General features: G+C 43.4%; 2 protein-coding genes, 1 long non-coding RNA gene and 1 other non-coding gene across 4 annotated transcripts; 3 read left to right on the forward strand and 1 right to left on the reverse strand.

The window, feature by feature from the left end:
* Positions 1–12,986: 12,986 nt before the first annotated feature.
* On the forward strand, positions 12,987–46,296 carry LOC106595092 (uncharacterized). Its single transcript, XM_045699180.2, has 4 exons — positions 12,987–13,225; positions 34,677–34,870; positions 40,921–41,293; positions 42,874–46,296. Exons 3-4 carry the CDS (start codon positions 40,924–40,926, stop codon positions 44,820–44,822), a joined length of 2,319 nt encoding a protein of 772 aa, XP_045555136.1. The 5' UTR covers positions 12,987–13,225; positions 34,677–34,870; positions 40,921–40,923; the 3' UTR covers positions 44,823–46,296.
* LOC123728336 (U7 small nuclear RNA) lies at positions 38,010–38,064 on the reverse strand. Its single transcript, XR_006760222.1, has one exon. It is a non-coding gene; the product is annotated as a U7 small nuclear RNA (small nuclear RNA).
* A 1,803-nt stretch (positions 46,297–48,099) lies between the features above and the next one.
* Positions 48,100–52,246, forward strand: jgn1a (jagunal homolog 1-A). Its single transcript, NM_001173863.1, is given in 3 exon segments — positions 48,100–48,196; positions 49,779–49,888; positions 50,070–52,246. Coding segments are annotated over 2 exon segments (552 nt in total). The 5' UTR covers positions 48,100–48,196; positions 49,779–49,799; the 3' UTR covers positions 50,533–52,246.
* Positions 52,247–65,730: 13,484 nt separating this feature from the next.
* On the forward strand, positions 65,731–67,161 carry LOC123728070 (uncharacterized). The gene is made up of 3 exons (XR_014381042.1): positions 65,731–65,829; positions 66,293–66,426; positions 66,747–67,161. It is a non-coding gene; the product is annotated as an uncharacterized LOC123728070 (long non-coding RNA).
* Positions 67,162–72,089: the final 4,928 nt, after the last annotated feature.

A 72,089-nucleotide genomic window follows, 5' to 3' on the forward strand; every position in this document is an offset into this window, starting at 1 on the left:
AAATAAATAAACCATTTGAAGAGGAGAAGTCTCAGCGTTTCTGTGAACGCCACAGTTTTCACTCATAGATTATCCAGTAATCAGACGGTGAAGGATTCCCTTGACGTTCACAGCCATGAATTGTGCTCTGAAATAAATAGCAGAACCATTGGAAGACACAGGAAGAAGTGAAGAATCACTCTTGGATTGTCTTGTTGACTTGCAAGCATTTTTAAGATAGTGAACATGCATCAAGATTATTAAGATGACATTTTTTTGAAGTTACTATGCCCATGTTCAATGTCTTATTGATGTAAAGTGACTACAACTTCTATACATGATCAATCCATGCTAAAAGAAAAACGACATGATACACAGTGCTTCAGAAATGTTAACACACGTGATAATGAAAAGGATAAGGTCAGCGATCAATGTCTTTGTAGAGTTGTAACCTTATACACTATACATTTCCTTTCCAAATGTGCACCATGTGTGGACAAAGATGACTTGCAGAACATGTACTTGCAATGACAGGTTCTGACCACAAAATGGCATACTTCTTGCCCAGTTACTGTGCAAAGGAATGTAAACAATATTGTGGACAATCTATTAATGTAAACATAAAAAAATAAACATTTTGGGACTTTGTTGCTTTCTAAGTTGTTATTCCCTGATAACATTGAAACATGATGTATAATTTTATTCTACTGTAAGTTTTCCTGAAAAATATGTTTTGTGTGAGCGGCCAGAGAATTTGTCCTGTCAATGTTCCTTGGTTAAAAATGTTTTCACCCTTTCAGGAGTACTGAAAATATGCCACCCTCAAAGGCACTGCAGCTGTTTTAAGAAATTACTCAACCTCAGCTGAGTCAGAAGAAACCGGAAGCATCCGGTTTTTAGTGAACAAGGAAAGAAAAGGTGAAGTCTAAAAACCAGATATTTCCGGTTCTGCCGCCCCGCTTTATTCCTTAGTCACCAAGTCAGCCTATATAGTGATCTACAGTGCATTTGGAAAGTATTCAGACCCCTTGACTTTTTCCACATTTTGTTACGTTACAGCCTTATTCTAAAATTTATTAAACTGAAATATTGCATTTACATAAGTATTCAGACCCTTTACTCAGCACATTCTTGAAGCACCTTTGGCAGAGATTACAGCCCAGAGTCTTCTTGGGTATGATGCTACAAACTTGGCACACCTGTATTTGAGGAGTTTCTCCCATTCTTCTCTGCAGATCCTCTCAAGCTCTGTCAGATTGGATGGGGAGCGCGCTGCAGAGCTATTTTCAGGTCTCTCCAGAGATGTTTGATCGGGTTTAAGTCCGGGCTCTGGCTGGGCCACTCAAGGACATTCTGAGACTTGTCCCGAAACCACTCCTGCGTTGTCTTGGCTGTGTGCTTAAGGGTTGTTGTCCTGTCTGGAGCAGGTTTCATCAAGAAACTACTTTGCGCCGTTCATCTTCCCACGATCCTGACGAGTCTCCCAGTGCCTGTCGCTGAAAAACATCCCCACAGCCTGATGCTGCCACCACCATGCGTCACCGTAGGGATGGTGCCAGGTTTCCTCCAGATGTGACGCTTGGCATACAGGCGTCACATCTGAGTTCAATCTTGGTTTCTTCAGACCAGAGAATCTTGTTTCTCATGATCTAAGAGTCCATTAGGGGCCTTTTGGCAAACTCCAAGCGGGCTGTCATGTCCCTTTTACTGAGGAGTGGCTTCTACCTGGCCACTCTACCATAAAGGCCTGGAGGTGGAGTGCTGCAGAGATGGTTGTCCTTCTGAAAAGTTCTCCCATCTCCACAGAGGAACTTTGGAGCTCTGTCAGAGTGACCATCGGGTTCTTGGTCACCTCCCTGACCAAGGCCCTTCTCCCTTGATTGCTCAGTTTGGCTGGGCAGCCAGATCTAGAAAGAGTCTTTGTGGTTCCAAACTTCTTTCATTTAAGAATGATGGAGGCCACTGTGTTCATGGGGACCTTCAATGCTGCAGAAATGTTTTTGTACCCTTCCCCAGTTCTGTGCCTCAACACAATCCTGTCTCAGAGCTCTACGGACAATTCCTTAGACATCATGGCTTGGTTTTTGCTCTGACATGCACTGTCAACTGTGGGACCTTATATAGACAGGTGTGTGCCTTTCCAAGTCATGACCAATCAATTGAATTTACCACAGGTGGACTCCAATCAAGTTGTAGAAACATCAAGGATGATCAATGGAAACAGGATGCACCTGAGCTCAATTTTGGGGTTCATAGCAAAGGTTCTGAATACTTATGTAAATAAGTATTTCTGTTTTAAATTTTTTATAAATTAGCAAACATTTCTAAAAAACAGTTTTGCTTTGTCATTATGGGGTATTTTGTGTAGATTAATGGGGATTGTTTTTATTTGATCCATTTTAGAATAAGGCTGAAACATAACAACATTTGGAAAAAGTCAAGGCGTCTGAATACTTTCCGAATGCACTGTAATTCCCCTATATCTTTCTTAATACCACTGCTTAAACTTATCTAAGCCTAAATTCCATGTTATCCACTGTTGCACATGGATATTAATCTATCATCATTTAGGAGAAATGTAGGAGTACTGTTTGGGGGTTCTGGTGTCCAAGAAATTCATTCAGGAACAACAACAGTGTCTGGTGTCTGCTCCATGCAGACGAGGAGTCAACAGAGCCAAGTTCTTTGTGTCCCCAGACTCAATAATAATACAATGTGACTAACAGGACAGAATGTATCAACATCTTATATCTTAGTATATGTGGCCCCATTGGGATTTGAACCCACGACCCTGGCTCAGCTCAGCAGGATTTGGCATCACAATCTCTTTATCTCCATCTCTTCATGCAAAGACTCAATCGTGGACACTCTTACTGACCGTTGTGGCTGCTTTGTGTGATGTACCTTCTTGACCTTTGTGCTGTTGTCTCTGCCCAGTAATTTTTGTACCATGTTTTGTGACGCTATCATGTTGTGTTGCTACCATGCTGTTGTTATGTTGGTTTGCTACCATGCTGTGTTGTCATGTGTTGCTGCCTTGCTATGTTGTTGTCTTAGGTCTCTCTTTATGTCGTGTTGTGTTGTCTCTCTTGTCATGATGTGTGTTTTGTCCTATATTTATATTGTGTTTATTAATTGTTTTAAATCCCAGGCCCCCGTCCCCGCAGGAGGCCTTTTGCCTTTTGGTAGGCCGTCAATGTAAATAAGAATTAGTTCTTAACTGACTTGCCTAGTTAAATAAAGGTTAAATAATAAATATATATGTATTTTTTAAATCACAGGAGAGGAAGTTTTGCTCACAGAGGTGGTTTGCTCGCATTGCCCCTGCTGTAGGTGTCGTGACCAGTGACTTACCCTCCACAGGAAACATCAGTTTGGGATAATGACCTGTTTCCTCACATGGAGGCACGCTGGTGTATTTATGTTGCTCTCTTATTTACCCCTGATCTCACCCACCAGAGGGAAGTCAATGGTGATGAATGGGACTGCAGGCGTTTGTGATGTTTATACATTCTGTGTGTATGTCATCACGTGGATGAATAGTATAAACTGGATGTGTACATTAGCCTACTGACGTTTAGGGTCCTGGGTTACTAGGGTTACTGTATAATGTTCAATGGTATGGTCATTGTTGAAATTGCAAAAGACTTAGCTAGTCAAATGACATGTTTCTATAGCTTGCATTTTCTACATCACATTTTAGATGACCCAGGTTATATGTTTTAGTATTAGTCCTGGTCCAGACATACTCTGCTGGGGTCCATGCTCATACGTTCCCATGTTCCTCTGATTCGTACTGCCTCCTTCCCTCCATAGAGAGAGGTTAGTTGTTTTATGTGTGAACGGGTCATGTCTTTGGAATGACGGGGTGCTGGTTTGACGGTTGGCTTGGCTGGGACAGAGGCTGGAGCTGTACAGAGCTAGAGGGATGAAGGGAAGAGACGGGGCTGGTAAAAGGGTGGAAAAGACAGGGGCCTGTTGAAACGGAGGATGAGGGATAGCACCTCTGTGGAAACTGCTCGCCAAGCTCTCTTTCTACTTCAGCTACTTGGCACATGCTCGGACTGATGCTCCAGCTGAGTGAGAATGTTATGTCTTATTTTTTGGGAGCTATGCGTAGTCCCTGGACAGCAGAGCGCAGTGCAGCATGTGGCGAGGAACTGATCCTTACCTGCTGTGAGCGTGCACTACATGACCCAGGTCAAAAGCGTGAGCGTGTAGCGCCGTGACGGGGTTGACCATGGGGGTTACCCGTGACGGGGGTTACCATGCAATAACAATAACAAGCTGATGCCTTACAGCTACTTTCATGACCAACGCCAACCTCATGGTAAATGGCTGTTGTTGTTGGGGAAATGCCACCCTCATGGTAAATGGCTGTTGTTGTTGGGGAAATGCCACCCTCATGGTAAATGGCTGTTGTTGTTGGGGAATGCCACCCTCATGGTAAATGGCTGTTGTTGTTGGGAAATGCCACACTCATGGTAAATGGCTGTTCTTGTTGGGGAAATGCCACCCTCATGGTAAATGGCTGTTGTTGTTGGGGAAATGCCACCCTCATGGTAAATGGCTGTTGTTGTTGGGGAAATGCCACCCTCGTGGAAATGGCTGTTGTTGTTGGGGAAATGCCACCCTCATGGTAAATGGCTGTGTTGTTGGGGAATGCCACCCTCGTGGTAAATGGCTGTTGTTGTTGGGGAAATGCCACCCTCGGGAGGGGGTGGGGCCCCCCTGGTAAATGGCTGTTGTTGTTGGGGAAATGCCACCCTCATGGTAAATGGCTGTTGTTGTTGGGGAAATGCCACCCTCATGGTAAATGGCGGTGTGGGTGCCCCCTCTGGTGGCTGCGGGGTAAATGCCAACCTCGGAGGGTGGTGGGAGCCACCCCATGGTGGCTGTTGTTGTTGGGGAAATGCCACCCTCATGGTAAATGGCTGTTGTTGTTGGGGCCCCCGGAAAGCTGCGGGGGCCACCCTCATGGTAAATGGCTGTTGTTGTTGGGGAAATGCCACCCTCATGGTAAATGGCTGTTCTTGTTGGGGTAAATGCCCCCGGGGGGGGGGGAAGCCCCCTCGGATGGCGGGTGGGGAGCCACCCCATGGTGGCTGTTGTTGTTGGGGCCCCCCGGAAATGGCGCGGGGAGCCCTCATGGTAAATGGCGTGTTGTGGGGTGCCCCCTCTGGGGCGGGGGGGAAATGCCACCCTCATGGTAAATGGCTGTTGTTGTTGGGGAAATGTCATGGTAAATGGCTGTTGTTGTTGGGGAAATGCCACCCTCATGGTAAATGGCTGTTGTTGTTGGGGAAATAGTAACTTGTACGCAAGTGAAGACATGATTAGGAGGAAGAACAGCTGCTGACTCAGTTATGAAGTGTTGTTTCTACAATATATTTGGGAATACCTGTTCTTTGTACATGGTTGAAAATACATGTTTTGTGTACTGCAGACAACCTTCCTTTCTTTTATTCTAGGCTCAACTGACTGTCTAGTTCTGGTCACCACTGTGGGGTATCTTACATTAGATGAGGTACTCTTTAAAAATTAGGACATGTGTAACTAATAATATCTCTCATAGCCTGCCTCTATCTCTGCTTGTCGTCTGAGGAGAGGAGCGACCAGCAGCTGAACTCTTCTCACATGTGATGTATCTCCCAACGGCTGGGTCGTCTGGATCGTAGAGGACAGATGGGAACACCCAGAGTCTCTCTGCCCCAAAGCCCGGTGTGAGGAGCCCAGCGCAGGGACTAGTGTTTGGTACTGTTTCATCCAACGTCCCACACCGGAGGTTCATCCCTGCCGCCAGCCTGCCGTACTGGAGAAAAACACAGAGCAGTAGACCGACTCAACACAAACCCACAAATGCCAGAGAGATTGATGGCAGGACAGCAAATTCAACCCGTGCCCAACCGGCAAAGCTGGCATGCATAGTGTCAGCAAACAAGTGGTCAAACTGGTATTTCACACCACAGTCCAACCCTCGATGGTAGTGTTACCATAGTTACCAGAGAAAGGATGAACCCTTTCTTCACGATGTCAACATTACAACCCCTCTCGTTAAGGAGAGTGGAGATTGAGGGCTTGAATACATTATTTACATATTACAGTGAAGGAACAGGTCCTGCAATAGCCAACTAGCTTTATGGCAGAAAGTGACGTTTCCTTCTGCATTATTTGCTTTAATGACATCATACCAATTCAAGTGTAAAGACCCATCCTGTGATGATTGAGAGATCTGTTTGAAATAAATTACCCTTAAATATGTTCCATTTTTCGTAATGCTATTACAGACATAATATTAAACAGACACTCACTGTCATAGGGAGGGACGTTAACTACACATGACCCATTGGGAGATTTCAGTCTGCTGCCACGTGTACACACACACACACACACACACACACACCACACACATGACCCATTGGGAGATTTTCGTCTGCTGCCACGTACACACACACACAACACACATGATCCTTTGGGAGATTTCAGTCTGCTGCCACGTACACACACAACACAACACACACACAACACAATACACATGACCCATTGGGAGATTTCAGTCTGCTGCCACGTACACTCACACACATACACACACACACACACACACACACACACACACACACACACACACACACACACACACACACACACACACACACACATCATCTATTGAGAGATTTCAGTCTGCTGCCACACACACACACACACACACTCAGAACTCTATATAGTGTTGTTCAAACCGCCCCATTAACAATTAGGATTGAGAACATTTTGACTAAACAGACGACACGTTATGCAGGCTGCAGGTGGTTTGGTGGGGTGACATTTAAGAGGTAATGCTATTTTCCATGTTTGTGTGCCAAAACAAAATAGGGAATGAGGAAATGCCTCTCTAGCGAGTGCTTGATATATGAATGCGTGAATAATGAAGCTTAGTCCTGTGGTAGCAGGAAACCCACAGAGAGTTTATACATTTCTCAACTCCACCGCTCGTTGAGTAATTGACTTATTTTACTAATTATAGTTGTGGGCTTTAGAAGGATAGTCCTCTCAGAGGTATGGTACAGGCTCAGTCCCGGTGGCTGAGTTTCCCACATCTAACTTGTGTGTGTCAGTGTTACGTGATGAATGTCTGTCGACATCAGCCTGTTATCCAGCTCAGGTCAGTTAGGTTAATATTCTCCAACATATGTATGTCTGGGATACAGTTTTAATGTATTCATCATGGGACTAACAGGGCATACTAACCCTGCTGGAGAGCTACTGGGCATGCAGGGTTGTGTTACAGCTCTAACATACGTCATTCAGGTTCTGATGTTGTGTTAAGGCAGGGATGGAACAAAAGCCTGCACTCCCTTTTCCTGAAACCACCTCAGCAGGGTTGGCGCTCCCTCGTGTTTTGCTCTGTATTGGTGACTTCACCTGTCCTTGCACCCGAGCCAAAATAGACAGAGACGTAATAACGAGGCAGAAAAACAGGTCATTGGTCTGCGTCGGAACAGTTTCAACTTTCCAGAGGTCATGACGTATCTGTGCTGGAAGACCAGTTGCATATCTGGGGACCGTCCATTCGGGTTATAGTGACAAATAGGGCTGTTCCAACACCATCTGAAGGCTGATGTTCACATGTTGAATCTGTCTCAATCATGCACCAACTGTTTATCCATTACAGTTCGTCCTTCTCAGAAGTGGTTCTTGAATCCTTAATTAGGTATCAAATGGCAATGAATTCCGACACGTTTTGACGACCTTATCAAAAGCTGTTCTGAAGGCCCATAAAAAACAGAGGAATATTTTCCAACCTAGCCTTCATTTGGCAGGGGGGATGGAGTGGATGCTGTGTTGAGATCTCTGGAAAAGGGGACCGTCTGCATTTTTCAGAGGAGCATGTGACTGCAGCTTTATGAAATGTTCTCACAGGCAAACGTGTCCATTCCTCGGCCAAACTGGACAGCTGTAATTCTACTAAATGGGAGTGAGTTAGGCGGTCAACCCGAACACAACTCAGTGGCGATATAACACCGTAGTAACAGAAACGATTTTCAGAGTCACACCCAGCTGCACTCTTGCGCCTCTCTCGTTCTCGCTTCTTAAACATCAGCTGACTTCCTCTGACCATGGGAACCACAGAAGACAACCATCGATCATCTCTGTAGTCTGCGGCCGTCGGCCAGAATCTGAGGTCACCTGACCTAGCAGAATTCGAATAATTGACCAATTGAATCTCATTCTTGTCTCTCCGCTTTTTCTGTTTGAGTTCGCTAACGCTGCTGCAGATCAGTGTCATGGTTTACAGCCAATGGGGACTTTTCAGTTAATGAAGTGAATGTTCTGTAACCAAGGTTGCAAAGCTAGTGGTAATTTACCAAAGTTACCGGAATCTTCCGTAATTTTGGTAATCTATGGCAATTTATGGTAACTTTGGTCACTTATGTTTGATAGCTTTTAAAAAATGTATTCACATATAGTGTTCATTTTTTTTAATCTCTGTCCATATTGTCCACGAGTTTCTAGTGGATAGACCACATGGTTCAAGAGAAAATAGCCTAATTAATGAATAAAACATCTAATCAACAATGGCATTATTTTCAGTTAACTCTACAGCTCTTCCAACTATTGACTTTTTTCACAGCTGCCACCAGTTTGGCATCAAAAAATGTACAACAAAGACATATTGACATAGTAAAATATTTTTGGGGGAAAATGTTTATAAAATATATTTCATGCTGAAACCCTCATATTAAACACCAATGGTATTCACTAAATTGATGGTTTATATTTCAGATCATGTTTTACAGCTTTATCATTGTATTTTTTATTTTAAAATCATCTTACATTTGACATTTTTTAGTCATTTAGCAGATGCTGTTATCCAGAGTGACTTACAGTAGTGAATACATTCATTTCATTTCATGCATAATTTTTGTTGTTGTTTGTTTTGTACTGGCCCCCCGTGGGAATTGAACCCACAACCCTGGCGTTGCACACACCATGCTGGCGTTGCAAACACCATGCTCTACCAATTGAGCCACAGGGAAGACCATCTTATTTGATTATTTTATATATTTTACATGTGATAAGGCCACATGGAGGGCCAGAAAAAATGACAGACACCTGTGATAATTGGAATTACCCAAAAGACCCACTAGATGTCTTGTGCTAAATTACATAAAATCCTTGAAAGTTACCAAAATTCTATTCGTATTCTGATAAACTTCTAAAGTAATATACAGTACCCTCCCTTTGCCACCCCTCTGTAACTGTGTATCTCGGTCAGGGCTGGGGTAGTCTGTGAAAATGTAATGATGTAAATTTAACTTAACATTTTTATCTAGAACTCTCCCAATGAGACACATGGTGTATGCAGTGTTTGTGAGTGACGCAATGAACACATCTCTGCTCTGCATTAGTGTTCTGTGAAAATGGAGTGTTCTTGAACGTCCTCTCTGTTGAACCTCTATTACTTCATAGCTGCTCTGTGACTCCTTAGAATAGCAGCAGAAACCTCGATGAACCCTACAACGTACAACCCTACAATATACTTCTTTGATATCTCAGCACTGACCGCCACACTGATGAATACATGTAGCTATTTATAATATGTGCAATATTCAAGAATGATAACATGAAATGTAAATGTAATTGTTCAAGTTTGGTTTCGAGAAAGATTATGCATTGTATTAGACTAGCTACAGAACATGACTTATTAATGAATGGTCCCATGTTAGGACAAATGGCCAGGTCATCTCTCATCTCTCTGTCTGTGGTTGAGTGTTTAGTGCTGTGGCTGTGAATTTCTGTGTGTAATCTGGGTCGACCGGAGGGACTGCTGTGCTCGGCAGCTGCAGGGTTCAACCAGGCTTCTGGCATTGGAATTATCTGCCCCAGACCAGGGCCCAGCTGCCGGTCACGTTTGAGCTGTCGATCCAACACATTCATTCTGAAACATTGCCCGTGTCTCTAACAGACAGCCTGTCAGCACCAGAGAACATGAGCTGTGTGGGTAACACAAGGCCAACGCAGCAGCAGTCTCTGTCTCTGTCTGTCTGTCTGTCTCTCGCTCTCTCTGTCTTACTGCTGCCCTCACTGGCACGTCCGTGAATCTGTAAGAACTAGTCACTGAGGATTTAAAGACAGTCAAACTAATTGATAGACCACAGATCAACATACCGTGGTGTATCAGATATTGTCGTTATCATGTACAAATGTTCACATCGTGTTTTGATAGTTGGACTCAGTGGCTCCTGTAGTATGGGAGTGAGCTCAGTTGACGTATTAGTCATCCCCACTAACTGCCAATGGGACAGATTAAAGGAAGTTGATCAAACAACAGGAAGCAGAGATATAATGGCGTATGCATACCACATTTCTGGGGCCGCTGTTTGACATAATAACATTTTGGCCTTGAGATGTAAGCACATGCAGGTTCTCTACATGGATAGGAAGTCTGGGCAGGTATGATGTCAAAGTTTCCATTCAACTGGTGGCTGGCTGTTCAATGTTTTTCCTTGATATGTAATGGAAGATAATACAGTGATAATAGATCAATAGAAACAGGGTGAGTGGTTCCTGCCAGACACCATAATGTGAGACAGGTGGGGCAGTAGAGCTAATGGACAAAAAGTGTCCAGAAAAAGGTTGATATTTGTGTGTGTGTGAGAGAGAGAGAGAGAGAAGCAGCACTTGAGGACAGCCTATTTGTATTAGAAAGGACTTTAGTGAGGAGTGTGCCTATAGTGGATGCAAGACAGATGCAGATGACAATACAATGGGCGGTGATTATGATAATGTTTTCTAGATAAACAGGAATGGGCGGTGGTTATGATAATGTTTTCTAGATAAACAGGAATGGGCGGTGGTTATGATAATGTTTTCTAGATAAAAAGGAATGGGCGGTGGTTATGATAATGTTTTCTAGATAAACAGGAATGGGCGGTGGTTATGATAATGTGTTCTAGATAAACAGGAATGAGCGGTGGTTATGATAATGTTTTCTAGATCAACAGGAATGGGCGGTGGTTATGATAATGTTTTCTAGATAAACAGGATTTTTTTGTAGATCAACAGGAATGGGTGGGGGTTATGATAATGTTTCTAGATAAACAGGAATTTTTTGTAGATAAACAAGAATGGGCGGTGGTTATGATGTTTTCTAGATAAACAGGATTTTTTTGTAGATCAACAGGAATTGGTGGGGGTTATGATACTGTTTTCTAGATCAACAAGAATGGGCAGTGGTTATGATAATGTTTTCTAGATAAACGGGAAGGGCGGTGGTTATGATAATATTTTCTAGATCAACAAGAATGGGCGGTGGTTATGATAATGTTTTCTAGATCAACAGGAATGGGCGGTGGTTATGATCATGTTTTCTAGATCAACAGGAATGGGCGGTGGTTATGATAATGTTTTCTAGATCAACAGGAATAGGCGGTGGTTATGACAATGTTTTCTAGATCAACAGGAATGGGCGGTGGTTATGATAATGTTTTCTAGATCAACAGGAATGATGCGGGAAGGACATGGCAAACTACAACATTACAACACGGTTTCAATATGGCATCAAATCTGAACCAGCTGTTCACTCGCTGTGTTCTGTTGATGTGAAGCTCTGCAGCAGAAGCACCACTGAGTTGTACTGTGCTAGAGATCAGCAGCCGGCCCAGTGGACAGATACTGGGAGATATAGCTCTTCTACTTCACCTAAACACCACCGCTCCACTGAACCAAGCTTCTATCCGTAGGAAATCATCACGCCAAAGAGTGGTTTTAACAGATGAAATCAAATGAGAATCAAGGAGAAGCTCCTTACAGGAGTAGTGTTAGAGGTTGGATTTATTTCCTTTGAGTGACCTGCCATGTCTCTATGTCCACCTTTCTTCTCTCTATCCATCTCTCTTCTCTCTATCCACCTCTCTATCCAGCATTCTTCTCTCTGTCCATCTCTCTTCTATCTATCCATCTCTCTTCTCTCTATCACCTCTCTTCTCTCTTTCCACCTCTCTTCTCTCTGTCCATCTCTCTTCTCTCTATCCATCTCTCTTCTCTGTCCATCTCTCTTATCTATATCCATCTCTTTTCTCTCAATCCCCCTCTCTTCTCTCTATCCACCTCTCTTGGACTCTCTTTCTCCACCTCTCTTCTCTCTCCCTCTCTCTGACTCTGTCTCCCTACTACTCAGGAGAATACCTCTCCCTCTCTTCTCTCTCTCTCCCCCTCTCTTCTATTCTCTTTCTCTCTCCCTCTTTCACACTCTCTCGGGGGCTACCTCATCTCTCTCTCTGCCCACCTTCTCTGAGGGGTACTCCTCCCCAGTAGCTCCACCCACCTGAACATAAAAGCATAGTCTCCTCCCCAGTTGCTCCACTCACCTGAACAAATGCCTAGTCTCCTTTCCAGTAGCTCCACCCACCTGAGCATAAAAGCCTAGTCTCCTCCCCAGTAGCTCCACCCACCTGAACATAAAAGCCTAGTCTCCTCCCCAGTAGCTCCACCCACCTGAACACAAAAGCCTAGTCTCTCCCTCAGTAGCTCCACCCACCTGCACATAAAAGCCTAGTCTCCTCCCCAGTAGCTCCACCCACCTGCACATAAAAGCCTAGTCTCCTCCCCAGTAGCTCCACCCACCTGCACATAAAAGCCTAGTCTCCTCCCCAGTAGCTCCACCCACCTGAACATAAAAGCCTTGTCTCCTCCCCAGTAGCTCCACCCACCTGAACATAAAAGCCTAGTCTCCTCCCCGGTAGCTCCACCCACCTGAACATAAAAGCCTAGTCTCCTCCCCAGTAGCTCCACCCACCTGAACATAAAAGCCTAGTCTCCTCCCCAGTAGCTCCACCCACCTGAACATAAAAGCATAGTCTCCTCCCCAGTAGCTCCACCCACCTGAACATAAAAGCCTTGTCTCCTCCCCAGTAGCTCCACCCACCTGCACATAAAAGCCTAGTCTCCTCCCCAGTAGCTCCACCCACCTGAACATAAAAGCCTAGTCTCCTCCCCAGTAGCTCCACCCACCTGCACATAAAAGCCTTGTCTCCTCCCCAGTAGCTCCACCCACCTGAACATAAAAGCCTAGTCTCCTCCCCAGTAGCTCCACCCACCTGCACATAAAAGCCTAGTCTCCTCCCCAGTAGCTCCACCCACCTGAACATAAAAGCCTAGTCCATGCTGTTTACTTCTGTTCAGGGGTCTGTATCACACTTCTATAACTCCAGTGATAGTTCCCCTCAACAGACACACACTGAGCAAGGTAAGGACATCCTATAGGTTTCCTGGAGGAAGGTGTGGTCTGTCAGGATTAATATGGCTGATATTATGATGATGATTTGGAGGGGTTTTGTGAACTGGGTGTTTATCAGGACTGTATTCTCACTCTATAGACCTGGTACCACCTGACTATTTGGTGCTTTCAATGTCTGCATTTTTCTTCTCCGGTGAGTTTGTGTGTTCTGGCAAGGGTGTTGAGGGAACGGGGCGAGATTCTTTGCACGTGTCTGGGTTGTTCTGAAGGCTATGTGGTTAAAATGATGAGAACGTTCAGCTCAAATTGTTGAGTGTTCATTGGGACTTTTGTAACCTTTCTTCACTGAGAGATTCCCTGAAAAAGATCATGCTGGAATAATCCTAAATCTCGTGATGATGAGGCACTTCTTTTTCCAAAGAGAAAAGGACATGTGAAACAGACAGTCTGTTCAGTAGAAATCCAGGGCTTGTCAGAGGTGTTAACTCTGAGAGACTGACCCAGTAGCTTTACTTCCAGTCTAGTTAGTTAATACCACATCATGTATTGGGATGGTGATGTCAGCACCAGTCTAGTTAGTTAATACCACATCATTTATTAGGATGGTGATGTCATCTCCAGTCTAGTTAGTTAATACAACATCATGTATTAGGATGGTGATGTCATCTCCAGTCTAGTTAGTTAATACCACATCATGCATTAGGATGGTGATGTCATCTCCAGTCTAGTTAGTTAATACCACATCATGTATTAGGATGGTGATGTCATCGCCAGTCTAGTTAGTTAATACCACATCATGTATTAGGATGGTGATGTCATCTCCAGTCTAGTTAGTTAATACCACATCATGTATTAGGATGGTGATGTCATCTCCAGTCTTGTTAGTTAATACCACATCATGTATTAGGATGGTGATGTCATCTCCAGTCTAGTTAGTTAATACAACATCATGTATTAGGACGGTGATGTCATCTCCAGTCTAGTTAGTTAATACCACATCATGCATTAGGATGGTGATGTCATCTCCAGTCTAGTTAGTTAATACTACAACATGTATTAGGATGGTGATGTCATCTCCAGTCTAGTTAGTTAATACCACATCATGTATTAGGATGGTGATGTCATCTCCAGTCTAGTTAGTTAATACCACATCATGTATTAGGATGGTGATGTCATCTCCAGTCTAGTTAGTTAATACCACATCATGCATTAGGATGGTGATGTCATCTCCAGTCTAGTTGGTTAATACCACATCATGTATTAGGATGGTGATGTCATCTCCAGTCTAGTTAGTTAATACCACATCATGTATTAGGATGGTGATGTCATCTCCAGTCTTGTTAGTTAATGCAACATCATGTATTAGGACGGTGATGTCATCTCCAGTCTAGTTAGTTAATGCAACATCATGTATTAGGACGGTGATGTCATCTCCAGTCTAGTTAGTTAATGCAACATCATGTATTAGGACGGTGATGTCATCTCCAGTCTAGTTAGTTAATACAACATCATGTATTAGGACGGTGATGTCATCTCCAGTCTAGTTAGTTAATACCACATCATGCATTAGGATGGTGATGTCATCTCCAGTCTAGTTAGTTAATACCACATCATGTATTAGGATGGTGATGTCATCTCCAGTCTAGTTATTTAATACCACGTCATGTATTAGGATGGTGATGTCATCTCCAGTCTAGTTAGTTAATGCCACGTCATGTATTAGGATGGTGATGTCATCTCCAGTCTAGTTAGTTAATACCACATAATGTATTAGGAGGGTGATGTCATCTCCAGTCTAGTTAGTTAATACCACATCATGTATTAGGATGGTGATGTCATCTCCAGTCTAGTTAGTTAATGCCACATCATGTATTAGGATGGTGATGTCATCTCCAGTCTAGTTAGTTAATACCACATCATGTATTAGGATGGTGATGTCATCTCCTGAATATGATCATATGCAAAATCCTTCGCTTAGCATTCAAATATTATTCATATTATTCATATTCATATCATTCGAGAGAGAGAGAGAGAGAGGCTGTTGAACACAGATTAACCCATTGAAACATACCTCCAGGAGTTAGGATATGTGCAACCTGATGGCCTGTCCTTGTAAAGTCAGTAGGCCCTGTGTCCACTAGACATGACTATGTGGCTCTGGGCTTCATAATGGGTTCCCTAAAGCCCCATGCAGCATCCTAGCTTTACCTTCACTTCCTGGCCCATAGATCTGAGCCTGGACCCTGAGGGCGACTCTATTCTGTCCCCCCCCCCTCTTTTCCTCTCTCTCTTTCCCCCCTCTTTTGCTCTCTCTTTCCCCTCTCTTCCTCCCTCTCTTCCTATACAGGGATTAGATACAGCAGCAGGTAGTTTGTGTTGTCTCTGAGGTTCATTGTGGGAGCATTCCTGGGTGTCTGCTGTGCAGCCTGAGAGAGAGGGCCAGAAAAAGGAGGGTCACTCTCCCACTAAAGGTGTGGAACCACAGTACCCGGTGTGATCTGTCTTAGACTGCTCAGCCATTCCAGGGAGGGGTGGATGAAATCGTTTGGAATTCAACTTCTAAGCCGCGACATATTGTATGTGTTGTGTGAGCTAAGGGTGGTGCCCTTGCCTTGTTCAGGGTGAAGAGAGGATTCGGGGTGTAGTCAGTTGGCAGAGATTTGACTCGACAACAAAAAATGGAGATTGAGTCTCTGACATGGTTATAACTGTGTTCTTTGCTAGTTTAAAATAAATCACACCTAGTGATCTCATTTATTTATTTTATTTCTGAAGTTTATTTGGACAGGGACAGCGTGCAACAAAAACATGAGTTGCACCAGATTTAGCAAACAGCTCATTTACATCCTTAGTCCCCGGGCAGGTGAACATATACTGTAACCATGACAACATTATATACAAAAGGACAACATACGTACATCAGACATTTAAAAACAACAGGAAGGACATATAGACACGTTTCAGAACAGAGGCTAGGACATTACACATACAATTCATTGCATATATTGCTGTTGGACTTTATACATTTCAGTTGTAAAACACATAAACACATATAAAATCTAAATATTGCACATCAACCCTCGCCTCCGACTGACAAGTGACTGTGTATTATAAAGGGTCGCTGTGATTATTGGGGGAGGAACATTTACATTTTCAACAAACAAATCACATAATGAAATTAGATTTAAACCTGTATAGCTTAGGCAGTTAGTGTCAACCTATTGGACAACAACACATTGTGTGACTGCTCTAGCACATAAATTAGTAAATTAGTAGGTCTCTCTCTCTCAATTCAATTCAATTTGCTTTATTGGCATGACATAACAATGTACATCTTGCCAAAGCTTACTTTGGATATTTAAAATATTAAAATAATAGTAATCGATATTGACAACAGTAACAACAATAACCAAAGGTCAAAATAACTATTGAACAATAACAATATAGAGGACATGTTGGTTGGTCTGTCAGACACTGTCCCTCATCTATGGCAGGCAGCAATGTAGTGCGCTGCCAACCCACAGCTCTCTGCGTCCTCCCCCAACAGGATGGGAAGCCTATTCGCATCAGTGAGGTCTTTGAGACCTTGAATAAGGGTTTCAAATTTGGGGAAATGACACTCTCTAATTGTTTTATGTTTCTGACATTTTGTCAGGAAATACAGCTCTGTCTCAGGTTCTGCTGTGGTGCAGTGATTGAACAGCCTTTCCTCTACAGGGAGCCAGGTTTTTTTTCTCTCTCTCTCTCTCTCTCTCTCTCTCTCTCTCTCTCTCTCTCTCTCTCTCTCTTTCTCTCTGCTAATGCCGTTGTATAAGAAGGGTTTATAAGGTTTAGGGGAATGTGCCCTGGGATCACACAGCTGCAGTGTCTGTGATTTGAGTACACTACCAAATACGGGACAGTAGCAGTCTATCCCTAGCAGATCAGCCCTACTGCCGGGAGCAGAGAAGCCCTGTTCCGTTCCACTGCAGCTGCTGTATCTGGTTCTTTAGTAGCTCATCAGGATGTAACACCCACTGAATATATGTATTCATAGTGCATTTAATTACAGTGCCTTCGGAAAGTATTCACACCCCTTTTTCCACATTTTGTTGTGTTACAGCCTGAAGATTGAGATTTTGTGTCACTGACCTACACACAATACCCCATAATGTAAAATTGGAATTATGTTATTTAAAAAAAAAATACAAATTAAAAGTTGAAGTGCCTTGAGTCAATAAGGATTCAACCCCTTTGTTATGGCAAGCCTAAATAAGTTCAAGAGTAAAAATGGGCTTAAGTCACATAATAAATTGTATGGACTCACTCTGTGTGCAATAATATCTGTAAGGTCCCTCAGTCGAGCAGTGAATTTCAAACACAGATTCAACCACAAAGACCAGAAAGGTTTTCCAATGCCTCACAAATAAAGGCACCTATTGGTAGATGGGTAAAAAAAAGGCAAACATTGAATATTCCTTTGAGCATGGTGAAGTTATTAATAACACTTTGGATGGTGCGTCAATACACCCAGTCACTACAAAGATGCACCATGAGGCCAATGGTGAATTAAAACAGTTAGAGTTTAATGGCTGTGATAGGAGAAAACTGAGGATGGATCAACAACATTATAATTACTCCACAATATCAACCTAAATGACAGAGTGAAAAGAAGGAAGCCTGTACAAAATAAAAAATATTTCAAAACATTCATACTGTTTGCAATAAGGCACTAAAGTAAAACTGCTAAAAAATGTGGCAAAGAAATTAACTTTATGTCCTGAATACAAAGCATTATGTTTGGAGCAAATCCAACACAATACCTCATGGTGTTGGCTGCATCATGTTATGGGTATGCTTGTCATCGGCAAGGACTAGGGAGTTTTTTAGGATAAAAATAAACAGAGTAGAGCTAAGCACAAAACCTGGTCCAGTCTGCTTTTTAACAGACACAGTGTCATGACTTCCGCCGAAGTCGGTCCCTCTCCTTGCTCTAGCCATTGCCGATCCACTTTTCATTTTCCTTTTGTTTTGTCTTTGTTTTACACACCTGGTTTCAATTCTCCAATTACATGTTCATTATTTAACCCTCTGTTTTCCCCATGGTTTTTGTACGTGTTTCTTCGTTGTTAAGTGGTCAGTATTTCTGTGAGCTGGTGTGTTGCCCAGCGTGGAATATATTGTTGATTTATTTTTGAGTAAAGTTAAGTTTTTACTCAGTTCTGTGTCCTGCGCCTGACTTCGTCCACATGACAGAAACACGCACCAAAATGATGGAGTCAGCAGATGCACCCAGTCCTCCGTCACCAGTGGAGGAGGGCGTACAGCAGCACACGACGATGCTCCAAAATCTTGGCATAGCCATGGATCGCGTGCTGCAGACCATGGAGCGATGGGAGAGAGGGGGTTTTCCCACACCCCCATCAACTTCATCCCAACCCAACCCACACCACTGTCCACCCCTCCGTCACCTGGACCCAGTGGGATTCGGCTCTCACTCCAGAGGGCATATGATGGGACGGCAGCCGGGTGCCAGGGGTTCCTGCTCAAGTTGGAGCTCTACCTGGCGACCGTTCACCCGGCTCCCTCGGGACACGAGAGCGTGTCCGCCCTCATCTCCTGTTTGTTGGGGAAAGCGCTTGAGTGGGCCAACGCCGTCTGGGGAGGAGTAGACGCAGCATCGGTCCGCTATGAGGATTTCACCCGCCGCTTCCGGGCGGTCTTCGATCATCCACCTGAGGGGAGAGCGGCTGGGGAACGCTTGTTCCATCTCAGACGGGGGATGAGGAGCGCACAGGAGTTCGCACTGGACTTCAGGACCCTGGCTGCCAGCACGGGATGGAATGAGAGGGCCCTGATCAACCATTACCGGTGCAGTGCGATCGAGTCAATACACGGGGCGCGCTTCTTCACAAAATTGGATCTCAGGAGCGCGTACAATCTGGTGTGTATCCGGAAGGGGGATGAGTGGAAGACGGCATTTAGTACCACCTCTGGGCACTAGGAATACCTCGTCATGCCATACGGGCTGATGAATGCTCCATCAGTCTTCCAATCCTTTGTAGACGAGATTTTCCGGGACCTGCTCGGGCAGGGTGTAGTGGTGTATATCGATGACATTCTGATATACTCCGCTACACGCGCCGAGCATGTGTCCCTGGTGCGCAGGGTGCTTGGTCGACTGTTGGAGCATGAGCTGAATGTCAAGGTTGAGAAATGTCTGTTCTTCCAACAGTCCGTCTCCTTCCTAGGGTACCACATTTCAACTTCAGGGGTGGAGATGGAAAGTGACCTCATTTCAGCCGTGTGTAATTGGCCGACTCCCACCACGTTAAAGGAGGTGCAGCGGTTTCTAGGGTTTGCCAACTACTACCGGAGGTTTACCCGGGGTTTTGATCAGGTAGCCGCTCCCATTACCTCACTGTTGAAGGGGGGACCGGTGCGGCTGCGGCGGTCGGCTGAGGCGGACAGGGCTTTTGGTCACCTGAAGGCTCTGTTTACCTCGGCTCCTGTGCTGGCTCATCCGGATCCCTCTTTGGCGTTCATAGTGGAGGTGGACGTGTCCGAGGCTGGGATAGGTGCTGTGCTGTCTCAGCGCTCGGGTACGCCACCCAAACTCCGCCCGTGCGCTTTCTTTTCGAAGAAGCTCAGCTCGGAGGAGCGTAACTATGATGTGGGGGACCGGGAGTTACTGTCTGTCGTAAAGGCTCTGAAAGCGTGGAGGCATTGGCTTGAGGGGGCTAAACACCCTTTCCTCATCTGGACTGACCACTATGGGCAGCGAGGAGACAGAACCCTCGCCAGGCAAGGTGGGCCATGTTTTTCACCCGTTTTGTTTTCACCCTATCCTACAGACCAGGTTCCCAGAACGCGAAGGCAGACGCACTGTCCCGGCTGTATGACACAGAGGAGCGGTCCACGGATCCCACTCCCATACTTCCGGCTTCTTGCCTGGTGGCACCGGAGGTATGGGAGGTGGACGCGGACATCGAGCAGGCGTTACGTACAGATCCCACTCCCACCCAGTGTCCAGTTGGGCATCTGTACATTCCGTCTGATGTCCGCGATCGTTTGATCTGTTGGGCTCACACGTCACCCTCCTTTAGTCATCCTGGCATCGGTCGGACAGTGCACTGTCTTAGTGGGAAGTACTGGTGGCCCACTTTAGCTAAGGACGTGAGGGTTTATGTTTCCTCCTGCTCGGTGTGTGTACAGTGCAAGGTACCTAGACACCTGCCCAGAGGGAAATTACAACCCCTACCCGTTCCACATCGGTGGATTCCGTGACGGATCTTCCTTCGTCACAGGGTAACACCATGATCCTGGTCGTTGTGGATCGGTTTTCTAAGTCCTGCCGTCTCCTTCCTTTGCCCGGTCTCCCTACGGGTCTACAGACTCCAGAGGCCCTGTCCACCCACGTCTTTCGGCACTACGGGGTGCCTGAGGATATAGTTTCTGATCGGGGTCCCCAGTTCACGTCTAGGGTCTGGAGGGCGTTTATGGAACGCCTGGTGGTCTCGGTCAGCCTTTGCCTCAGGTTTTCACCCCAAGAGTAACGGGCAGGTGGAGAGAGTTAACCAGGATGTGGGTAGGTTTCTGCGGTCCTATTGCCAGGACCGGCCGGGGGAGTGGGCGGCTTTCATCCCCTGGGCGGAGATGGCCCAAAACTCCCTCTGCCACTCCTCCAGTAACCTCCCTCCGCCACTCCTCCACTAACCTATCTCCTTTTCAGTGTGTACTAGGTTATCAGCCGGTCCTGGCACCGTGGCATCAGAGCCAGATCGAGGCACCTGCGGTGGATGAATGGTTTCGGCGCTCGGAGGAGACATGGGACGCTGCCCATGTGCGCCTGCAACGGGCCATCAGGCGGCAGAAGGCGAGCGCCGACCGCCACCGCAGTGAGGGCCGGGTCTGGCTCTCGACCCGAAACCTACCCCTTCGCCTGCCCCGCCGGAAGCTGGGTCCGTGGTTTGTGGGGCCATTTAGTCCTGAGGAGACTGAACGAGGTTTGATATAGGTTACTGCTCCCCCCTGATTACCGTATTAACCCCTCGTTCCATCTGTCTCTCCTCAGGCCAGTGGTGGCTGGTCCGCTCCAGCAGTCTGAGGTGCGGGAGGTTCCTCTGCCCCCTCTGGACATCGAGGGGGCCCTGGCGTATACTGTGCAAGCCATCATGGACTCAAGGCGTTGGGCGAGGGGCCTTCAGTACCTCATCGAACGGGAGGGGTGCGGTCCGGAGGAGAGATGCTGGGTGCCGGTGGAGGACATCCTGGACCCGTCGTTACTGCAGGAATTTCACCGTCTCCACCCGGGTCGTCCTGCGCCTCGTCCTCCGGGTCGTCCCCGAGGCCGGTGTCGGCGCACTGCTGGAGCCGTGCTTCAAGGGGGGTACTGTCACGACTTACGCCAAAGTTGGTCCCTCTCCTTGCCCGGGCGGCGTTCGGCGGTCGACGTCACCGGCCTTCTAGCCATTGCCGATCCACTTTTCATTTTCCTTTTGTTTTGTCTTTGTTAAACACACCTGGTTTCAATTCTCCAATTACATGTTCATTATTTAACCCTCTGTTTTCCCCATGGTTTTTGTTCATGTTTGTTCGTTGTTAAGTGGTCTGTATTTCTGTGAGGTGGTGTGTTGCCCAGCGTGGAATATATTGTTGGTTTATTTTCGAGTAAAGTTAAGTTTTTACTCAGTTCTGTGTCCTGCGCCTGACTTCGTCTGACCCGCCACACACTGACACATGACACACAGGGAGACAAATTCACCTTTCAGCAGGACAATAACCTAAAACACAAGGCCAAATATACACGGGAGTTGCTTACCAAGATGACATTGAATGTTCCAGAGTGGCCTAGTTACAGTTTTTACTTAAATATGCTTGAAAATCTATGGCAAGACTTGAAAATGGCTGTCTAGCAATGATCAACAAACAACTTGTTTGAGCTTGAAGAATAATGTGCAAATATTGTATAATCCAGGTGTGCAAATCTCTTAGAGACTTACCCAGAAAGATTCACAGCTGTTATCACTGCCAAATGTGAATCTAACATGTATTGACTCAGGGGAGTGAATACTTGTGTAAATTACATATTTCTGTATTTAATTTTAAATACATTTGCAACAATTTCTAAAAACATAATTTCACTTATTTAATTATGGGGTATTGTGTGTAAATTGGTGAGACCAAATATATTTAATTTGTTTTGAATTCAGGCTTGTAACACAACAAAATGTGCAATAAGCCAAGGGGTATAAATACTTTCTGAAGGTACTGTTGATAAAATAACTTGACAGTTATATCTAAAATAAAATAGCTTAAAAGTTATGTAGATTCTGAATTGAAGTATTCATAGTGAATTTAATAATATTATTGACAAAATAACTTGAAAGTTATGTGGATATCTAAAATAAAATAGCTCGAAAGTTATGTGGATATCTAAAATAAAATAGCTTGAAAGTTATGCAGATATGTGGAGTCATATTCTTAATAAAATATCCTTGAAAGTTACGTGGATGATGTCTCAAACGAATGGCATGGAATTCAGAATTCCTACGTCAGTTTTGTATGGCATGGGATATAGAAAATATGTATTGCTGAACTGTATAATACATGAAGTTGTCTCTGACATCCATCATGTTCCTTATTCTCATCACTATCCTGTCTGGCCCGTGGCCGTACTGTACATCTCTCTTCTGAGAGATCCTAAATGAGCCTGGTTTTGGTTTAATGGTGATGAGAGTGAAGCCATCAGCATGTGGGTAAAAATAACTTAACTGTTATATATATTTTATGGTGGATTATGGTACTCTAATGGATAGAGAGGGGAAGGAGAAATATGTGTTATGGTAACACCTTATGTAACCACCGGTAATAACATTTTATTATTAACATGTCGTTACATAGTAACTGCTTTGTAACTGCAGGGTAAAGTGTTACCAGTGTTATTGTAAAGAGAGCATTGACGACAGAAGCCAAAGTCCCTTAGACTGGTCTCTTGGATGGGATATTTCTCACACTGCAGTAGTTGGAAAAGTACTCAATAGTCATACTTGAGTAAAAGTAAAGGTACCTTAATGAAACATAACTCAAGTCAAAGTGAATGTCACCCAGTAAAATATTACTTGAGTAAAAGTATCTGATTTTAAATGTACTTAAGTAGAGTGGTGGGAAAAGTACTGAATTGTCATACTAAAAAAGTAAATGCTATACATCAAATTCCTTATATTAAGCAAACCAGACTACACAGGTTGTTTTTTATATTTACGGACAGACGGGCACTCTCCAACACTCAGACATAATGAGTCTCCTGATCAGAGGCAGTAGGGATTACAACGCGTTATATTGATAGGTGTGTGAATTTGACCATATTGCTGTCCTGCCTGAGCATTCGAAATGTACTTTTGTGTGTCAGGGAAAATGTATGGGAGTAAAAAGTACATATTTTCTTATGTAGTGGAGTAAAAGTTGTCATAAATATAAATAGAAAAGTCAAGTACAGATACCCCAAAACATTTCTTTAGTACTTCAACATATTTTTACTTAAGTACTTTACACCACTGATACTGTGACATCATTTATCATCATTTATTTATATCAGTTATGTCCATGGATTTAAATATGTATAGAATAGAATACCTTTATTGTAAATTAGATTAGGAGTTCAGTTCCTGGAGGGTTTCAAACATTCAATTCAGCTCAAGCTTAACAAGAATATCGTGCCTCTCCACAAAAGTCTGGCCTAAAATATGCGACAGCTCACAGTTCCCAGTGTTAACAACAGGAAATAGTCTTAGTCTGAGATCACCAAGTATTGTGAAGGTACTAAAGCCTTCCCAACAGAAAGTCGGCCTCTCCTCAGCTTGTTTGTGACCCTCTTGATCCCTCATTGACCCCTCGTTGACCCTGGCCTCCATTACGACGTCCTATTCAACCCAGCTCTGTGAACTGTGTACTGCTGAGGTCATCCTGATCACCATTTGTTTCCCCCCTCTGGAGGCTGAGAGCTACGACCAAATAACTCAGGGTGACTCCTGTAGCCTTGCTCTGTAAAGAGAGTGTCTATGTGTGAAGGAATGCTGGAAAAGGCCAGGCACACACACACATTGATCAGCTCATAACATGGGCAGGACAACGGGAGTATTGGCAGAGGCGCTGACCTTTGCAGGGCAGGTATTTAGGCTGCTGGGAGTGGAGTAGTGTTTGTGATGGGATAAATCACATCGGACAAGGCCAGATGAACAGCACATACAGGGAGAGGAGAGGATAGAGAAGAGAGGAGAGCAGAGGGGAGGGGAGAGGAGAGGTGAAGGAGGGAGGAATGGAGAGGAGAGCTAGGGAACAAAGTTCAAGTGAGAGAAAGACAAAGGATCAGGAGTGAGTTGGAGGGAGGATTGATTCCTCTGCTGCTCCCCAGGCTGCTGCTGTCAGAGTGGGACAGGAGACCTCACAGCCACCTCATCCTCATACAGTTGTCTGATGGGGCTAACAGGTCTAGCTCTCTTTCTTTCTTTCGCTCCCTCCCTCTTTCTCTCTCTACTTCTTTTTATTGGGCTGTGTCTTGCTGTCTCTGTGTCTCACTCTCCTTCTCTCTGTCTCTGTGTCTTACTCTCCTTCTCTCTGTCTCTCTCTCGTTTTCTCTCTTTCTTTCTCTTTCTCTCTCTCTCTCTCTCTCTCTCTCTCTCTTCCTTTTTTCCTCCCTCCCTACCACCCCCTCTGTCTCTCTGTCTCTGCTCCTCAAGGGTCTTCACCACTCGACCAGGTCAGCTGAGTGAAGTGTGGAGTAGTGACCCAAGTTCCTGAATACACAGACAGAGCACCCACAGATGAGATGAAGACTAGAGGGAGAGAGGCTTAGGTCCCAATGGGTTTTACAGTCCCCAGATGTGTGCTTGGCTCCCACTCGGCTCCGTCAGCTGATCGGACATTCCTGTGGAACCAGTGGTGTGTCTTTCCCTTTGAAATTCCAGAATTCTGCTGGGAAAAAGTCTTAAGTGGGATACTTTTCGACGTCCCAACTCTGACGTCACCCCATTGAACTTGAAATATAAAACAGTTAAGGTAAGGGTTAGTGTTAGGTAAGGGTTATGTTTAAGATTAGGGTAAATGTTAAGGTTAGTATTTAGGGTTTAAGGTCGGGACGTCCCAAGGTTCCAGGATATCACTAACCCATGCTGCTGCTAATACGGAGCGGCTCTTCTTCTGTTTAGCACACTACTCATTATTGGAGGCTGCTGAGGGGAGAACGGCTCACAATAATGGCCAGAACGGAGCAAATGGAATGGCATCAAACACCTGGAAACCATGGAAGCCATGTGTTGATGTATTCAATACCATTCCACTAATTCTGCTCCAGTTATTACCATCTCTATGTGTGTGTGTGTGTGTGTGTGTGTGGTAGAGTAAGGTTGGAGTGGTTGCCATGGTTACCTGTACACATCGGTTGCCAAGGCGGCCAGGCCAAGTGTGCGAGTTAGGTAACGTGAAGAGCGTGACAGCCATCAGCATCCGTTTTATTGGGAAGCCCTTGAGGACAGAGAAAACAGCCCGTTCTCATGGGGTCAATGGGCTAAAGGGGTGACACCAAAGACAATGGGCTTCTTTAGGGCACCAGCCACAGCCTGTAGGAAGGGAACCTGAACTGAGGCTCTGATCTAAAATCATCTTACCCTCATCATGTCCTAACTTTACCTATTAGATGGGAAAATGTTAAACTGACATTGGATCAGTGAGTACTGATATAGGAACTTATTTTGAGCCATTTTCCTACAGCAGGAAAATAATCCTGCAGCAACAGGAAATTTGAATTATTATGTGGATTATAATTATTGGACATTTTTTGTATGGGTTGATACATTTTTTGTTAGGACAAATCAAGTCTGACATTTTAAAGAGGAAATTACAAACTTTGGAAGCATTTTTAAACCTCGAATACACTACAAGTTTCAGCAACAAAACTAAAAGTTTCAGCAAGAAAAGAGTGATCAAATTAACATCCTACATCTGTAGGGTAAAAATAAATTTTACTCAGGGAAGGAAGGAGAGCACACAGATAGGTCCATGGGAAGATGTCAGGCATTTCCCTCTGGTATTCTGTGTAGAATTTCCAAGGGCAGCTTTGTAATAATTACAGTACTTTGTCTCCAGTCACCCGTCCTACCTTTGTGTTCAGAGAACATGATCCGCAGTCAACTTAAACTGTGCAGGCTTGATTTCTGGAACCGACGCAAGCAAAACGGCATCAAGTAAAGCCAAACGTGGTAAAAATGAAAATCCTTCCTTTTGTTCCCTCCTTTTCCCTCACTCCATCTCTGTTCCATAGAAAATGTTTAGCCCACTAACCTTTTGACTGTGAGTCTGTTCCAGCTGAGCTTGTCTCCATTGCCAGTCTTCGAGTGATATGCGTCATATACAGCGTGTTGAATATGTTTCAAGTTTCAAAATGTATTCGCCACGTGCACAGGATACAACCGGTGTAAAACAGTACTGTGAAATTCTTCCTTGAGAGCTCTTTCCCAACAATGCATTGATATTGATAATACTATAGAGAATAATAGAAAATTGGATAAAAAACACACAAGAAGTATAATATGGCAGGATAAAGAAAACGGCCCCTGTCTTTTTCAGTCTCATGTTTTCAGTTGATTGATGGAGAATTGTGAACATTAGAAATACATCTGATGGTATTCTGGGTAGAGAGAGAATTGGTCCTCTGAGCTGCATATTGTCTTACTGAGCCTCAAACAGAGAGTCTGATTTTACCACCTCCAGAGTTCAGATCAGTGGAAAATATGATATTATCCCTTATTTATTTCCTTGCTGTGTCCGTGTTTGAAGTGAGGTTGCAGTTTGCTCAGAATCAGAAACAAGCCGTGTTCGATTTGGATAGACGATGACAGGGCCAGTAATGTTCACGTATAAGTTCACTCGTCAACTTTTCTTGTTCACTGCATGTTTACATAGTGAAGGGATATTAGGCCAAGGGGTGCCGTTGAAACAGCGATGCCAGACCTGACTACAAACTACTAAAGAAGCACATATCTGTGCTCAACAGCATGGTTGGTATTCAACATGCTTTTCCTCGTGATCCCCTTTTGATTATTGAGAATTAAAGTTACCATCTGGAAGCAGTCAGGGAAATACAGAGGAGAAATGGAAATGTGATTATTTTCAAACCCCCGAGTTGGTGCGATAAAAGAGTTGTGGCTCGGGATCAAGCAGACACTGCTGTGGTTGGAAGTGGTGGCAAAGGTGGTAGGAAACAGACATCCTGTGGTAGAATGGCAACAGCCTTTTTTTATTTATTTTATTTATTTAACTAGGCAAGTTAGTTGAGAACAAATTCTTATTTACAATGACGGCCTACCCCGGCCAAACCCGGACGATGCAGGGCCAATTGTGCGCCGCCCTATGGGATTCCCAATCACAGCCGGATGTGATACAGCCTGGATTTGAACCAGGGACTGTAGTGACGCTTCTGGCACTGAGAACAGTGCCTTAGACCGCTAGGCCACTCGGGAGCCACTTTATTGCATTATCGTTATTGTTTTGCACCACACTAAAAATCACAGGTTAGTGTCTAGGTCAGGGCTCTCCAACCCCGTTCCTGGAAAGATACCGTCCTATAGGTAGAAAACCTACAGGGGGGTTGCTCACCAGGAACAGGGTTTGAGAGTCCTGGTCTAAGTATTGACAGAGGGGCCGGAGAAATACATTTTGGCAGCCCGTTGAAGGAATATTTAGACGTTTGACTGACTTTTGTTGTTCCAACAGCAAGCCCCAGAGAACAACGTGAGAATTTTATTGCAGCCATGTGAATCTGATAAGTAAATAAGGCAGGGAGGGGAGAGGAAACAGGTTGCTTTTGCAGCTGAGAGCTTGGATTCTGTTGGATTCTGAATCTGCTGTGTGCCGGACTTCGACTCCCTAGCGGGGGCCCGCCGTTTTCTCTCCTCGGCCAAATTGAGGAGCCAAAGAAGATGGCTCCCACAGGTCTCTCGCAATTGGTCGGTCTAGAATCCCTTGGAATATCCAAGACTGTCACCCGATTGGTTGATGTGTGAGTGGGCTGCGTGGAGACTGGAAAACAGCAGCTGTGAACCCTCGTACCCCGGCTCTCTTTAACTCTGGGTGTCTTGCCCTCACTGTCCACAGGGGGAGTAGTTAAAGCACAGTATTGTTAAATGAACTAGAGGTGTTGGTAGGACAGGTGTTGGTAATTAAATAGGAGGGGTTTTGGTCTGGTTGCTCTCAGCAGGGTGGCAGATTGACACGTCCTTGGAGACGTGCCATGATGCAGCTGTGCCATGATGCAGCTGTTTTAAAGAGCCTATTGCTCTTCTCTGTTTTCACTGCTGTTGTTGTTGTTATTGTTGTTGTCAGTAACCCCTTATTTCCGGGTCATATACTTTTTATTATTATTATTTAATCATTGCAAAGCGAGTAAATTAAAACATTTCTATTGCAGTGCAGTCTGGTGTTTATCCATTTGTCTTTGGCAGCACTCAGTCCTCTGTCCATGGTGCTGGATACATACATTCCAAACACAATAGTTCTATTTTTTTATTCCTAAACATCTTATCGGATCAGAAATATACCTCTTGGTTTAAAATAAATGCTGGTGTCTTGGTATTCCCACTCAGCTCTTTCATGTTTGTGTATTACTTTAATCAAAGCTGTAAATCATTCTTAATCCAGAGGTCTCAGAGTCATTTCCGACATGAAGCCTAAGGGATGTCTTCTGAGTCTGGGAATAATTGTCTCGCTGATCCCTCTGGATGCCAAGATTGTGCAAAGCTGTCATCAAGGCAAAGGGTGGCTACTTTGAAGAATCTCAAATATAAAATATGTTTTGATTTGTTTAACACTTTTTTGGTTACTACATGATTCCATATGTGTTATTGTATAGTTTTGATGTCTTCACTATTATCCTACAATGTAGAAAATAGTCAAAATAAAGAAAAACCCTGGAATGAATAGGTGTGTCTAAACTTTGACTATTACTGTATATATAATAAGATGATAAAAGAAATACAATGACAAAGCTGTAAAACATTATTCTAAATACAAACAATCAGCTTAGTGAATACCATTGGTGTTTAATATGAGGGTTTCAGCATGAAATATCATTTATCTGTATTTTTTTACACACTTTTATTTCATTTTCTATGTCAATATGTCTTTCTTGTAAATGTGTTGGTGCAAAACTGGTGGCAGTTATTAAAAATTACAATAGTTGGAAGAGTTGCAGAGTTCATTGAAAATAATGTAATTGTTGATTTGATTTTTTTCATTATTTTGTTGATTTTCTCTTGAACTAGAAAGTCTATATACTAGAAACTGTGGACAGTATGGACACAGATATAAAAATAGATTATACTATATATTAGGGCCGAGACGATGCCAGTATTTTTTCTTTTGCAAAAATGAAAACACGAAGCAGATCATACTCTTTGGTCCTTTAAAAACCTGCTGTATATAAAATATTGGGTTCATCTTTTTATTTCTTTATTTGGTTCCCCCTTAGCTTTAGCAGAAGCAGCAGCTACTCTTCCTGGGGTCTACAAAACACACACAACATGACAAGTAACAGAACACTGATAGACAAGGACAGTCACACAACTTTTAAACACAATGATATACAAACAACACAACAAAAAAACAATGTGTGTGTTTGTGTGTGTGTCCCCTCATAGTCCCGCTTTTTTAAAGGTACTGTAATTTTTCTGTTTGAATGAGTAATGGAAGATGGAAGGGAGTTCCGTGCGATCATGGCTCTGTATAATACCGTGCGTTTCCGTGAATTCGTTTTGGACTTGGGGACTGTGAACAGATGCCTGGTGGCATGTCTTGTGGGGTATGTATGGGTGTCTGAGCTGAATGTTATTTCATTACGCAGACAATCTGGAATTTTCATTGCAGTAATATTTCTCATGAAAAGAAGCAGTTCATCTCTCGTCAACCCTCAACCAGGAAGGACTGGCATGTTGTTGACTGTAAATAGTGAAAACACCCCTACTACTGTAGTGATAACATCTCTACTGTCCTGAGTTCTACTACTGTAGACTGATAACACCTCTACTCTGTAAATAGTGAAAACACCTCTACTACTGTTCATAGTGATAACACCTCTACTACTGTCAATGGTGATAACACCTCTACTACTGTCAATGGTGATAACACCTCTACTACTGTAAATAGTGAAAACACCCTTACTACTGTAGAGTGATAACATCTCTACTGTCCAGAATTCTACTACTGTAGAGTGATAACACCTCTACTACTGTAAATAGTGAAAACACCTCTACTACTGTTCATAGTGATAACACCTCTACTACTGTAAATGGTGATAACACCTCTACTACTGTAAATGGTGATAACAGCTCTACTACTGTTCATAGTGATAACACCTCTACTACTGTAAATGGTGATAACACCTCTACTACTGTTCATAGTGATAACACCTCTACTACTGTAAATGGTGATAACACCTCTAATACAGTAAATAGTGAAAACACCTATAATACTGTTCATAGTGATAACACCTCTACTGCTGTTCATAGTGATAACACCTCTAATACAGTAAATAGTGATAACACCTCTACTACTGTAAATGGTGATAACATCTCTACTACTGTCCAGAGTGATAACACCTCTACTACTGTTCATAGTGATAACACCTCTACTACTGTCCAGAGTGATAACACCTCTACTACTGTCCAGAGTGATAACACCTCTACTACTGTCCAGAGTGATAACACCCCTACTACTGTCCAGAGTGATAACACCTCTACTACTGTCCAGAGTGATAACACCTCTACTACTGTCCAGAGTGATAACACCTCTACTACTGTCCAGAGTGATAACACCTCTACTACTGTCCAGAGTGATAACACCTCTACTACTGTCCAGAGTGATAACACCTCTACTACTGTCCAGAGTGATAACACCTCTACTACTGTCCAGAGTGATAACACCTCTACACACCTCTACTACTGTCCAGAGTGATAACACCTCTACTACTGTCCAGAGTGATAACACCTCTACTACTGTCCAGAGTGATAACACCTCTACTACTGTCCAGAGTGATAACACCTCTACTACTGTCCAGAGTGATAACACCTCTACTACTGTCCAGAGTGATAAGACCTCTACTACTGTCCAGAGTGATAACACCTCTACTATTGTCCAGAGTGATAACATCTCTACTACTGTCCAGAGTGATAACACCTCTACTACTGTTCATAGTGATAACACCTCTACTACTGTCCAGAGTGATAACACCTCTACTACTGTCCAGAGTGATAACACCTCTACTACTGTCCAGAGTGATAACACCCCTACTACTGTCCAGAGTGATAACACCTCTACTACTGTCCAGAGTGATAACACCTCTACTACTGTCCAGAGTGATAACACCTCTACTACTGTCCAGAGTGATAACACCTCTACTACTGTCCAGAGTGATAACACCTCTACTACTGTCCAGAGTGATAACACCTCTACTACTGTCCAGAGTGATAACACCTCTACTACTGTCCAGAGTGATAACACCTCTACACACCTCTACTACTGTCCAGAGTGATAACACCTCTACTACTGTCCAGAGTGATAACACCTCTACTACTGTCCAGAGTGATAACACCTCTACTACTGTCCAGAGTGATAACACCTCTACTACTGTCCAGAGTGATAACACCTCTACTACTGTCCAGAGTGATAAGACCTCTACTACTGTCCAGAGTGATAACACCTCTACTATTGTCCAGAGTGATAACACCTCTACTACTGTCCAGAGTGATAACACCTCTACTACTGTCCAGAGTGATAACACCTCTACTATTGTCCAGAGTGATAACACCTCTACTACTGTCCAGAGTGATAAGACCTCTACTACTGTCCAGAGTGATAACACCTCTACTATTGTCCAGAGTGATAACACCTCTACTACTGTCCAGAGTGATAACACCTCTACTATTGTCCAGAGTGATAACACCTCTACTACTGTCCAGAGTGATAACACCTCTACTACTGTCCAGAGTGATAATACCTCTACTACTGTCCAGAGTGATAACACCTCTACTATTGTCCAGAGTGATAACACCTCTACTACTGTTCATTGTGATAACACCTCTACTACTGTTCATAGTGATAAGACCTCTACTACTGTTCATTGTGATAACACCTCTACTACTGTTCATAGTGATAAGACCTCTACTACTGTTCATAGTGATAAGACCTCTACTATTGTCCAGAGTGATAACACCTCTACTACTGTCCAGAGTGATAACACCTCTACTACTGTCCAGAGTGATAATACCTCTACTACTGTCCAGAGTGATAACACCTCTACTATTGTCCAGAGTGATAACACCTCTACTATTGTCCAGAGTGATAACACCTCTACTACTGTTCATTGTGATAACACCTCTACTACTGTCCATAGTGATAACACCTCTACTACTGTTCATAGTGATAAGACCTCTACTACTGTTCATAGTGATAAGACCTCTACTACTGTTCATAGTGATAACACCTCTACTACTGTCCAGAGTGATAACAGCTCTACTACTGTCCAGAGTGATAACACCTCTACTACTGTTCATTGTGATAAGACCTCTACTACTGTTCATAGTGATAAGACCTCTACTACTGTTCATAGTGATAAGACCTCTACTACTGTTCATAGTGATAACACCTCTACTACTGTCCAGAGTGATAACAGCTCTACTACTGTCCAGAGTGATAACACCTCTACTACTGTTCATTGTGATAAGACCTCTACTACTGTTCATAGTGATAACACCTCTACTACTGTTCATAGTGATAAGACCTCTACTACTGTTCATAGTGATAAGACCTCTACTATTGTCCAGAGTGATAACACCTCTACTACTGTCCAGAGTGATAACACCTCTACTACTGTCCAGAGTGATAACACCTCTACTATTGTCCAGAGTGATAACACCTCTACTACTGTCCAGAGTGATAACACCTCTACTATTGTCCAGAGTGATAACACCTCTACTACTGTCCAGAGTGATAACACCTCTACTATTGTCCAGAGTGATAACACCTCTACTACTGTCCAGAGTGATAACACCTCTACTACTGTCCAGAGTGATAATACCTCTACTACTGTCCAGAGTGATAACACCTCTACTATTGTCCAGAGTGATAACACCTCTACTACTGTTCATTGTGATAACACCTCTACTACTGTTCATAGTGATAAGACCTCTACTACTGTTCATTGTGATAACACCTCTACTACTGTTCATAGTGATAAGACCTCTACTACTGTTCATAGTGATAAGACCTCTACTATTGTCCAGAGTGATAACACCTCTACTACTGTCCAGAGTGATAACACCTCTACTACTGTCCAGAGTGATAATACCTCTACTACTGTCCAGAGTGATAACACCTCTACTATTGTCCAGAGTGATAACACCTCTACTATTGTCCAGAGTGATAACACCTCTACTACTGTTCATTGTGATAACACCTCTACTACTGTCCATAGTGATAACACCTCTACTACTGTTCATAGTGATAAGACCTCTACTACTGTTCATAGTGATAAGACCTCTACTACTGTTCATAGTGATAACACCTCTACTACTGTCCAGAGTGATAACAGCTCTACTACTGTCCAGAGTGATAACACCTCTACTACTGTTCATTGTGATAAGACCTCTACTACTGTTCATAGTGATAAGACCTCTACTACTGTTCATAGTGATAAGACCTCTACTACTGTTCATAGTGATAACACCTCTACTACTGTCCAGAGTGATAACAGCTCTACTACTGTCCAGAGTGATAACACCTCTACTACTGTTCATTGTGATAAGACCTCTACTACTGTTCATAGTGATAACACCTCTACTACTGTTCATAGTGATAAGACCTCTACTACTGTTCATAGTGATAAGACCTCTACTATTGTCCAGAGTGATAACACCTCTACTACTGTCCAGAGTGATAACACCTCTACTACTGTCCAGAGTGATAACACCTCTACTATTGTCCAGAGTGATAACACCTCTACTACTGTCCAGAGTGATAACACCTCTACTACTGTCCAGAGTGATAATACCTCTACTACTGTCCAGAGTGATAACACCTCTACTATTGTCCAGAGTGATAACACCTCTACTACTGTTCATAGTGATAAGACCTCTACTACTGTTCATAGTGATAACACCTCTACTACTGTTCATAGTGATAAGACCTCTACTACTGTTCATAGTGATAAGACCTCTACTACTGTTCATAGTGATAACACCTCTACTACTGTTCATAGTGATAAGACCTCTACTACTGTTCATAGTGATAAGACCTCTACTACTGTCCAGTACTGTATGATGGCCAAGTTGGGAAGGGCAGTGAGCTGGAGATGGCAGCTCAGTGTTAAAACCCCAGCTGTCTGAGAAAAGTCATGGTGCTCCAGGATCTCTCATTCATCCTCGTTCTGTTTCAGGGCCCTAGACTGCACTGCACCGCAACGCATCGGACCTGTGGCCAGAGTCACAAGCAGTCTCATGCCTCGGGAAACCCCCAACACCACCAGAAACAGAGGGAAAGTACAGTGAGACCTGCGGGCCAAAGGACAGAGCGAGAGGTTAGGTCATCGTCGCGACAGGCCTTTGGGTTTGAGGAGAGGAGACGCTAAGGGTAAGAGGAGCTTTTTCTGTTTGTCAGGTCAAGAGGTTAGCAGGTCATGGAGGAAGGAAATGGACGTGCGTAATTGTAGTGAACAGACAGACAGACAGACAGACAGACAGACAGACAGACAGACAGACAGACAGACAGACAGACAGACAGACAGACAGACAGACAGACAGACAGACAGACAGACAGACAGACAGACAGACAGACAGACAGACAGACAGACAGACAGACAGACAGACAGATATTGTATGTCTGAAGGGTGTTATGTAGAGTACAGATTGTTCTCTGTACTAGTGCCTTTTCTCCTCACACCTTCAGCATGATGTTGATGGCAACAATATCTATGCAAGTGTCACAGTTTTGCTTCCGTCCCTCTCCTTGCCCCAACCTGGGTTTGAATCATGGACCCTCTGCACACATCGACAACTCAGAGTGAGTGACATCAATGACTGAAATGCCCCACAGCGCGCCCGGCTAACTAGCCAGTCATTTCACACCGGTTACACAAGTGTAACTAATCTTTCCATAATATAACAACTTGGGAGGTTATTTCAGCAGGCAGAATAAACATCTTCTCTCCATAAGTCAATGCTTTGATCTCAGCGCGGCTGAAAGAACAGTAAAGACGACCGTGAGGGAAGCGTCCATACATTCACACCTTACGTTTATTATTGCACCGATCACTTGGCAGCGTTGTACAAATCTCCTGAGACGTGGTCCATGTTTAAAGGAGTAGTGTGGCCCAGCGGAGTGCGGTGGTGGGTCCACACACATACACGCAGAAACACACACACGCAGGAACACACAAACACACGCAGAAACACACACACACGCAGAAACACACACACACACGCAGAAACACACACACGCAGAAACACACACACATAAAGTCACGTCCTAGGTTCCTGTCTCTAATCATCTCCCATTTAGCAGCATGTGCTCTCTGTGTGGAACAACTCACTCTGAGGGGAAACGTGACTCTCTCTTCCTTACTCAGCGACGGGCCGGCAAAGAGAGGAAGGAGGGAAGGAGGGGATTGAGGGAAGGAGGGAAGGATGGGAAGGATGGGAAAGGAAAATAGAGGAAAGGAGGAATGTACACACATCCAGGGTGTGGTGGGCGTTTGGGTTTGGCCTTCTATGGAAGCATGTGTGTCTGTGTGTGTGTGTCTGTGTGTGTGTGTGTGTGTGTGTGTGTGTGTGTGTGTGTGTGTGTGTGTGTGTGTGTGTGTGTGTGTGTGTGTGTGTGTGTGTGTGCGCGCGCTTATTGGCCGCAAATAGTTTTTTAAAAACAAATCCTAACAAATTCTCAATTCTCCAGAATCACAACTTGCCATAACACAAGGTACAAATGCTGTTTTCTCATGATGTCTTCACTGCGTCTGTCAAGTGTTGTACTGATTCTGCCCCCTAGTGGTGAAAGTAGGATGTTAGTTAAAGGGTGAGGTATAGGTATCAGGTGTATCTTCTCCACTACTGTAGATGTGTGGAGAGTAAAATGATTGGGCGTAGCGCCCTCTTGTGGTCAAAGAGATTACATCAAATCAAATTTGATTTGTCACATTCATCATAAACAACAGGTGCACACAAGCAGTGTGTGCTTGTGTGCTTACTTACGGGTGCTTACTTACGGGTGCTTACTTACGGGTGCTTACTTACGGGTGCTTACTTACGGGTGCTTACTTACGGGTGCTTACTTACGGGTGCTTACTTACGGGTGCTTACTTACGGGTGCTTACTTACGGGTGCTTACTTACGGGTGCTTACTTACGGGTGCTTACTTACGGGTGCTTACTTACGGGTGCTTTTCGAACAATGCAGAGTTAAAGATAACAATTTCAATAAAACATTGACATAGTGACACAAGGAATAAATACACACAACCAAACATATTAGACACACACGCACGCACACGCACACAGACACACGGACACACACACAGTTGAACTTTCCATCATCATTGTGTAGAAAGAGCAGAAAGAGAGAGAAGGACATGTCAGACAACTTGTGTTTATGAGGTCGTGCTGCAACCCAGAACCAGAGTGTTTTAGTTTAGTTTATTCGGACAAAGAAGACAAGTGAAAGACACAGTGCAGATAAAAACAAGTTAAGAGGTGTGCAGGTGAGTGACCATAGAGGTTACATATACAACAGCTAACTGGACCCTGAATTTCACCTGATCACAAAAACACACCTTGTCATGTGATCACATGTGATCTTATGTTACCCTGTGAGGGTAATCCACACTGTTTTGTATTTTTTGCTGTGCAGATCAGTTTGTCTATTTACACAGCACAGTGTAATTACAGTGGATAGGAGGTCGTTCATGGAATAAAGGGAATGGGCGTAGCTCCACTCATGTTGTTGCTCTGAGAATGAACAGAGTGAATATTACAGGCCATTCTTCCTCAGTCTCTGGTCTGGTCTACACTGACATGTGGCACAGCTGCTTGATGCTTCCCCAATGTGCTTATTGTAATTGTATTATTTTAATATTGGTGGTTGGAATAATAGAGGCATTATTCCCATGATTTCTCATGTGTTATTCATCAACCTAATGGCTGCTATTCTGGCGAGGAGAATCCATCCAGCGCTGCTGTCCAAAACCAATTCCAAACTCTAACAAAATGGCTGATGTTGCTATTAAATCACTAAACCAAAATTAGCAGAGGGAAATAGAATAATTGAATAAATAGTCACTGCCTAAAGCACACGTCCCCCGACAATGCAACAGGTTATAGATGTGGTGAGTTACTGTACACTATAGGCCTACAAATGTTATCCATTAATACAGTCTGGCAGCCTTCGTGGTCTATAGAGGGATAATAACAACCATATTCATGTGTCTACAGATCCACTACTTACACTATACACAAAACATTTGCAGCTGAAATTGGAACGTCTGCTGGCTGAGCCAATGTTAGCTGACACAACGCTGACATTGCAAGCCATCTAATTTGTGGCTCCAACAGCCTACCCACAAGAAAAAATACTATTGTGTATACCATGGTAGGAATACTGTTGTATTCACTGTAGTGTTTCTGTGGACTTTATTGTAGCATTTACTGTAGAGTTTTTGTGGACTGAAGTATACTGTAGTATTTACTATAGTGTTCTAGTTGCATTATCTTTGACATAGAAGTGGGGGTTTTCTCCTTGAGGAAACCTACTGGAGAAATACTAAAATAGCTAATTTTCCATGACATGTAGGTAGAAAGGTTGGACTGGGGTCTGAACAGATAGTTCAGAGTTTCTGTTCTTTTCAAAAGCCATACGGAACACAATATAATGATGGTCTATACTTGGCATGTAGGTTTCTCACTTATGGCTGGCACATTGGGATATGGGGGGTGGGGAATGGGCAGGGTATAAGCAAATTAAATTGTGTATTATCTACTATAGTTTTTTTTATGTATTTTTGCTGACATTTCTATATTATTTACTACAGTATTTTTTTTTGCGGATAACACTAGTATTTACTATAGTATACTACAAAAAATCTATACTAAGTACTACACATGATCGAAGGATACTACTACATACTACAGTTTTCTGCAGAATTCTATAATAAGTAGTGTAGTATTCTATAGTAAACTGTCTTATTCTTTTATGTGGGTAGCGCCCTTCAGTCTAATGACATGGTAATGTGTTATTGATTTCCCAGACGTCCTGGTAAAAGCGCGAAGGTCTGGATGTATGTTATGGTGCTTTCACAGCTTGGTAGTGTGGAGTGATTTGGTGTTTCTGTGCTTTTCTTATTTCGCACTGGCTCATGGGATAAATCAGTTCCATCAACAAGTTGTTCCTGGTATGCTCCTAAAGTGGTTGTGAATGAGAAATTATGCTTAATTCTGTTCCAGAATGATGCTCTTTTTTCTACCTCTTTTCTACCAGTAAACATTCTAAAGATGTTTGATCAACAGGACTGGTGACATTAGTGAAATTTGGAAAACCCTGAAAATCAAAGTGTTCCGTAACTTTGACTAGGTCCAATGTGCCGACCTCCTGTGTCTAAGCAGTCTGTCACAACCAAGACTTGATAAAGTCAGCATTTAATTTTTTTAGGGCAATTCATTTTGGCTGAGCATTAAACCAAATGTTATTCTGTTCCCCTGCTTCCTGCTTGTTTTCTGAGACATAATACATCTGGCCTTGGGCTATATATGGATTCACTGCTGTTCTCTCCTGTTCACAGCCTGGCCAGACTGATTCTTATGAAAGCATGGAGAATCACACCCTTGACTTGGACAGTGAGGTCATTTTATCCAGTGTTGAGCAAATGGTTACTGCGTAGACAAACTGTGCATTAAATGGTTAGTGAAAGCAGAGATATTTTTGCCAAGTCAAACCATAAATGGCTTGATTCAGGTGGTATGGTTGTCTGTGGTCCATGCTGGTGTCTACAAGAACCACACATGCCAATTGTCCATTTAGTCATTGCTTTTCCTTTGGTCTGAGGAGGTCCCTTAAATGCCATGTCAGTGTTGTACTGCATGTACTTAGCATATACTGACAACCCACAGTTCACAGACGTCAGTTCAAAAGTCTAGTTTTGATCTCCATTTGGTTGAGTTGTCAATTAACGTGAATTCAACGTGAAATCCACAAACAATGTCACCATGCCATTGGATTTAGGTACAAATTTGGGTGAAAATAAAATAAAAAATCCCTTACACTGATGAGCAAATCCAATCAGTTTTCCACGTTGCTTCAACGTCATCACATGATTTATTTTGTTGAAATGATGTGAAACAACGTTGATTCCACCAGTTTTTGCCCAGTGGGAATAGATGTGCTGTGAAGACTTTGTCATGTTTAGACTCTGCTATGTTGCATCTAACTCCTCACCTTTCACAGTTGTTTGGTCTAGGTGTCTGGAATAAGACTAATCATAATGTATGAACAGCACAGGAGGTTGGTGGAGAACGGGCTCGTGGTAATGCCTGGAGCGGAATCAGTGGAATGGTACTGTATCAAATACATCAAACACACGGTTTCCATCTGTTTGATGCCGTTCCATTGGCTCCGTTCCAGACATTATTAGGAGCCGTCCTCCCCTCAGCAGCCTCCACTGATCAACAGTAATCTTACAGCTAGCTCAGTGTCCCTCCAAATGTACTCTAACACCTTGTTTGAACCAAATGTTCTCTTTAAAACCCAAACAAACATACTGCAGTGTTAAAAAAAAATCTTCTTTTGGTATTTCTTTCATTAGTCTGTGGTTGATATTATCCCAAAATGTTTTGCGTGTCAACAATCAAGTTATCAAGATATATAACTTTAAAAATACAGAAATACAGTCGTATGATGAATCACCTCTTCCCTCGTTACACTGGGGTAGGCCCACTGGATCAGTAACAATTGTACTGTGTGAAGCTTCAAAGTAATGCGTTGGATTATTTTCAGTTTGAAGTTTTGCACATTCACTTCTCAATGATGCAAAACACATCTCTTCATTACAGCAGGAACTGACATCCACAACAGCAAGGAGCTTGCTCTCTTTTCCTACCCGCCCAGTAACTCAAAACCCCACCTCTGAATAAGAGTGTTATGGTTTCAGAGCCAAAAATGTCTGCCCTTGAGGAGTGGCCTGGCTGTCCATGCTGGCAGTATCAAACTCAAATCCATGTGATTTAGCTTGTCAGAACTATTTATTATCTGTTCCACAAAAAGATTGCTTTTAAAATGTTTCAGAGTACAGTATGATCAGAATATTTGGTAGTCCCTCGCTGTGTATAGTCATATGGTTATAGTGCGCATCCTGAGGCCTCGCTACAAAATGTTAAATAGCACACTTATCTTAGCTCTCATGATTCTGAGAAACTTTGGCGAGGGGTTATTGTACTGCCATACATTTTCTCTAATATATCTGTCAGAATACCTTTGTTTAACTCCTTCTATGGTCTTGAAAATCTCATCTGCTTAACTCATTCTATGGGCTTGAAACCCTCATCTGCTTAACTCATTCTATGGTCTTGAAACCCTCATCTGCTTAACTCATTCTATGGTCTTGAAAATCTCATTCTGCTGACCTGCCCTCTCTCTCTCCTATAGGACATGGCCAAGCCCCTCCCCTCTACTCATCTATTGGTGGTGGCAGTCCAGCTGTGTCTAGTACTACGCCACCATGCCCGTGGGGCGGCATATTACGGGCACAAGCAGCCGCAGCACCCACAGCAGCACCTTCCCCAGCAGCACCAGCCCATGCAACAGTTACCTCACATGTCCCTAGGGAACGGGTATGGGAACGGGAACGGGAATGGGGACGGGCTGCCCCAGCAACAGTACGGGAAGGAAATGCCACAACATATGCCATACGGCAAAGAGATGCCATATGTGCTGCCACAGTATGGGCAAGAACTTCCACAGATGCTTCCACAGATGCACGAACAACCCCAGATGCCACACAATAAGGGCAAGGGAAAAGGTGAGATTTTAATAGATTGTCTTCATCACAGAAATGTACACTCTTAGAAAAAAATGGTTATTTGGTTGTCCCCATAGGAGAACCCTTTTTGGTTCTACATGGAACCAAAAGGGTTCTTTCTACTTGGAACTAAAAAGGATTCTTCAAAGGGTTCTCCTGTGGGCACAGCCAGAGAACCGTTTTAGGTTCTAGATAGCACCATTTTTTCTAAGAGTGTAGGCTAAACAATAGCATAATTGAACCATATTTAGATTTTAAATTGGGTCATGGCCATGGCCACCAATGTGGGTTTGAAGGGAAAGCCAACATGGACAGTATGGTACAACCAGAGGAAGACGAGCCATGTTCATGGTGCAGTGCTGACATGAAACCATTACCCACTCTCTGACATGTTAATTCCATTCAAAACACATCTCTACTGCTTTTCCAAGATTCTTCTCCCTTCGCCAAAGCAAACGTCATCTCTCCTAGCATCCACAGGAAATCATATCCAGCTCATGGTTGTAAAAGCATCCTTGACAAATCACATGTGAAGCAGGCAAAATATACTGTTGTTTACTTACTCTGTATGTCTGTACTGTGTTCTCCACATAGCTCATCCTAATATAGCTACTACTATACAAACCATTTTCTTTCCAAATGATATACTGTCTATACACACCACGTATTTATATTCTGGATTCTGACACATGCTCATTCTAATATATCTACCCCTGGATTGTTAATTAGACTCATTCTGCTGTTTCTTGAGTTTTTGTTTACATGTTTTATTATTTACATTGTATTTGCGAGTCATTCTACTGCACTGTTGGAGCCAGCATCCTAAGCATTTTGCAGCACCTGCTATAACACCTGCAAATCTTTGTAGGTGACCAATACACTTTGATTTGATTTGAAATACAGCATATTGCAGGTACTATACACACTGAGAAAAAAAGGTGCGATCTAGAACCTAAAAGGGTTCTTTGGCTGTCCCTATAGGAGAACCCTTTGAAGAACCTTTTTGGTTCCAGGTATGAACCTTTTTGGGTTCCATGTAGGACCTTTTCCACAGAGGGTTCTACATAGAACCTAAAAGTATTCTCCCTCGAACAAAAAAGTGTTTTACTTCAAAACAAAAAGTGTTCTCCCTAGAACCAAAAAGTGTTTTACTTGGAACCAAAAAGGGTTCTCCCTGGAACCAAAAAGGGTTCTCCTATGGGGACAGCCGAAGGAAACCCTTTTGGAAACCTTTTTTCTAAGAGTGTAAGACATTTCACAAATGTGTATTTTGGCTGTTTCAACAATCAAGCAAGGAATCAGAGAAGGCGGAAAGAAAGTATGTTTGATAACTAGGAAATGTAACATGCTTTTAACATCCACTATCAGCACCCTGTGTCCAAGGGGGACATTAAAGCCAGCTTTTGGCATTAATTTTCAAAGATAATAATTTGGCCCATCATTTACGGATGAAGGTCCATTGGGCTTACTCCAATGTTCATGCATATTAATTGGTCATGTTCCTATGTGCTCAATGAGATACTCAAGTCACTAACTCAAGTTAGTAACTCATGGTAAATGCTAATTGATGTCATCCACAGGTCAGTCATATCCCAGTAATGGGAAAGGCCTTGGAGGCCCACCACCTGATGATAGGGGACTACAGGGTCCTGGTCCCAAGGGTCCACCAGGAGCCCAAGGGCCTCCCGGACCACAGGGCCCTCCAGGGATGCTAGGTCAAGGGATGCCCGGCCCCCATGGAAAACCAGGTCCTCCTGGTCCCCAAGGATATCCTGGGATAGGGAAACCCGGAATGCCGGGAATGCCCGGTAAACCTGGTGGAGGCGGCCAGCCAGGTCCGAAGGGCGACCTTGGTCCTGGTGGTGATGTAGGACCAATGGGGATGCCTGGGGGGCCAGGTCTTCCAGGGCCACCAGGCCTGCCAGGCATCGGGAAGCCAGGGGGTCAGGGTCTGCCTGGGCAGCCTGGGCCTCGAGGGGAGCCTGGACACAAGGGCATACCTGGACTGCCTGGTCTTCCTGGGCCCAAGGGAGACAAAGGGATTGGCTTGCCAGGATTGCCAGGTTTGAAAGGACCTGGTGGACCACCTGGGCCTCCTGGTCAAGGGGGTTTGCCAGGGGTTGGAAAACCAGGTCTGAATGGACTACCAGGATTGCCCGGGGGGGCAGGAAAACCAGGCCCACCTGGAGAAGGAGGACTTGCTGGTCCACCAGGTGAAGGAGGAGAACCAGGACCACCTGGGCTACCAGGTATTGGCAAGCCCGGGCAAGATGGTTTGCCAGGACAACCAGGGTTCCCAGGCGGTAAAGGGGAATCAGGCCCACCAGGTTTGCCAGGGGGCCCAGGTCTACCTGGTTACGGAAAGCCAGGATATCCTGGACCAAAAGGAGACAAAGGACATGGAGGTTTTCCTGGAGCTCCAGGCCCAAAAGGTGACAAAGGTCATGGAGGTCTCCCAGGGCAGGAAGGCCTTCCTGGACCCAACGGGCCACCTGGCCTGCCCGGTCCCATTGGGCCACCTGGGGGCCTTGGTTTCCCAGGTCCGAAGGGAGAAGGTGGCAATGGAGGGCCAAAGGGGCTGCCAGGTCCTAAAGGTGAGCCAGGGCCTCCAGGGCTTCCTGGACAGGGTGGGTATCCTGGAGAGGGTGGTCAACCAGGACCGAGAGGTATACCAGGGCCACTGGGTCCGAAAGGGGATAACGGCCACAAAGGGTTACCTGGCCTCCCTGGAGCTCCTGGAATGCCCGGTTCAAGGGGAGAAGGTGGAATGCCCGGAGAAAAAGGTCACCAGGGACCCAAGGGAATCCCAGGAAATTTTGGTCCAGGTGGGCCACTTGGTCTTCCCGGTCTTCCCGGGCCAAAAGGCGAGCTTGGTCCACCAGGGAAACCTGGCTACCCCGGCGAAGGTAAACCTGGTGTTCCAGGCGCTTTAGGGCCCCAAGGGAAACCTGGCAACGGTGGACCCCCTGGTCAGCCTGGACAACCAGGACAACCTGGTCCCCCTGGCCCACCCGGACCCCCCACCCAACCACCTGGTCTTGGTGAAATCCTCCCTGAGATGGGTCCTGGTCTGGACGGTCTTAAACAAGGCGGTTACAAGAAACCAAAGAATGGAGGGGACAGGAACGGCCTGGAGATGCCAGCATTCACGGCTCAGCTCACCAATCCTTTCCCCCCCGTAGGGTCCCCTGTTGTCTTCGACAAACTCCTGTACAACGGCCATCAGGACTACAATCCCCAAACCGGTGTCTTCAGCTGTACTATACCGGGAATCTATTACTTTGCTTACCACGTCCACTGCAAAGGAGCAAATGTGTGGGTGGCACTGGTCAAGAACAATGAGCCTGTGATGTACACATATGATGAGTACAAAAAGGGCAGCCTGGACCAGGCGTCAGGGAGCGCTGTGCTCCCCTTACAGCAAGGAGACACTGTGCATGTACAGCTTCCATCTGACCAGGCAGCAGGACTTTATGCCGGTCAATATGTCCACTCTTCATTCTCTGGATATTTATTGTACCCAATGTAAAGATCATCAACAACAACAACAACAAAAAAGGGCATCCACATCACAACTCACTACATAGCTGTTTAATTAGTGTTTTATTCATTTTAAACTGTTGACCTCAATAGTGACACATGATGACAATGGTGAAAACTACTACTCGGCTCAGAAGTATCCAATGAATGTGTGAGTGCTACAGTACATGCTATAGTATGTTTATGTCTTTGTATTGCAGTATTACATGGGTGCAAAAAAACATAAATCAATCTCTCTGCAATACATTTAATTTACCCCAGAAATGAATTTGGCAAAGCCCTGTGATAAATAATTTGAGATGTCTGTATGTAGATATTCAGATAATTATGCAAATTACAATTTCTGTTGGTTAATAGGGGGTAAAAATGTTGCAAAATTATTGAGAATACTGACTATCCCAATTGTAGCAGTGTCATCCACCTCACATGATTGACAGTGTTTATAGAGAAAACATGGTTGCTGACATCCTATGGCGCTACTGTGGATAGCAGCATATTACATTGGAAACAATGTGTTATTTTTTTATTAAAGATAACTATTTTTAGGATGGAATTATTACATTTGCCCAACATGTTCTTCTCCATATGTGAATATATAGCATTTGTTTGTATTTTATATTTCCATATCAGATTTATGTTATGTGCACTCAGTGTATCCGTTCTTTGCATTCCAACAGTCACAGCCATATCATGACGCCACTAAATGGCTAGCCGTCTACCGCAGCTTTCATAAGCAAGCATCAACGCATCAGCTTTATCTGTCATGCATACCTAATGTTAGTACACAATTATTCTTCAGAGATAGTTCTTCCATGTGTGGACTTTTCAGAAGACATTCTAATGTCTTTATTTCATGCCAAATTATACTTTTGGCATATAAGTAACACTGTTACATTCACAGTATGTAATACCATACATTGTTCCCCTTTAACAATATGATTTTTCCTATCCCATAGTTCCTCCACGACAGATTGATTTCTTTTTTTATCATCCTTATTCACGTTGTTCCAGATTATGCAGAAGTGTCTACCATTTTTATTTATTGATATCATATTTGGAAATGAGATTGTTTCATGGTTTGGAACCTAAAATAAAATTCAATTGATATGCAACATAGTGAAGACATTTGGTTGTAAGCTTCCCATTTCATCTGTGGTGCATTAATAAATAGAGGAGTTATGGGAGTTTGAAGGGGTGTATAGTTAACATTTTCAATATGCACATTAAGTTATAGTCAACCACACTTCTCTAAGTTATGTGGCAGTATTCCTCTCTGTCATTTATTCGTTTAACTACTGATTTTGTCTGAAATTGTAAATGTGTATACCTGTTGAGACTGCCTTGAAGGAAAAAAGAAATGTTAACTGACAATGGTGCTAAACATATAACCAAATGAAGAACTTAGTATAATGTTTTTGGCACTATTGTTGTTTTTCTAAATAAAGATGAAGTGATTAAAAAAATGTGTTCTCTTCTTTGATTGCTACTTGTTGCATTGAAGTGACTCAAATCCAATTTTTTTTGTATATCCGATTTGAATCTGTTCTTTTTCCTGCAGTCTGAACCGCCAAAAAGCACATGGAATCGGATATTTCAAGCCACATTTCAAACCATCTTCGTAGGTGGTATGAAATCAGATACAAATCTGAGTCCTGGCCATGCGACTTGAGTCTGAACAGTCTAATCTGTCAAGTGGTTTTTAAACTTATTTGGCATATCTTGTTGCTTGCTGGCCACTCTGTTGACAGTTTGACAAGAACATGTGGTTGCTTGTTAATTGTTTACAAGCAAATTAGTCAATGTGCTACCTAGCGAGCTAGTTGACTGCTGTGGCTATCCAGAAAGGACTTGTTTTTAAAGTTGGGTCATCTTATCCTTTGAGTTCTTACACTATGATTTTGAACATGTAAAGCAACTAGTAAACGTCCACGGCAGGCATTGTTGTCACCTTAGTCTGTTACATAACTTTGAGTGATAGGAACCCTGAGCACCACCACCAATCAGCCTACACCACTGCGCACACATCTGTCATTACTATGACAACTGCCATAGCCATGTCAGCAAATGACTGCTGTCTGAACACACACATATCCCATTTGGTCACTTGTAACTTGCTGTTTTAACAGCCAGTATTCCAAAACGGATTTCAAAAACAAAACTGATTCGAGCATTAAGCCCTGCAGGGTGAACAAGGCTCCAACACATACCATTGTTGCTCACTGTTTTCAAGATCATCATCATCATCATTTTTGTCAATACCTGTACAACACTGCATACACTCACAAAATGCAATGCATGCATTTGTTGTTGTTTACATAAAGAATAATTTATATTTGACAGACCACTAATTATGCATCTATCTCATATAGCTACAAACAAATTAATATCATAGAATACATTGCGGTGTTATAGGTGTCACATGGGCAGGTTGCAGCAGTGTGTAGGAGGGATAATCCAAGATGTGGGAAGTGTGAAGGAGGACATGGGACAGAGCAATGTGTAGTTTCGATGGGAAAGAAATTGTGTGTCAACTGTGCCCATGTTTCGGAGAATTGGAGGTGTCAGGTGCGAGAGAGGCAGGTTGAGGTGGCCAGGGTCAGAGCAGTGCAGAAGATGTCCTATGCTGAGGCAGTGAAGAAAGTAGAGGAGGGTGGATCAAGGGTGAGGGATTCTGAGACTATCCCTGTGAATAGTAGATCTGTGCCAGAACAGAGGGATAGGCCAATGAGTGAAATACTGTATGTTTCAGTAAGGTTGGCTTCTTAGCAATGGTTATCAACTGTACCACAGTGATGGAATGTAAGTCACAGAAAATATATGTTGTGGTGGCAGCTGCAGAGAAGTACTTGGGGGTACGAGATTTGACTTCAGAAGTGTTACAGGGTGTGTTGAGTGGTAGTGTCCCATCCTCTCAGGTTGTCGGCCTGGGGTAGAATCAGATACGGTTAAAGTAGTGAAATAAGGTGGTGGGTTTTAATGAGTGTAAGGTTAGTTGGTAGGGTAATTAAAAATATTTTTTATTTTTCCGTTTCCCCTTTTCCCATTTTGTATCACAAAGTGTAATGGATTTATAATATTGTTCAATGGATTTATAAACGTTCAATTAAAAAACGTATTTCGAACCTCACGAAGAAGAAGAAAATCCTAGCCTGTCGCAATGAGCGTTTCTGTTTCCAACTGTAGTATAACTTTTTGGATTGTCCCCCACTACCCTCCGTTCAGTCATCTGTCCAATCACAGATTGAATAGTCAACACTTCCGTATTGCACATGTCTACGGGAGAAAGGAGCAATGTTCACCGAGTTTAGTCGCAATAAGTTTGTTAATTGAACGTGTAACGACTACTGTTGTACTGAACATACAGTAAGTATTAAATTAACGTATGTCTAGCAAACTAAACTGTAGCTGCAGTTGTCTGTAGTTTGTTCTTGCAAGGTGTCTACGGCAATGAGACTGTTAAGCTAGCAGTACCACTACGTTGGCAAGCTGGCTAGCTAGCTTGGTAACCTTAAAATTGTCTTGGTGACTTTTTACATTTTCACTTCTACATTGTCATGCCTTTCCTCACTTACAATCCAGGACGAACTGTGATCATGCTTGTTTAGTACAAACAGCTGGTCGTTTTAGAAACTGCATACTAATAGCTGATGATGCTAGCTAGCTTGGTAACTTTAAAGTTGTCTGGGTGACTTTTTACATTTTAACTTGTAACGTTACATTGTCATGCATTTCCCCACTTACAGTCCAGGACGAACTGTGAGCATGCTTGTTTAGTTTACAAACAGCTGGACGTGTTATAAAACTACATACTAATAGCTGATGATGCTTGCTAGCTAACTAACTCTGTCTTAAAAAAATGTATTTTAATCAGGCCTGTTGATGAATGTTTTAACACAAGCGCTACTGGGCTCTTTCTAAATAGCCCACAGGGGGATTTAAATATTTTACTTACTAACTAGAAATCATCCTCGCCTGGCCTGGCGTTATCTGATAAGCCAGCACAAGGGGACAGGAAAGCAGAGGGTAGCCAAGCTAGTGTTAATCCAAATGCCCATCATCCTCATGTGTCCACTGTCAAGTTCACTGGGTAACCTTTAGGAAAACTAAGAGGATCAGCTATGCTTTGTACAAGTCATTTCTGTATTTATGCCTCGTCAACTAATCTATTAGCCTAATTCATAGACCTTATTCACCCAAGTTATAGACTGTTACCTGTGCTACCTCACGGCAAGCGGTACCTACTGCCAACAGGACCCTGAACAGCTTCTACCGCTTAGCCATAAGACTGTTAAATAGTTAACCAAATAGCTACCTTTTGAGTCAACACATACGCTGCTGACACTGCTTATTATCTATCCTGTTGTCTAATCACTTTACCCCTACCTATATGTAAATATCTACCTCAATTACATTGACTCGGTACTGGTACTCAGTGTATATAGCCAAGTCATCATTACTCAGTACTGGTACCCGTGTATTTGGTCAAGTTGTAATTGACTCAGTACTGGTACCCCGTGTATATAGTCATGTTATCATTGAATCAGTACTGGTACCCCGTGTATATAGCTATATACACTCTGTGTATATAGCTAAGTAATCGTTACTCATTGTGTATTTATTCTTGTTATTATCTTTCCATTATTTTTCTCTCTGCATTGTGGGAGGGACCCGTAAGTAAGCATTTCACTGTTAGTCTACACCTGTTTACAGTGCATGTGACTAATGCAATTCTTAATTCATTGGTATTGCTCATGTCATACAAATTGTATTAGTCCTATTATTTTAAAGGCTAGTTGTCTAATGTAATTAGACTGCCATTAGGTTACAATGTCTTCGAGAGTGATAGCGAATGCTGTATACTTATCTGCAGTTGTGAAATAACTAATGAGCACTAATGAGCACCTTAGAAAGCTCTAACACAATGAATGACATGTTTTACTTTGAGTTTTTTGGACAGGCGGTAACCATGGCTTCCCGAGCTGGACCTCGAGCTACTGGCACAGATGGAAGTGACTTTCAGCACCGCGAGAGAGTGGCCTCACACTACCAGATGAGGTTCGCTCTCATTTCAATGTTTTTGCATTTTAGTCATTTAGCTGACGCTCTTATCCAGACCGGCTTACAGGAGCGATTTAGGGTTAAGTGCCTTCATAAGAACAAGATGACAGGTTTTGTTCACAGTGACCCGTTTGAAACATCACATATTCTTGTGCTTCTCCTCTCTCTTTCTCATCAGTGTCGCCCTCAAGTCCGAGATCCGTAAGCTGAACATCGTCCATGTTCTGATCTGGCTCCTCTTAGCTGCCCAGGTGACAGTGAGCCAGCTGAACCTGGTGTCCCACAGTGTGGTGGCTGCTCCCTACCAGTGGGAGTACCCCTACCTGCTCAGTATCATCCCCTCCCTCTTCAGCTTCATGGCCCTGCCCAGAAACAACATCAGCTACCTGGTGATCTCCATGATCAGTGCCGGCCTCTTCTGCATAGCGCCACTCATCTACGGGGGTATGGAGATGTTCCCGGTGGCCCAGCAGCTGTACCGCCACGGCAAGGCCTACCGCTTCATCTTCGGCTTCTCTGCCGTCTCCGTCATGTACCTGGTGATGGTGATCGCGGTGCAGGTGCATGGCTGGCAGATCTACTACAGCAAGAAGCTGCTGGACGCCTGGTTCACCTCCACACAAGACAAGAAGAAGAAATGAGGACAGAGGAGGACTTCATTATTTAAACAACTGACAAGGAACGACTATTGTTGCCTGCCACTGTCTGACACCACTTCTAGGCCCATCTTCCATCTATATTTGAATTCTACCCCCCCCTCGCCATCCCTAATTGGTAGTTGTAGGACTAATTGGAATACTCAGCAGCCTGTCCTGTCGTCTTCCTGGTAAACCCTCTCACCTCCATTATCTCATCTCCTGGCTCTGGAGCCTGTGGACAGATTAAGACTTGAGTTGTTTATCTGAGACTCCAGGGTTTAATGTTGACCCGTCCTGCTGCCTGCTGCTTCTCTTTATATCTCATCCTGATCTATGGAGCGGTTTGCCATAATCTGTCCCCCAAAGGATAGTATGCTAGCTACCTCCAGTCTTAGCCATACGTTCCAATTATCTCTCCTTCCTCCACAAATTAGCCCTTGTTCACTGCCCTTCACTGATTTGAAAGGAAATGACTGGAATAATAAATATGGTAGAAACTCCCACTAGACCAGGGATAGGCAACTTTGATGGGGGTGGGGACCACAAAACATCTGAACTCATCATGATGGGCCGCAGTGGCTCGCGGGTCTACCTAACCTTGGGGCGGCAGGTAGCCTAGTGGTTAGAGCATTGGACTAGTAACCGAAAGGTTGCAAGATCGAATCCCCGAGCTGACAAGGTAAAAATCTGTTGTTCTACCCCTGAACAAGGCAGTTAACCCACTGTTCCTAGGCTGTCATTGAAAATAATAATTTGTTCTTAACTGACTTGCCTGGTTAAATGAAGGTTAAACAAAATCAACTCATCCATACCCAGACATACAGTCAGAGCTGGCCCTAGCCTAAATGGAGTTTTGTGTGTGTGTCCCACCTTGCGAGCACAAAGTTTTAGCTCCCCCCCCTAATGGAGAGAAAAAAGAGTACGTTTTAGAATTAATTTCTTGATATTCTACACAATTTGCCATGGGGAGGAGAGATTTTGTAACTTAACTCATTTCATGTAATTCTAATAATTTGCAATGGGGTGGAGAGAAATGTGCAGTTTTTCAGCTAATTTCCTGAAATTTCTCACCCTACTATAGGATGGAGAGAAATGTTTGCAGTTTTTATTATGATATCTGAGTGAGAATGACTTACAAAATCAATTGGGCCCCTCCCCAGTTGGTAATTCAACCATGATTACTACAAGTTTAGATCGCTGGCTAGACTATCTTACCAGTCTAGACAAATGTTAGCTGACGTGGACTAATTAAGTGACTGTCAAGTGACTGACATAACAAGAGAGAAACTGCTGATACACAACCAAACATTGAAATTGCACCTTGTGTTTTCTACTATTCTAACTCTCAACAGTAAGTTGAGAACCCGACTGAGTTCCTCATTTTTATCGTTTTTGGAAATGTATTCACGGGCCTACACCGGACCAGCAGTTGCCCATCCCTGCTTTGGACAGTGCCTCTGCGAATCCAATGTTTTCAGATTTGTGGGTGAAATAGTGAATGAGTGAAAACTTCAGGAGGCAGGAGTTATAATTGGGACACACCCATGACTAGGTCAGGGCATGATGTGGCCTTAATGAGAGGAGCCATTGTAAAGCCAACTGTAAAGCCAACTGTAAAGGAACAGGGAAAGGGTTCAGAGAAGGCAAGAGCAGTGGTCAAATTGTTTCTAAATGAGATGTACATTGTTAAATAACAATAAATGGCTATGCTGTAGCAGCTTTGCGTCTTGGCTATTATTGAATGAATTACATGAATTAATAATGTCAATGTAACTGCACCATTTGTCATCTCTGCAGTTGGGTTCATCTTTCCTATTACCATGGTTACTTAAGGAACAACTTCCCTACATTGGAACAGTTTTCTCTTAGTATATGATGAGTTTTGTGTTACATGTACTTCAGAATAGTACCCAGGTTCTAGAGAAGTACACCTTCTAGTGGCCTCACATTCTAATCCAGACCTCCAAGACAGTTATCACTTTCTTAAAAATCTAACCCTCAAATCAGGAGATCTAATTACACCTGCTCTAGTGAATTGTTTTTCTTCTGTTTACCAAAACATGTACTGTACATTCCCAGCTGCAACAAATAATGTTTTGCATAGAGAAAGGTAATGCTATTGGTTGACTGGTCCTCACAGTATCCATCCATGTCTATCCTAGTTATTCATCCAGTCATATCTGATCTATTTTCAAAGAATTTGTGTCATTGTCTTTACTGATCCTGTTGACAACGTTGATTGTGTTGGAGCCAATGTACAGTACTTCCCCCTTAATTTCAATAGTACATCATTAACAGGTATCTCCACGTTACTGCACTCTCTGTGACAGGTGGAGAGCAGCACAGCATAAGACCAACAGATGTCCTGATAATGTGCAGTCTGCTGATATTGGTAACAGCAGAGATGAAGGAGCTATGGATTATGCCTGTTTTTGCTACAGGTAAGACTTGCTCTATATTTGATTCATTCAGGGTGATTTAAGATATTCAGTCATACACATTTACATTTAAGTCATTTAGCAGACGCTCTTATCCAGAGCGACTTACAAATTGGTGCATTCACCTTATGATATCCAGTGGCACAACCACTTTACAATAGTGCATCTAAATCACTGAGTGAAAAAACATTAAGAACACCTGCTCTTTTCCCTTATTGATGTCTCTTGTTAAATCCACCCCAATCAGTAGATGAAGGGGAGGAGACAGGTCAAAGAAGGATTTTTAGGCCTTGAGACAATTGAGACATGGATTGTGTTTGTGCGCTCTTTAGAGGGTGAATGGGCAAGTGCCTTTGAACGGGGTATGGTAGTACGTGCCAAGCGCACCGGTTTGTGTCAAGAACTGCAACGCTGCTGGGTATGATGTATGATGGAGAACTGTATCGGAAAACTGCTTTCTCTTCCGGTGTGCAAAGATGTATGATACATTTAACTTATCAATTGATTATAACCAATATATCACCTTACTGTTTTTACAGTTTGGTTTATGAATTTTGAAGTTGAGTTTTTCTTAAATGATTGATTGATGTTATGTCTTTTTGCTGCGAAGGATATACAGTTGAAGTCGGAAGTATACGTACACCTTAGCCAAATATATTTAAACTCAGTTTTTCACTATTCCTGACATTTCATCCTAGTAAAAATTCCCTGTCTTAGGTCAATTAGGATCACCACTTTATTTTAAGAATGTGAAATGTCAGAATAATAGTAGAGTGATTTATTTCAGCTTTTATTTCTTTCATCACATTCCCAGTGGGTCAGAAGTTTACATACACTCAATTAGTATTTGGTAGCATTGCCTTTAAATTGTTTAACTTGGGTCAAACGTTTCGGGTAGCCTTCCACAAGCCTCCCACAATAAGTTGGGTAAATGTTGGCCCATTCCTCCTGACAGAGCTGGTGTAACTGAGTCAGGTTTCTAGGCCTCCTTGCTTGCACACGCTTTTTCAGTTCTGCCCACAAATTTTCTATGGGATTGAGGTCAGGGCTTTGTGATGGCTACTCCAATACCTTGACTTTGTTGTCCTTCAGCCATTTTGCCACAACTTTGGAAGTATAGTTGTGGTCATTGTCCATTTGGAAGACCCATTTGTGACCAAGCTTTAACTTCCTGACTGATGTCTTGAGATGTTGCTTCAATATATCCACATAATTTTCCGCCTCATGATGCCATCTATTTTGTGAAGTGCACCAGTCCCTCCTGGAGCAAAGCACCCCCACAACATGATGCTGCTACTCTCGTGCTTCACAGTTGGGATGTTGTTCTTCGGCTGGCAAGCCTCCCCCTTTTTCCTCCAAACGTAACGATGGTCATTATGGCCAAACAGTTATATTTTTGTTTCATCAGACCAGAGGACATTTCTCCAAAAAGTACAATCTTTGTCCCCATGTGCAGTTGCAAACTGTAGTCTGGCTTTTTTATGGCGGTTTTGGAGTGGTGGCTTCTTCCTTGCTGAGTGGCCTTTCAGGTTATGTCGACTTTAGGACTCGTTTTACTGTGGATACAGATACTTTTGTACCTGTTTCCTCCAGCATCTTCACAAGGTCCTTTGCTGTTGTTCTGGGATTGATTTGCACTTTTCGCACCAAAGTACGTTCATTTCTAGGAGACAGAACTCGTCTCCTTCCTGAGCGGTATGACAGCTGCGTGTTCCCATGGTGTTTATACTTGCGTACTATTGTTTGTACAGATGAACGTGGTACCTTCAGGTGTTTGGAAATTGCTCCCAAGGATGAACCAGACTTGTGGTCTACAATTTTTTTTCCTGAGGTCTTGGCTGATTTCTTTTGATTTTCCCATGATGTCAAGCAAAGAGGCATTGAGTTTGAAGGTAGGCCTTGAAATACATCCACAGAAACACCTCCAAATTAACTAAAATAATGTAATTTAGCCTATCAGAAGCTTCTAAAGCCATGACACCATTTTCTGGAATTTTCCAAGCTGTTTAAAGGCGCAGTCAACTTAGTGTATGTTAACTTCTGGCCCACTGGAATTGTGATACAGTGAAATAATCTGTCTGTAAACAATTGTTGGAAAAATTAGATAGGTAGATGTCCTAACCGACTTGCTAAAACTATAGTTTGTTAACAAGAAATTTGAGTGGTTGAAAAACTAGTTTTAATGACTCCAACCTAAGTGTATGTAAACTTCCGACTTCAACTGTATTAGTGTCTATGAAGACATTGTTTCAGATTTTTTTTTTATGCAGACACTATTGACTGTAAATCGACTACTGTCAGGTCTTAGATTCAGTTGATAAGAGTAGCCTTTGCTGTCAACCGTTTATTGGCAGTGATAAAGATTTCTTTCTCTCATAAAGTACAGTAGAAAACCTTTCTACACTGATGCAGACAGAATGAAACTGGAACAGCATGGATCATCTCCTATGATTATAGGAACTGACACTATGTATCCATGTTAATGTGGTTTACTGATTTAATTATCTTTTTTAAGTCTCTTTTCCACAGGGGATCTCATCACATCCTCTGCCATTCCAACCACCATTGACATAACTATCCCAACTACTGATGACCCTTTAACCCCTGACCCTCCAACTACTGACACTCCAACTACTGGTTACCTAAATACTACTGGTCTTCCAACTACTGGTTACCCTACCTCTATCACCAGTATCAGTCTCCCCTCTACCACCACAACCCCTCCTCTGGACTGTATCAACGGTGGTGAGCTGCAGAGTGGAGTCTGTATCTGTCCTGATGAGTGGACCGGAGAGACCTGTTCAGAGGGTACGGCCACACACTTACACTATACCTAACCCTGGATCTACCATTCAGACTCCACTCCATAATACTACACTACTATACCTAACCCTGGATCTACTATTCAGACTCCTCCACAATACTACACTACTATACCTAACCCTGGATCTACCATTCAAACTCCTCCACAATACTACACTACTATACCTAACCCTGGATCTACCATTCAGACTCCACTCCATAATACTACACTACTATACCTAACCCTGGATCTACCATTCAAACTCCTCCACAATACTACACTACTATACCTAACCCTGGATCTACCATTCAGACTCCACTCCATAATACTACACTACTATACCTAACCCTGGATCTACCGTTCAGACTCCTCCACTATACTACACTCCTATACCTAACCCTGGATCTACCATTCAGACTCCTCCACAATACTACACTACTATACCTAACCCTGGATCTACCATTCAGACTCCTCCACAATACTACACTACTATACCTAACCCTGGATCTACCATTGACTCCACTCCACAATACTCCACTCCTATATCTAACCCTGTGACTCCACTCCAGAATACCACACTAGTATACCTAACCCTGGATCTCACATTGACAGTACACACAACTACACTACTCTACCTAACCCTGGATCTCACCTTCAGAGTTCACAACACTTTTCCCTGGATCTCACATTCAGAATGTATATTTCATGTTTGCTGTCATACATTTGGTCCATGTTGAAATGTATTTTACTTCGATAGGGAATTGCTGCGATTTCACCAACATTGGTGATTTTGCCTTCCCAATAACAATGCTTGGCTGTTATGGCGATTCAGAAGAGTTGTGTGGTGAGAATACAGCCGGTGGTACGTTACTTTGATTCACCTAAAATTAGAAAAATGTGTTCATCTGTTACATTCCTAATTAAAGTTGTATTAGATAAAACTAAATCTTGACTCTCTTGGTTCCTCCAGACGGTTTACCAGAAGCCTTTGCAGAATGTTTGAATGACACTGGATCTCCGCAGTTTGGTACTCCTTACAAGCTGCAGTGTGATTTAACCCTCAGTGACATTCTAGGAAATGTAAGTCAATTTTATTATATTGATTTATGACCAGTCTCAATTTAGCATTCTTCTTTCTTCAGATCAGTTACAGTTATCATTATGAGGAGTGGATCTTACAGTTTGAAGATCAGTAACAACTGGCTCTTTCCTTCAGCTCATGTATTCTGTTCCTTTACTCTGCTTAACAGTTGATGAGGAACATTCTTTTTTATTTATTGTGTTTTACATTACATTTTATTTTTATATTTAGTCATTTAGCAGACACTCTTATCCAGTGCAACTTACAGTAGTGAGTGCAAACATTTTCGTACTGGTCCCCTGTGAGAATCAAACCCACAACCCTGGCATTGCAAGTGAAATGCTCTACCAACGGATCCACATAGATAGAATTGACTATTTCAACATTCAAATGTACTCAGAGTTCAGCATGTTGCTGCCACTTATACAATGTTCTGTTAAAAAACGATGTAAATAAATATAAATCATTCTCTGTCTCTATTCAGATCTCCAGCAGTTCAGGTGATTTACTACAGTTAGTCTTCAGTACTCAGATCCTGACCTCCCAACCAGAGCAGCTGTCAGCTGACAACATCACCACAGCAGCTCAGATCGCTAACACGCTGCTTCAGTCTGCAAATATCACAAAGGTATAACATGTTTTGAAATCAAGTGGTGAACTATGACATGTTCTGGAGAGAAACGTGAGGTTGTTACTGCAGTGATTTGAACACTTGAAGGTCATCCCCTGGTTTTGATCATGTTGCAGGACATCGCAGTGGCAGCTGTAACTACCATCAGTCAGCTGCTGAATGCCAGTGGGGAGAGAACACAGAGAGACGCTGTCCAAAAGTACAGGAGTGTGTGTGTGTGTGTGTGTGTGTGTGTGTGTGTGTGTGTGTGTGTGTGTGTGTGTGTGTGTGTGTGTGTGTGTGTGTGTGTGTGTGTGTGTGTGTGTGTGTGTGTGTGTGTGTGTGTGTGTGTGTGTGTGTGTGAGCGTGTATTTCTGCATATGCTTGAGTTTATGTGTGTACGTGTGCCTCTGTGCGTGTCTGCATGGTGCATGTAAACTAATGTTTTTCTGTCTGTCCAAGTACCAAGTGACTCAGTAGAGATCCAGTTTACTGCTCTGACTGGTGGGTAGAACTGCTAGTGAACCTACACACTGGCATTTAAAGTTATAGTTTATATCAAATCAAATCACATTTTATTAGTCACATGCACCGAATACAACAGGTATTCGTTGCAACATTTCACCTTACAGTGAAATGCTTACTTAAGAGCCCCTAACCAACAATGTAGTTTCAAAAAAATACAGATAAGAATAAGAGATAAAAGTAACAAGTAATTAAAGAGCAGCAGTGAAATAACAATAGCGAGACTATATACAAGGGGTACCGATTACAGAGTCAATGTGCGGGGGCACGGGTTAGTTGAGGTAGTATGTACATGTAAATCAAATCAAAATAAATGTTATTGGTCACATACACATGGTTAGAAGATGTTAATGCGAGTGTAGCGAAATGCTTGTGCTTCTAGTTCCGATCGTGTAGTAATATCTAACAAGCAATCTAACAATTTCACAACAGGTAGAGGTAGAGTTATTAAAGTGACTATGACAACAGAGAGTAGCAGTGGTGTAAAGAGGGAGTGAGGGGGGGGGGGGGCACTGCAAATAGTTTGGGTAGGCATTTTACTAGATGTTCAGGAGTCTTATGGCTTGGGGGTAGAAGCTGTTTAGAAGCCTCTTGGACCTAGACTTGGCTCTCCGGTACCGCTTGCCATGCGGTAGCAGAGAGAACAGTCTATGACAAGGGTGGCTGGAGTCTTTGACAATTATCTGTGTTGACAGTCTAGTGCTATCTCCTCTCATTTTTCAAATGTTTCTCCTCTGCTGTCAGTAAGGTTTGGTATGGATTTGATGTGTTTGATACCATTCCACTGATTCCACTCCAGCCGTTACCATGAGCCCATTCTCCACAATTAAGGTGCCACCAGCCTCCTGTGGTAAAGAAGTAACACTGTTCTGCTTTAACTGTATAAATCAAATTAATCTCCATCTCCAGGAAGATCTGGTAATTTTGTGGCCAACAGAATTCATCTCAACACTAATACCTCTGAACTGACAACTGACAAAGGAGGTTCTACCTATGTCCAGATTGTTATCAAATTCCCACCAGGTGAGCCAATGTTGGTATAAAAAAACAGTGTATAAACTTAAGATTCAATTTCCTTATACCGCTTTCACCGAGAGGGCTTAACTGCTCTTTGTGGTCTCAGAAATCAGGTCAGCAGTGACTAAATTTAGATTGTCCAATAAAGTTGAGTCACATGACATGGATAGGGAAGCTATTGACAAATAATAAGGCTTCCATGATAGTTCTACAAGACAAGGTCAAGTTACTCATGTATATGAAGTCCTGATATGAACAACAATCTCTCTTTCTCCCTCTCTCCCCTCTTTCTCACTCCACTCAGTTTTACATAGTAAAAACACAAATCACTCCATTGGTTTTGTGCTCTACCAAAATGACTGGTTCTTCAGGTCCAGGGTTTTCAGAGCTTCTTCAGAGACCAGCAGAAGGGTCATCTCTGCTGACCTGGGACAAGTGTCTGGGTTGCATGTTGAGATGCTCTTCAAGCCCACAGTAAGATTTGTCTAGGAATAAGTAAATGCATCGTGGTCCGAATTTATCTGCAAAACATAATGGGAAGTTGTCCGTTATCTTCAGTGCATTTGGAAATTATTCAGACCTTCACTTTTTCCATATTTTGTTACATTACAGCCTTATTCAAAAATGTATTAAATTGCTATTTTTCCTCATCAATCTACGTACACACAATACCCCATAATGACAAAGCAAAAACAGGTTTTTAGAAATGTTTGTAAATGTATTACAAATAAAAAACTGAAATATACATTTACATATGTATTCAGACCCTTTACTCAGTACTTTGTTGAAGCACCTTTGGCAGCGATTACAGCCATTCTTCTCTGAAAATCCTCTCAAGCTCTGTCAGATTGGATGGGGAGCATCGCTGCACAGCTATTTTCAGGATTCTCCAAAGATGTTCGATCGGGTTCATGTCCGGGCTCTGGCTGGGCCACTCAAGGACATTTAGAGAATTGTCCCGAAGCCACTCCTGCATTGTCTTGGCTGTGTGCTTCGGGTCGTTGTCCTGTTGGAAGGTGAATCTTTGCCCCAGTCTGAGAACCTGCTCCAGAGCACTCAGGACATCTTTGTACTTTGCTTTCCCTCAATCCTGACTAGTCTCCCAGTCCCTACCGCTGAAAAACATTCCCACAGCATGATGCTGCCTCCACCATGCTTCACAGTAAGCCAGGTTTCCTCCAGATGTGATGCTTGGCATTCAGGCCAAAGAGTTCAATCTTGTTTTCATTAGACCAGAGAATCTTGTTTCTCATGGTCTTAGAGTTCTTTAGGTGCCTTTTGGCAAACTCCAAGCGGGCTGTCATGTGCTTTTTACTGATGAAGGGCTTCCGTCTGGCCACTCTACCATAAAGGCCTGATTGGTGGAGCGCTGCAGAGATGTTTGTCCTTCTGGAAGATTCTCCCATCTTCACAGAGGAACTCTGGCGCTCTGTCAGAGTGACCATCCGGTTCTTGGTCACCTCCCTGACCAAGGCCCTTCTCCCCTGATTGCTCAGTTTGGCCGGGCGGCCAGCTCTAGGAAGATTCTTGGTGGTTCCGAACTTCTTCCATTAAAGAACGGATGTGTTCTTGGGGACCTTAAACGCTGCAGATTTTTTTTGGTACCCTTCCCCAGATATGTACCTCAACACAATCCTGTCTCGGAGCTCTACGGATAAGTCCTTCGACCTCATGGCTTGGTTTTTGCACTGTGAACTGTGAGACCTCATATAGACAGGTGTGTGCCTTTCCAAATCATGTCCAATCAATTGAATTTACCACAGGTGGATCCCAATCAAGTTGTAGAAACTTCTCAAGGATTATCAATGGAAACAGGATGCACCTGAGCTCAATCTCGAGTCTCATAGCAAAGGGTCTGAATAGTTATGTAAATAAGGTATATATATTTTTTTTATACATTTACAAACATTTCTAAAAACCTGTTTTCGCTTCGTCATTATGGGGTATTGTGTGTAGATTGCTGAGGATTAAAAAAAATATAGAATAAGTCTGAAACATAACAAAATGTGGAAAACGTCAACTGTAAGTCATGTGTTAAACTCATTCCACGGAGGGCCATGTGGCTGTGGATTTTCATTCCTCCCTTGTACATGATTGATAATTAAGGTGACTGATTAGTATGGAACTCCCTTCATCTGATTGTCAAGGTCTTAATTTAAAGGAAAAAACAAAAACCAGCAGACACTAGGCCCTGCATGGAATGAGTTTGTCACACCTGATCTAAGTTATGCATTGACGCTTATCCGCCATTAAGAACAAGGAAGTATGTTTTGGCCAGTGAACAAGGAAGCGTATGTTGTATTGTATATAATATGATCTATCATATGTGGCAAAGAAGGGGGTCGAGTGATAAATGGCAGATATGTGAGGGCAGAACTAATAAACGGGCTCTGCCCGATCACTAAAATGGCCACCCCGATCAGAACTACAGATCACAAAATGGCCGACTGCCAAAACTACAATTCCCAGAAGCAAGGGGAACCCTCAGAAGGTGGAGCCGACCCACAGATAAAAGGTCAAGAAAAACCAGGAAGAGAGAGAGAGGGCGGGAAGGGTCTATGAACCATAGAGAAAGAGACAATCTACATTGGTTGGATTTACCGTGTACGAGCTGGACTGTTTTGACTTACCTGTTGGCGTTTAGACCTGGACCTACCGAGAACCAGATTTGTGTACCGAACCCTGCTATCCTTGACCTTACCTGCGGCCCGGGTGGACCAGGACAGCGAAACAAACACACAGGTACTGTCATGTTCGAAAGAACTTTCATTCTGGGCTGACTTTGGTGACAGTTTCCCACTTAATTTGTGACAAACGCTCCTAACTTTGAAGAGGTTTGCCACACATAATTGAAACTTCTTCTTTCCACATTTACATAATGACCTTTCAAACTTCACAATTGACTTTATACATCTTTTTGAATGAGGAATACTGTCAATGCATGTCTTTGCTGAAGAATTTACAGTGAGTTTGTTTGTTTCTCACTTCTCAGGCTGTCCCCAACGCCTCCCTCTATGACTTTGCCTGCGTGTCATGGAACTACACGTTGAAAGACTGGAGCACCTTTGGCTGCTCCAAAGTCAACCACTCAGCAGACGGCCTGCGATGTTTCTGTAATCGCACCACTAACTTCGCTGTGCTGATGGTGAGTAGCTAGCTGCCTTCATCTCCCTTTTACTGACGACACTCTGACCTATGGAGGGGTTCCCAATTTTGGGGAAAAAATTGCAAAACATTCTAACAGTATTTCTGATTGTCTTCTCAACTCACCATCACATACATTTAATGTGGGACTATGACAGTCAATGTAAATTGGTCTGACATAAAGTCTCTTATCTCACCACCACTGTTCCAGATAGTGAGTTGAGAGACATGATGCATGTCGAGTCGGAGGTTCTCAAAGTCAGGGGGTGTGGTTGACAATGCGCACCTCATCTCTGCTGTCACTTCCAACCTGGATTGATATTTGGTTATAATGCAGACTACTACACTAAATCCAGTTTCACACAGATATGAGCTGTCAAGGGGTACCATGAGTTTTATTGCTCGGAGGGAGATGGCAGGGTATTCCCTTTTGAGTCAGGAACCAAAACACGTTATCTGCAGCATTCGGTCATATGATGGCACGATCAGTTTCGATTTCACTTACCGGCATGTCAACTGAGGCAGGATCACAGTCAAACAGATTTCTCTCCAATAAGAAATATTTTCTCTGAATGCACTGATTCGGTCACTCATCTGTAAAATGTTTTAGTATTTTCCCTGCATGCTTGCGTTCAGTTTCCCAAATATGTCATTTACATAGGCAGGGGGAGACATTTTATTTTCATTACACAGAAAGTCATCGAAGTCTGTTTGTTTTTTTTGTCCACCGTTTGATCTCATGGAATCTGTTTTTTGTCAATATAGCCATGCAGCTGATCCTGAGATGAGACAGAACAATATGTCCTTGTGAATAGCATCCCGACATGTAGCGAACAAAAGTAAATGAATGGGCACCTCGGCCCTCACAACTAACATCCATTTGGAAAGCTGGGGAGTTTTTGAGTGGTTCAGTCAGTTTTCTATTTATTGCTAGCTATAGCATCAATTCTTAGTTTTACAGTGTTATCTGACAAAGGTGTTGAGTTTCTGTGCCTATGCCTCCCTAGAACCTGTTTTCACCATATCGATTGTGGCGGTAAAGTCTGCAATAGTCTGTGGTTTCATATCGATCGTAGTGGGCCTAGCCATTCACCATGGGAATAGGGTGACCACATGTCCCGGATTGTGCGGGACAGTACCACATTTTATCAACAAATTCAAACACCACCAATTAAAAAAAAAAATATGTTGATTTGTCCAGTACTTCAGTCAGACATTCCAACCTGTCTCTTGCAGTCACATTGCGCTTATGAAAAAATATACTTGCAAACCATAAGGATGTGGTAGCCTAAGCCATGGGGATATTAAACACTTCTCTAATCGTTGTTGAGATCTGATATTCTGCGCAGAACAGGATGAGACACAGTGGTTCCTCCTTTAAAAGTTGCCTCATACTGTGGCACACCTTGCGTGCTGCCGCAGAATTCTGTGGCTCTTCATTTAATTCTCAGCCATTTGTTCTGCTACTGCAAGTTATTGCTAGTTTGACCACCAGAGGGCATCTTTGAAAAGCATGTGATAGTATTCCGTGTTTTGTAATAACATAGTATATGGGATTGATTTAAAGAAATTTGGCTTAATTAATTTGATTAATATTATGGTGTTTCTATTCAGAGGAAAACGAAACCCTCAGGGTTTCCGTTAGGATGGAATGGAAAATATTGTGATGTACAACATGACCGTCGGGAGTAGGCTACAGGATTGGAGGATTCTAAATTGTTTGCCTTCATTAGACAACTTTGTTCCAATATTTCTGTAAATCAGGGATTTTTATTCGCATAGTAATTCGTTATGGATCCATAACTAAATCAACATCTACATTTTGAACGAGTATTTGTTTATCATTATTTTATTAACGAAAAGTGTTTATTTGTTTATTAGGCTACTGTGCAGTCTACAATACATAATGTAGTAAACATGGGAAAGTGCTTAATTTCTTACATAAGGGAGAGCAGGCCATGTCTGTACTTCAGAATGCGGGGCATGCGGGAGACCAGGGTTCAAGACATTGGCTTATCGTCAACAAATATTTCTCAAATCCTTTCAGACTAAATTCCAGCTAAACTTGGAGAGGGCATTTAGGCCTCCTAACTACTTCAAAAATCTTCTGAGGAAGAGCTAAAAAAGTAAGTTAATAGCCATATTACATATTAGACTGAAAGATATAAGCATAGCCGTGGGAAGTAGGGTGCTGAGGGTGCTGCACCCCCTTAAAAATCAGAATGACAAAATAATATTAATAAATATTTTCACCAAAGTAGTGCATTGGGCCTTTACTAGTCAAGAATAAACAGACGGATATAGCAGTTTGACGAAAAACGTGAAGAATTATCATTCATGATGGACAGCGACGATGCATTTTCATATCAGGCGACCACACATGGGGTCGTGACCCCTAGTGTGGGAACCGCTGACCTATTGTTTACCACAGCATATCCAGACACATGAGGGTGATGACTTTATACAGTATGACCGTGACACAACCTAGTGTTGAAATTTATTTTTTTATTTTATTTCTACAGTCATTCAGGAGGGATTTTAAATACGCTGAAGCGCTAAACTGGATCCCCATATTGGGATGCTCCAATTCCATCATAGGGTTGAGTTTAACAATAACGCTCCAGATCGCAACCAGGTAAGATCCTACAGGGTTCCAGAACCAATTCAAAATATACAATAACATTCCAGATGGTGACCAGGTAAGATCCTACAGGGTTCCAGAACCAATTCAAAATATACAATAACATTCCAGATCGTGACCCGGTAAGATCCTACAGGGTTCCAGAACCAATTCAAAATATACAATAACATTCCAGATCGTGACCCGGTAAGATCCTACAGGGTTCCAGAACCAATTCAAAATATTTGGTGCATCTCAATAGTGTAAAGAAGCCCTTTGTCTGATCCAACAGGACTTGATTCGTGAAACCAATATGAAACCCACTATTTATGAACCAACACATCCATAGCTACACATCTAACTTCCCTAACATATTGTTGTCTATGACCTATCCCCAGGAAATCACGCAAAACCAACCCAACGGTCCTCTTAGTGAGCATCTGCGTGTGTCTCCTGATCTTCACCTTCCTCTTCATGTTGGGAGTGGACCACCCTCATAAACAGCCGAAGGAACCTGATATACAGGAGGACAACGTTCTCCTCCCGTCCGACACACACACAGAGCGGGACAGAGGGCCCTGTACTGCAGTTGCAATCCTGCTGCAGTACTTCCTGTTGGGGACGTTCACCTGGAACACACTGTACGCCACACATGTCTTCCTGATGATCAGAAACAGCCTGGCCACCAGCACGTGACACTTCACAGCCTATACCGTGGCCATCGGTTGGGGTAGGACAGCATGGAGAAAAATAAAGTATTTAGTTGTTTCAGAAGCTTTGGCTGGCATTATCCCTGGGCTCCTTGAACCGAAACTAATGCTAGGTGATATTTTCAGGCTCTAATAAGTCTGAAATAGATCTTAAAAACAACTTGTATAGTAATGTTATGTCTTTAGAGGATGTATGCGTAGTGTATATACTCTGTATATGGCTGCATGCAAATCTACCAGGAAATAACATCATCATTCTCTGTCCTTTAGGACTGCCTGTGGTTGTGGTGGCCCTCACCTTAGGAAGTAGTTACAGAGTGGATGATCCACTGGGTTACAGGCAGGAGGAATTGTGAGTAATACTACTATTGTACTACTTCTCTGTACTGTATTGTACTATACTATAATGTACTGTACTTGAAAGAGAGCGACCCGGCTCAACATATTATTGGTTTGTGAACCTCTGCATGGGCAGTGTCTGGGGTGCATGGGGACAGTCTGATTGGCTGAAGCCACGAGCTGGAGGGGATGGATATCTCTCACATGAACTGTACTGAATAGAATTACCAATGTCAATGTGGGGCAATTGCTGTATAAAATGTTATAACTCATACTGTAAAAGGTTTTCCCTATCAATGATGGTAAAGAGCAATTAAAAAAGTTGTAAAAAACTAAAAGAATGATCCATTGTGTTGAAAGGTTTCTTGTTTACTTATGCCACCATGTTTACTTTATACCATGTTATTCAAATCACTGGCATCCTGTTTTGTCTGTCACATAGTCCCACTCTCTAACTCATTCATTTGACCTTACAGTTGCTGGCTTGCTGCCCTCGATCCAAAGGGGAACTTTGACTTCAAGCTGCCAATGTTTTGGGGGTTCCTGATCCCTGTGGCGTTCATGCTTATCTTCAACACGGTGGTGTTGGTATTTTTTGCAGTTACAACAGGTAAGACCAACCCACATTTAACCAGGTAACATTAATGGGGGCATTTTGGAGGCACAAAGTACAAAGTTTTAGTCATTAAGATGTCTTGATTTAAATGCCTACTAACGAGCTTGTTCCTTTTTTATTGTCTTCAATGAAAAGCTTGTTATAAATACAATTGTATATATTTTTTTATTATTAATTGTCATTAGTAACCAAATCATCAAATTTAATGCGCACCATGCTCTAACCCACTCAGTCAATGGAAGCATACTGTTATTATACCACAGTATTACAGCAGTCTATTACAGAAATCTAAGTATGTTGGTTATGTTTCCCAGTACAAGACACACATCGATGAAGAAGAAGTTCCTCAGCAGCATTTCTCTGGCTGTGGTGCTCGGTCTGTCCTGGATCCTGTGCTATCTGTTGCTCATTACACAGAACCAGACCATGGACATCATACTCAACATCTCCTTCTGTGTACTCACCACCACTCAGGTAGTAAATGTATGAACTCACTACTGTAAGTCGCTCTGGATAAGAGTGTCTCAAAATGACTAAAATGTAAACTATAAATACTAGTGTACTATTGTACCACAGAATCCAGACATGATTGACAATTAGACACCTAGTAAACATAAATAAATTGAGCTGGTCTTTATGGAAACGCTACCTTTCGTTTGCTCTTGCGTGTTCCTGAAAATACTTGATAACGTCTTTGTGTTTTTGCTTTTGCTTCACAGGGCTTGCAGATTTTCATTCTGTTCACAGCAAGAACAGCAATTGTCAAGAAAATGATGTCAAGTGCTTTGAAATATATCTCTAGTGTTGGGATCCCTCTTCCCACTAGGAAGTTCAGTGTATGGCGAGGAAAGCACAGTGATCAAGTAGAATCATACACACAGCAGGACACTGATCTGTCATTTCCTCCTTGTTCCTCACAGACATCTAACTGATGGGCTGCAAGTTCAACCTCGGTTGAAAAATATTTTATATACCTCCACTATTGACCTATAATATACAGTATAATACACACAATTTTATTGTGTATTGTTACTGTGTATTCCCTCAGAAGTTGTGTTGTCCAAGGATTTTTTGGCTGTGCACATTTATGTAAATATTGTATATCCATACTCTGTTATTTTTTAAATGTAACTGTTTTGAATAAAACTGAATATTTCCTTTTGAAACTAATGTTTGTTTCAGTATTTTTGTGAGGAAAAAACACTTTTACACAAAATGTCAGAAAATTGCTTTAGACAGTGCAGCCTAGCGGTGTCAAACTACATAATTTTCCCTGCGGGCCATGTTTGGTCTTTACCTCACTTAATTCAAATGTATTAACCTTTACTGCAGTGGGCAAAATCAGGGTCACACAGAGTGATTCTTGGTCGTCTTGGTAACAATCTACTTTGAAACAAAAGTATCCACCTCACACACATGGTCATGGACCTAAAAAAAAAAGAAGACACCTGTACAATACCAGATATAGAGTTTGCATCCCAATTTTCGACTTTATATACTTCACAGAAGACTGAAATATAACAAAACTGTTTGACATAGAAACACCTGATTTTCTTCCTTAAAAAAAACAAAACATTATTAATTATGAAAAAGATGAATAACATAACACCCATGAGGCCAAAGAGGGCACTTTTGGTCAATGACTGCAGGAAAGGGCCACAAAGCTTCAGCTCCATCGGCCTGTACAGCACAGGCAGAAAGTTGCAGCTGCCAATTACATCTGTGGTAGTACAAGGCAACAAAAGCACGTCAGGCTATGATGCTGCGGGAATGCAAGGATGAGAGGGTTCGCCAGGAAGAGATTGAGGCGGTATTAAAGGCAGAGGAAGAAAGCAGACATGTCAGAGGGAGGTCTGAAAGCAGAAGGAAGAAAGCAGGCATGTCAGAGGTAGGTCTGAAAGCAGAAGGAAGAAAGCAGGCGTGTCAGAGGTAGGTCTGAAAGCAGAAGGAAGAAAGCAGGCGTGTCAGAGGGAGGTCTGAAAGCAGAAGGAAGAAAGCAGGCATGTCAGAGGTAGGTCTGAAAGCAGAAGGAAGAAAGCAGGCATGTCAGAGCCATAGCCCTGAAAAAACAGGGCAGCTGGACATCCCGCTTGGAGTTTGCCAAAAGGCACCTAAAGGAATGTAGCTGTGACCTCAAGGGGTGATGTTGATGTCACCGGGAATTATGACGCTCACACCGTACTGTATATCTGTGTTGTGCTCCTCAAACAAAGTCTGATGTACAGTTTATACAAATTCTTATTTACATATGATTTGGTTTTTCTCTACCTCAACAGGCAATGATATTGTCACTATATATGACAGTTTGGATATCTCCTTACTGGTACCCCGTGGTGTATCACATTCACACCATTAGTAAGTCTCAAATAATTGAAGTATGCATGACACTGTGCATTTATTCCTTCTATCAGTATTTTGTATTCGTGGATGCCAAGGGAAGCCAGGCTTCCCCCAAAATATATATTTTTTTATCTCACAGGAGAAAGCATCCTAGCGAGCAAAACAGCGGCCTCTGTCTCTCTACGTGTAGGTGATCTATCTCATTCTGTCTGATCCAAACGAGTACCACATTGTTGCTGCCCGTGGCATTGAAGGCAAGTGAAGCCAGCGTGCATCTGGCCTCCCTTGACAAAAAAAAGTATAAAACAATTAGTGTTGAGCTAAGCGAGCTCAACTGTGAGTGGTTCTGGCCCACCAAAGAAAAAGTGTCAAGCAAGGCCAGCTCGGATTTTGGCTTACTCCTATCAAGTCCCATTGAGAGCTTACGTCATTGACGGAAAAACTTGAATTGTTGCATCTCATTGTGTTGTTGTCCTCCGGTGGCTAGATAGCTAAAATTGTCCCTTTCCTAAATTAGCCATGGATAGATTGGGATTTGGCCTTGTGCTTTTACTTAATTTTACGTACTAGCCAATGATTATAGTGGCGATTCTGATCCAACCATTAATATTTACATTTACATTTAAGTCATTTAGCAGACGCTCTTATCCAGAGCGACTTACAAAATGGTGCATTCACCTTATGATATCCAGTGGAACAACCACTTTACAATAGTGCATCTAAATCTTTTAGGGGGGGGGGGGGGGGGGGGGTTAGAAGGATTACTTTATCCTATCCTAGGTATTCCTTAAAGAGGTGGGGTTTCAGGTGTCTCCGGAAGGTGGTGATTGACTCCGCTGTCCTGGCGTCGTGAGGGAGCTTGTTCCACCATTGGGGTGCCAGAGCAGCGAACAGTTTTGACTGGGCTGAGCGGGAACTGTGCTTCCTCAGAGGTAGGGGGGCCAGCAGGCCAGTGGTGGATGAACGCAGTGCCCTTGTTTGGGTGTAGGGCCTGATCAGAGCCTGAAGGTATGGAGGTGCCGTTCCCTTCACAGCTCCGTAGGCAATCACCATGGTCTTGTAGCGGATGCGAGCTTCAACTGGAAGCCAGTGGAGAGAGCGGAGGAGCGGGGTGACGTGAGAGAACTTGGGAAGGTTGAACACCAGACGGGCTGCGGCGTTCTGGATGAGTTGTAGGGGTTTAATGGCACAGGCAGGGAGCCCAGCCAACAGCGAGTTGCAGTAATCCAGACGGGAGATGACAAGTGCCTGGATTAGGACCTGCGCCGCTTCCTGTGTGAGGCAGGGTCGTACTCTGCGAATGTTGTAGAGCATGAACCTACAGGATCGGGTCACCGCCTTGATGTTAGTGGAGAACGACAGGGTGTTGTCCAGGATCACGCCAAGGTTCTTAGCACTCTGGGAGGAGGACACAAGGGAGTTGTCAACCGTGATGGCGAGATCATGGAACGGGCAGTCCTTCCCCGGGAGGAAGAGCAGCTCCGTCTTGCCGAGGTTCAGCTTGAGGTGGTGATCCGTCATCCACACTGATATGTCTGACAGACATGCAGAGATGCGATTCGCCGCCTGGTTATCAGAAGGGGGAAAGGAGAAGATGAATTGTGTGTCGTCTGCATAGCAATGATAGGAGAGACCATGTGAGGATATGACAGAGCCTAGTGACTTGGTGTATAGCGAGAATAGGAGAGGGCCTAGAACAGAGCCCTGGGGGACACCAGTGGTGAGAGCGCATGGTGCGGAGACAGATTCTCGCCACGCCACCTGGTAGGAGCGACCTGTCAGGTAGGACGCAATCCAAGCGTGGGCCGCGCCGGAGATGCCCAACTCGGAGAGGGTGGCGAGGAGGATCTGATGGTTCACAGTATCAAAGGCAGCAGATAGGTCTAGAAGGATGAGAGCAGAGGAGAGAGAGTTAGCTTTAGCAGTGCGGAGAGCCTCCGTGACACAGAGAAGAGCAGTCTCAGTTGAATGCCCAGTCTTGAAACCTGACTGATTAGGATCAAGAAGGTCATTCTGAGAGAGATAGCAGGAGAGCTGGCCAAGGACGGCACGTTCAAGAGTTTTGGAGAGAAAAGAAAGAAGGGATACTGGTCTGTAGTTGTTGACATCGGAGGGATCGAGTGTAGGTTTTTTCAGAAGGGGTGCAACTCTCGCTCTCTTGAAGACGGAAGGGACGTAGCCAGCGGTCAAGGATGAGTTGATGAGCGAGGTGAGGAAGGGGAGAAGGTCTCCGGAAATGGTCTGGAGAAGAGAGGAGGGGATAGGGTCAAGTGGGCAGGTTGTTGGGCGGCCGGCCGTCACAAGACGCGAGATTTCATCTGGAGAGAGAGGGGAGAAAGAGGTCAAAGCACAGGGTAGGGCAGTGTGAGCAGGACCAGCGGTGTCGTTTGACTTAGCAAACGAGGATCGGATATCGTCAACCTTCTTTTCAAAATGGTTGACGAAGTCATCCGCAGAGAGGGAGGAGGGGGGGGGAGGGGGAGGAGGATTCAGGAGGGAGGAGAAGGTAGCAAAGAGCTTCCTAGGGTTAGAGGCAGATGCTTGGAATTTAGAGTGGTAGAAAGTGGCTTTAGCAGCAGAGACAGAAGAGGAGAATGTAGAGAGGAGTGAGTGAAAGGATGCCAGGTCCGCAGGGAGGCGAGTTTTCCTCCATTTCCGCTCGGCTGCCCGGAGCCTTGTTCTGTGAGCTCGTAGTGAGTCGTCGAGCCACGGAGCAGGAGGGGAGGACCGAGCCGGCCTGGAGGATAGGGGACAGAGAAAATCAAAGGATGCAGAAAGGGAGGAGAGGAGGCAGAATCAGGTGATAGGTTGGAGAAGGTTTGAGCAGAGGGAAGAGATGATAGGATGGAAGAGGAGAGAGTAGCGGGAGAGAGAGAGCGAGGGTTGGGACGGCGCAATACCATCCGAGTAGGGGCAGAGTGAGAAGTGTTGGATGAGAGCAAGAGGGAAAAGGATACAAGGTAGTGGTCGGAGATTTGGAGGGGAGTTGCAATGAGATTAGTGGAAGAACAGCATCTAGTAAAGATGAGGTCAAGCGTATTGCCTGCCTTGTGAGTAGGGGGGGAAGGTGAGAGGGTGAGGTCAAAAGAGGATAATACATATACATACATTGTTGTGCCTCTAGCCTGAGGATGGAAGTTCAATATGTAGCTAGATGTAGAAGGCTAATGTTAACTAGCTAATGTTGCCCACAAATGGAAACCAGGTAGCTTAGGACAACAAAAAATGAAAGCATGTACTGTATGACAGAGTGATAGACCGTTTCCTCAACATGAAAGAGAGGAGGATGGAATTGGAGTTTCTCTACAAGTAACAGT

Source organism: Salmo salar, chromosome 17 (genome assembly GCF_965601325.2).
Source record: "Salmo salar chromosome 17, fSalSal1, whole genome shotgun sequence".
NCBI lineage: Eukaryota > Metazoa > Chordata > Actinopteri > Salmoniformes > Salmonidae > Salmo > Salmo salar.

Coding starts and splice junctions, on each gene's coding strand:
- LOC106595092 (XM_045699180.2), top strand. CDS start 40,924: ATGGCCAAGCCCCTCCCCTCTACTCATCTATTGGTGGTGGCAGTCCAG. Junction 41,294..42,873: donor CAATAAGGGCAAGGGAAAAG/GTGAGATTTTAA, acceptor TGTCATCCACAG/GTCAGTCATATCCCAGTAAT.